The sequence below is a fragment of the Apium graveolens genome, chromosome 3, assembly GCF_009905375.1.
Source record: "Apium graveolens cultivar Ventura chromosome 3, ASM990537v1, whole genome shotgun sequence".
Classification (NCBI taxonomy): Eukaryota; Viridiplantae; Streptophyta; class Magnoliopsida; order Apiales; family Apiaceae; genus Apium; species Apium graveolens.
In genome coordinates this window covers 227,401,765-227,473,853 of record NC_133649.1, presented here as the reverse complement: position 1 = coordinate 227,473,853, position 72,089 = coordinate 227,401,765, and the positions used below count along the sequence as shown (strand labels likewise).

General features: G+C 38.3%; 1 long non-coding RNA gene and 3 other non-coding genes across 4 annotated transcripts; 2 read left to right on the top strand and 2 right to left on the bottom strand.

Annotated features, from left to right (window-relative positions):
* Positions 1 to 16,913: 16,913 nt before the first annotated feature.
* On the bottom strand, positions 16,914 to 17,762 carry LOC141710990 (uncharacterized). Its single transcript, XR_012571177.1, has 2 exons — positions 17,228 to 17,762; positions 16,914 to 17,138 (listed from the first exon to the last, which is right to left on the bottom strand). It is a non-coding gene; the product is annotated as an uncharacterized LOC141710990 (long non-coding RNA).
* A 13,922-nt stretch (positions 17,763 to 31,684) lies between these two features.
* On the top strand, positions 31,685 to 31,791 carry LOC141715708 (small nucleolar RNA R71). The gene has a single exon (XR_012572460.1). It is a non-coding gene; the product is annotated as a small nucleolar RNA R71 (small nucleolar RNA).
* Positions 31,792 to 34,030: 2,239 nt separating this feature from the next.
* LOC141715979 (small nucleolar RNA R71) lies at positions 34,031 to 34,137 on the bottom strand. The gene has a single exon (XR_012572716.1). It is a non-coding gene; the product is annotated as a small nucleolar RNA R71 (small nucleolar RNA).
* Positions 34,138 to 47,439: 13,302 nt separating this feature from the next.
* On the top strand, positions 47,440 to 47,546 carry LOC141715908 (small nucleolar RNA R71). Its single transcript, XR_012572650.1, has one exon. It is a non-coding gene; the product is annotated as a small nucleolar RNA R71 (small nucleolar RNA).
* Positions 47,547 to 72,089: the final 24,543 nt, after the last annotated feature.

The window sequence follows — 72,089 nt, the reverse complement described above, 5'->3', positions numbered from 1 at the left end:
GTCGGAGTGTGGAGCGATGTCCAAAACTTTGTTAGGTTGCGGATAATAATTCATTCTAATCCCTTGGGTACCATCATGATGAAACATATCGGTGAGTTTCTGAGGGTCGGTTTAAGGTTTTTAGCCATTAGACTTAAGAGACGTTTGGTTCATCTCGGGGAAATAAATTGGAATTCAGAAATGGAAAGTAGGAGAAAGAAAAGGAAAGACGCAGAATTATTTTACCTGTTTGGTTCAGATCCAAAAACAGAATGAAAATTTACATAATTACATTTATTTTTGATTTTTTAATATTAAGCAATCTCAATATAGTCAAATATATTTATATTATAACTATATAATATATTAACATTATAATAAATAAACAAATTTAATTATTTAATAGCACCATTAAATTTTTTAATAAATTAACATATAAATTTATATCAAAATTATTTTTAATTTATAAAAACTAAATTATAAATCATTTTTAATATTAAAAATTAATTTTGCATGCTGGTGTATTTTTTTGGTCCAAGAATTAAATTATAATTGAAATAAGAAAATAAAAGTGGAAAAGGGTGTTCAAATACCTATTGGGATGTGGGAAATGGAGTTTGAGGAATAAGGGATAAACCTACAACTAAAAAGGGGAAAGGGAACATTGTTTTAACTAAACAAACTTCAACAAAGGAAATGAGCCCAATTCTTTCCCTTTTCCTTTTGTTGAAATACCTTGTACGAAACGCCCCCTTACTAGTTGATAACCCGCACGCCGGGTTAATTTATTTAAATAATTTTTAAAAATCATAATAGTATAAGTCTCATGTCAAAACTGATAAACTTTACTCAGAAAATCTAGCTCAAATTATTGAGTACGATATTGTGTTATTTTTATAATAAAAATATTATAAATATTGTGTTAGATATATTTGATAATGTCATGGCTAATATGTTTTATGTTTAGCTTTCAGATCTTGTGTGAACAGGATAGATCAGTACTTAACTGTTGATCAGTACTTATACTGGAAGTCAGGACTTAAGGATATCAGTACTTGTATTATCAGGAGATAATCATTAGAAGATAGATATCAGAACTTAAGTGCTGAAGGACAATCAGATAAGGACAGTAGCTGATTAAAGGAAAGAAGATCGAGATAAACATAAGAAGAGATATGCATGAAGAAGGAATTCCGTGAAGAATGGAATACTTGGAATAGAAGATATCTGATTGATATATTTTAGGAAGCAGAATTATATTCCATATCAATTAGCGATTATCTTGTAACTGTGTAGTATATAAACACATGCATAGGTTTTACACTATAAGTGTTATCATTATCGAAGTTATTATTCTATATAACCCTAGCAGCTCTCGTGATATTTGTTCATCACTGAGAAGTAACAGTTCCATATTGTAACAGAGTTTATTGTTTCAATAAAGTTTGTTTTCTGTTACTTAAGTTCTTTAAGTTCGATTTGAGTGTACTATACACTGTATTCACCCCCTCTACAGTGTGTGTGTGTGACCTAACAATTGGTATCAGAGCCTATCTGTTAACATACATACAGTTAAAGATCCAAATACAATCATGTCGGACACAGAAACTCCAACTAAGCCTACTAAAACTGAGGAACCACCGAAGACACAAATTCAGAGTCGGTATGAGACCATCAGAGTCCCCATACTGAGACCATCTGAATATCCCATATGGAAGGTAAGGATGACCATGTTCCTGGAAGCAACAGATCCAGAATACCTTGATAGAATCAAGGAAGGTCCTCACAAACCAACCAAACTCGCTGTTGCAGTTGCAGGTGAAGCAGCAATGACCGTACCAAAGGAGAAGAGTGATTATACTGCTGAGTACATAGCATCAATTGCCAAGGATGCTAAGGTACGACACTTACTGCATAGTGCCATTGATAATGTAATGTCAAACAGGGTAATCAATTGCAAGACTGCTAAGGAGATATGGGATGCTCTGGAAACAAGATGTCAGGGAACTGACACAATTAAGAAGAACAGGAAGACAATACTCACTAAAGAGTATGAACACTTTGACTCAAAGATTAATGAGTCATTGAATGATTTATATGATAGATTTGTCAAACTTTTGAATGATTTGTCATTGGTTGATAAAGAGTATGATCTTGAAGATTCAAACCTTAAGTTCCTGTTAGCTCTTCCTGAATGCTGGGATTTGAAGGCAACGACAATAAGAGACAACTACAATCTTGATGAAACAACTCTTGACGAAATCTATGGAATGCTCAAGACACACGAGCTGGAGATGGAACAAAGAAGCAAGAGGAAAGGAGGAAAGTCAAGGACAGTTGCTCTTAAGGCTGAAGAAGAATTCCCCAAAGCAGCTTCCTCAAAGAAAGACAAGGGTAAAGCTCTTTTCATAAAGTCTGATACTGAGTCATCAAGTTCTGAGAGTGATGATGACTCAGATTCTGAAAGCTTGCCTGAGACTGATGTTGATGAGGAGATGATGAAACTGTGTTCTCTTATGGTGAAAGGAATCACAAAGATTGCATACAGGAAGTTCAGGAAGGGAAAGAAGTTTTCCAGGAAAATCATAAGTTCTGATAAGAAGAATTTCAGAAGATCTGAAGGCAGAGGAGGAAAGTCTGACAGAGGAGATTACACCAATATTAAATGCTATAACTGTGGTGAGAAAGGCCACATATCTCCTGACTGCAAGAAGGTAAAGGGTGACAGAGGCAAGGCTCTTGTCACAAAGCAGAAAAGCTGGACAGACACTTCAGACTCTGAAAGTGAGGAGAACTATGTATTGATGGCAAATGCTGATAAAGAAAGTGCTGAGAGCAGTTCTGAAGCTGCTGAAACAAAGGTACCTCAGACTACTTATGCTTTTCATACTGATGATATTAATGAGTTGAGAAGATATCTTAAAACCATGTTTGTTAGTTATAGAGATCAAACCTTAACATGTGAAATATTAACTTCTGAAAATCTTGTTTTTAAGAAAAGAAATGATTTCTTAGAAAAAGAGTTAGTTATATTCCATCATACTCAGAAGGATAGAGATGATGCTTTTTATGTTAGGGATGAAGTGCTAAAAATGAATGAATCTCTAAAAACTGAGTTAGAAAAGGAAAGAGAGATAATCAGGACTTGGACTAACTCTGACAGAACAACTCAAAATTTGCTAAGTAGTGAAAATTGGAAAGAGGGCTTAGGTTATGGAGAAAATAAGAATGATAAAGGAACTGAAAAAATTAAGCCTGTTGTTAAGCAAAAGCCAAAGTTAAAACCTGTTAAGTTTGTAACTGTAAAGTCTGATAATGAGAAATCAGAAGTTAAAGAGGAATTAACTTCTGACAAACTAAAACAGGAAAAGACAGCTGAAGTAAACATAGGCTTAATGACAAAGAAGCAGCTTAAGCATAAGCTGAAAGATGTCAAGAATGCAAACAAGGTAAAATCACCTAGGAAAAATAGGAATGGAAAGGAAGGTGTGAATAAAAGCAATGATTATAAACCTGTTCCTGATGCTCCTAGGAAAACATGTCATAACTGTGGAAGTTCTAACCATCTGGCTTCTTTTTGCAGGAAAAATAAGAATATTAACTCCTTACCTTCAAAATCAGGAGTTAAGAGTCAGTCAGTTAGATATAAACCACAAAATCCTTGTTTTCATTGTGGTAGTTTATGGCATTCCATTTATACTTGTAAGGAATATCATAGTTTGTACTATGATTATTATCAAATAAAACCTTCTTTGAAGAAAGTTTCCATTGTTCCTTCTAGTATAAATTCTGATTCAAAGTCTGATAATGTAAATTCTGATAAGAAAAATGTTAACATAAACTCTGATGCTAAATCCGCTGCAAATGTTAACAAACTTAATAAGGCCAAAGGATCCAAGCAAGTCTGGGTCCTTAAAACTAATAATTAGTGGTCTTTATGATTGCAGGGCAACAGGAAAAATATTCTAGTTCTGGACAGTGGATGTTCAGGTCATATGACTGGAAATAAGGCCCTGCTATCAGACTTTGTGGAGAAAGCTGGCCCAAGTGTTTCTTATGGAGATGGCAACATTGGAAAAACATTGGGATATGGCAATATCAATCTTGGGAATGTCATCATTAAAGAAGTAGCTCTGGTCTCAGGACTTAAACACAACCTTCTGAGTATAAGTCAAATCTGTGACAGAGGTTATCATGTTGATTTCTTTGAAGAACACTGTGAAATTGTGAGTAAATCTAAAGGCAAAGTTGTTCTGAAAGGATATAGACGTGGTAACATTTATGAAGCTAAGCTTTCAACAAGTACTGATGGCTCTGCAATCTGTCTGTTAAGTAGAGCATCAATTGAAGAAAGCTGGAATTGGCATAAGAAACTCTCTCATTTAAATTTCAACAATATAAATGAACTGGTCAAGAAAGATCTTGTGAGAGGATTGCCAAACACAGTATTTGCTCCTGATGGTCTTTGTGATTCATATCAGAAAGCCAAACAAAGAAAATCTTCATTCAAGAGCAAGACTGAATCATCAATTCTTGAGCCTTATCATCTTATACATATTGATCTATTTGGTCCAGTAAATGTCATGACTATTGCAAAGAAGAAGTATGCGTTGGTCATAGTGGATGAGTTAACCAGATACACATGGGTGTATTTCTTGCACACAAAAAGTGAAACTGCATCTATCTTGATTGATCATGTCAAACAGCTGGATAAAATGGTCAAAGATTCTGTGAAAATTTTAAGGAGTGATAATGGCACTGAGTTCAAGAATTTGATAATGGAAGAGTTCTGCAAAAGCCATGGAATAAAGCAGGAATTTTCTGCTCTCGGAACTCCACAGCAAAATGGAGTTGTTGAAAGGAAGAATAGAACTCTCATTGAAGCTGCACGTACAATGCTTGAAGAAGCAAAGCTTCCAATCTATTTCTGGGCTGAAGCTGTGCAGACTGCTTGTTTTACTCAAAATGCAACACTTATTAACAAGCATGGAAAAACACCATATGAGATGGTGAAGAAAAAGAAGCCAAATCTGAAATATTTTCATGTATTTGGATGCAAGTGTTTTGTTCTCAAGACTCATCCTGAACAGCTATCAAAGTTTGATCTAAAAGCTGATGAAGGAATCTTTGTTGGATATCCACTTTCCACAAAAGCCTTCAGAGTCTATAATTTGAGAACAAAAGTGGTCATGGAATCTATCAATGTCTCTTTTGATGACAAGAAGATCACTGGTCTTAAAGATTTCGTTGACCATGATCAGCTGAGATTTGAAAATGAAGACTCATATTCTGATACTGAAAATCCTGACAGTCTTAAGTCCTGATACTACAAACTATGACAGATTAAACTCTGATGTTATTGAAACTGTGGTGACTACGTTAAAGGAAGATGCACCTATGCAGGGGGAGCATACTCAAGATCCTACCACATCTCAAGAAACATCAGAACATGCATCTGGCTCTTCAAGTTCTGATTCGTCAAGTTCTGATAAGCCAAGTTCTGATAATGCTGAAAATCTTAATTCTGAAGAATCCAACTCAGAGAGCATAGTTTCAGGGGGAGCATCAGAAAATGAAAATGAAGATAGCATGGATCATGGGGGAGCATACAGTTCTAGAGAAAACATTCCATCTGCAAGGAAGTGGACAAAATCACATACACCTGATTTGATAATTGGAAATCCTGATGCAGGTGTCAGAACTAGAACCGGTACTTCAAATGAGTGTCTATACAATTCTTTTCTCTCTCAGACTGAGCCAAAGAAAGTAGAAGAAGCTCTTCAAGATGCTGATTGGGTGCAAGCAATGCAGGAAGAGTTGAATGAATTTGAAAGAAACAAAGTCTGGACCCTAGTGCCAAGACCAAAGAATAGATCTGTTGTTGGTACAAAGTGGGTATTCAGAAACAAAACTGACAGTGATGGCATAATTACAAGGAATAAGGTAAGACTGGTTGCAAAAGGATATTCTCAACAGGAGGGAATTGATTATGATGAAACATTTACACCAGTTGCTAGGTTAGAAGCCATAAGGATATTTTTGGCTTATGCTGCTCACAAAAAGTTTACTGTCTTTCAAATGGATGTGAAAAGTGCTTTTCTCAATGGAGAATAGGAGGAAGAGGTATATGTTGAACAACCTCCAGGTTTTGTAGATACCAAACATCCAGATTATGTCTACAGGCTTGATAAAGCACTTTATGGACTTAAGCAAGCTCCTAGAGCATGGTATGAGACTTTAGCTCAGTTTCTTCTGGAAAGTGGATTCAACAGAGGGACAATAGACAAAACACTGTTCTACCTCAATCATGGAAAGGACTTACTTCTGGTCCAGATTTATGTTGATGATATCATTTTTGGATCTACAAATGACAAACTTTGCAAGAAGTTTGCCAAACTAATGCAGTCAAGATATCAGATGAGTATGATGGGGGAACTTAGCTATTTTCTGGGCCTTCAAGTCAAGCAGAATGAGGAAGGCACTTTTATTTGTCAAACCAAGTACACCAGAAACTTGCTAAAGAAATTTGGAATACAAGATTGTTCAAGTGCATCCACTCCAATGGCCACTGCAATAAAACTGGATAAGGATACCGGTAAATCAGTAGATATTACTGACTATAGAGGTATGATTGGCTCTCTACTCTATCTAACTGCTAGTAGACCTGATATCATGTATGCTACCTGTCTTTGTGCAAGATTTCAAGCAGATCCAATAGAACCTCACTTAACAGCTGTAAAAAGAATCTTTAAGTATCTTAAAGGAACAGCTGCTCTGGGATTATGGTATCCTAGAGAATCAGATTTTAAACTAATAGGTTACTCAGATGCAGATTTTGCAGGTTGCAAAATTGACAGGAAAAGCACAAGTGGAAGCTGCCAATTTCTTGGAGGCAGATTGGTTTCTTGGTACAGCAAGAAATAAAAGTCAATTTCCACATCAACTGCAGAAGCAGAGTATATTGCTGCAGGAAGCTGTTGTGTACAGATTCTTTGGATAAAGAATCAGTTACTGGATTATGGGTTAACATATTTCAAAATCCCTATTTATTGTGATAATCAAAGTGCTATTGCTATGACAGGTAATCCAGTTCAACACTCTATGATAAAGCACATCAGCATCAGGTACCACTTCATCAGGGAATATGTGGATGAAGGTACAGTGGAATTGCATTTTGTTCCCACAGATCAACAGTTGGCAGATATCTTCACAAAACCATTATGTGAAGCTACTTTTACAAGATTGGTAAATGAACTTGGAATGGTTTCAGGTTCCTTCTCTAAATCTGCTTAGACTTGTTCTGTGTTATCAGACTTTATGCTCAGTATTTACAAAATTAATCTCATTGTGTATTCTATGCTTAATTGCTAAATATTTTTAAGTACTGACTGTTGTCTGATATATATTTCTCAACTCTGATAAGTGATATGTCTGTTTCAGTAATTATTCAATCCTATGAGGATAACTGTGCTAGATACTGACCTAGTAGTCTTCAATAAACAAATGATTCCATGGAAGAAGTAATTATTTCAGTGGAAATCTTATGACACTAGCAAATTCTGATAATTGAGCTTAGTTAAGTTCACTTTGTATATCTTATTACTAAGTCACAAATTAGAATAATGCTACTCATCTGTTAAGTTCTGATACTAGTAAAACTGCTGAATGCACTAAGTGCTGATAGACCTCTCTTATCAAAAGAAAAAGCAACAAGATCAAAGAATAAAATTAGGTACTCCTTTGAGATCTAGAGTAAAAATGTGGAAGGGACGACCCAAGTGCATTGCTGGTATTAAGTAAATATGCATCAGAAAAGCAAAATATTTTCTTGGTGACTTTTCACACTCTATGATTACTGGAGAAATACTCTGAAAATAGCATAAATTCTGATAAACAGTCGTGACTCACTTACACTGAGAAGCCACTGTAAAATAGAATTTCAAAAGATGCATAAAATTAGCACAAAATAGTTGAGGTGGACTCAAGCATAAACTCATTCTTCAGTCGGTTTCAGGACAATGACAGATCTTTTGCAAAATTTTAGTTATGCCTTATTTCTAAGATGTACTGCAGTGAATCAGACTTTACTCTTTGTCTGTTTTTAGCTTAATGCACACACTAATCACTCCATCTGAATGATGAAAATTTCTGTGGTGGTCTATGTTATTTTCGATAAACAGTCAGTGTGTCCTTATTGCACAAATTCTGAGGACAAGTTCTAAGTTACACGTTCTGATGATTAAGTTCTGACGTCCATAACTCAGAACTTGTGAGGATTTACTAAGATGGGCATTCCTTTTTCGAGTTAAGAAATTATGTTCTGATGACTGTTAAGTTCTGGTATAGGTCTAAGTTCTGATTTCTCAGTCTAATCCTTTACTTGGCTTATCTTTGAATAAAATTTGATAACAGTCTCAGTTTGTACTCAAATATGTTGAAGTGGAAGATTAATAGTCACTATGATTAGGATTAATGGTTTTGTACTTGAACAGTCCACTGTTTCTTGTGTCTTGTGCGGTCTAGACCATGATTCCTCTTTCCAATGACTGTTATTCTTTTTCAAAGTCTAGGGAGACGAGGTAGAATTAATTCTACCTGTCAGCATTAAATATCTTTGCGTCTCTTGGCATTCTCTTGCCTATATAAGCAACCACTTCACATCAGTCTTTCCATCACATTCTTCTCACACACTTATCCTCCTTCTTCTGTCAAAAACACAATGGTTCGATACAACATGTTTTTGAACACACAAACCTTCACAATGGAGCTCAGTTGTGCCGAGTGGCAGCAGGAGTGGCATATAACAGCCATTCCTGAGGAGATCTGGGACTCTGTCCCACAGGAGGTGCTGGCTCACCTTCTATTCTTCGAGATGGATTACCATCGCCATCTGGAGCGCCTGGAGGAGGAAAGGCGGGAAGCTATCCGTCAGCAAGAGCGAATCATACGACTCGCCATCTTGTTCGTCGAAGATAGGAAGAGGAAGATGACTTAATCTTGTCTTCTTCCTGTTCTTCTTCATCCTCAGCTTTGTCAGGCTTCTTAGCCAGGACTAAAGCTGTTGATGTTAGGATTAGAAGCTTAGGGAAAATCTTGTATAAGTATTGATGTAATTTCCATTTTATAAATGTATTGACTTGATATATTAATGAAAACTGTTTTTACTTCAAGATTGTATCTCTGAGTTATTTTATCTTGAGTTGATAAATCCTGATTGATATTCTGATGACCATTTAAATTGTACTTTTAGTTAAGTTCTGATTCTCTGTCAGCACTTATTCATCGACATTATCTCGGTCATTTTTAACATGATTTATTTTCAGAATATTAATGTTGCAGTGATAAATAATTCAATCAGTGATAATGGGTTAAAATTTGAATTGTTTCCCTTGATAAATGGAACAGTTTTTCCTTGAAACTCGGCAAATGGGTAAGTCGTGATTACTGTTTTCTCGAGCCCAGTAACTATCCGTTATTACTGCATGTCTGACAGGTGTCCAACGGTAATATTTTTTTGTATAAGTACAGCAGAGAGAAGATTTCTTTAATCTTTTTAATTTCTTCATCTTCTATCTCTCTTCTTACTTTTACTCTCCTTCACTTTACTATTTCCGTTGTTTTCATACAGATATTATTTCAAACACCTATCAGGCATACTTAACTCTAAATTTTTTCACATGGCACCAAAGGATTTAATCATTGATGGAGCTAAGTTTGTTCCAAACAACTATGCTGCAATTCTTGATCATGCTGAAGCTCCATCTGAATTGCACTTTGTGCAAGATCTTCTTGCACATAGTGAGGTTGGGTACGCCTTAACTCAGCCTGAATTATTTTCAAGTCAACAAGTTATGAGGTTCTGGAGGACTGGCGTTTTTGATGATGGTGGTAACCGTGGAACTCCTAGTATTATCTTCCAAGTGGGTGATTCATTTTTTGTAGTCACTCCTGGTACATTACGCAGGGCTTTACATCTTCCAGAGGATTGTACTTTCTCAGTTCCAGAGGACTCAGCCCTTAGGGAGTTTATGGCTGCATTGGGATATGAAAAGAGTCTGACGAAACTTGGACAGTTGAAACGGGCTAATATCAGAAGAGAATGGAGTTTCTTCTTTGATTGCATCACCAAAGCTTTTGGAAATAAATGTTCGAATTTTGATGTTATTCCCATTATGAGTCAGCACATCGGGTATGCTATTATCAATCAAACTCATTTTGATTTTGCAACTGCTTTAATTGGTTTTATTGGGGATAGGATGACAGAGGATCGAGATGTTGTTTATTTTGCTAGATTCTGTCAACTTATTCACACTTATTGTACTGATGAACCTCAGTTAGTCAGCACCCAAACCCCACCTTTTAAGGTTGCAAAAAGGTACTTTAATGATCTGGTAAATGCTGATACTAAGAAGAAAATGGGTAGACCATTACAGATTCCTAAGTCTGTAAAACAGATCCTGGTAAATGCTGATCCTGATACCTATAGATCTGTTTACTCTGATGTTCAACCACCTCCAACCACCCAAAATCCATCAACCTCAGTACCTACCTCTCATTCTACTCAACCTACCCTCAAAACTTATCTCAAATCCTATCTCTCCACTTCACAGACTGCTCAACCTTCTTCTTCAGCACCTATTGTGAAGCCTACATCCTCTAAGCCAAAGAGAACAAAGACTGTTCCTCAAACACCTCAAAAGAGGAGGAGAATTACTTTGAGAGATGAATCAGATTCTGAGGATCAGATTCCTTCTTCAGAACCTGTGGTAGATGAAGCTGAGAAGGCAACTTCTCAGAAGGATTCTGCAATTGGGGGTTCTAGGCTTCTCAAGAGGCTTAGACGTATGACAGTTCCTGAAACTCCCAAGGAATCCAAATCAACAAGGAAGTACAAGAAACAGAGGGCACAAAGGCCAGTTTCAGATGATGAGGAGGAAGCAGCTAAGGAAGGGGATCAGGAATCTCTGATCTCACAAGACAAGGAATTTGCTCCAGTCACTTCTTCTCCATCAACTCCATCTCAGGAAGCTGTATCTGACAAGGCTAATTCACCTTCTGTGTCTCTTGTTGATCCAGGCACAAGTGCTGAAATTGATATTCAGAACCTGGTTGTGCCTGAAATACTTTTCTTAGAAGCTCCAACAGCAAATAATCCTTCCACAACACCTGTTACTGATGCTGTTCAAACTCCTGAGTTATCACCAACACCTTCTCTGCATTAAGATGCTGATGATCATATTTTAGGTAAGCATCAGGATATGGCTGTTGATCAGAACTTAGTATCAGATCAGCAATTAGAGGATGCTGAAGCCTCCATTGCTACTCACACTGTTGTCTTATCAGAAGATACTGATTCTCTAAGTTCTGATGCTGCAAATGTTGGAGATACTGGTGAGGCTGCTATAACTGTAGATGCTGATGAAGCAGGTCCTTCAGGACATACTCCTCCACTGACTCTTCCTAAGTCTAAACTGGTAAAGGAGTTTGTTATCAGGGATGCACCAGTACCTTGGAGTGAAACTCCTGCAGGTCAGGAGTGGACTAAGGAATGGAACTCAGTTTCATGTGTTCCAAATGCTTTACATCTTGCTGAGCACTTGACTAAAGCTGATGAAATGTTACATTCTGATGATTTTAAAACCCAGCTTAGAGTCACTGCATTGAGTACTAAACATCTACAAGGTCTTCATTCCAACACTCATGCAGAGCTACACAAGATTCAGGAGAACTTTATCAAACAGGAACAAGTTTGGAAAATTGATAAGAAAAAGTTCTTCCAACCTACCATTGACAGGGTTGCTTATATTGAGAAAACTCAAGAGAAGCAACAAGCTCAGATTGATCAAATTCTGACAAATCAAGCTTCTCAGCAATCGCAACTTAATGAAATCCAGACCTCAGTGGAACTACTTATCTCTCTTTTATTACCTGCTGATGCCAAAAAGGGGGAGAAGGTAATTAAGTCCAAATGCAAAACCAACAAGACACTGCAAGGAAAGGATGATGGAAAAGATGACCAAGGAAACTCTGGAATGGGTAGTGGTCATAGTCCAGGTAGAAGGTTTACATCAAGACAAGCTAGTCACAGAACAAGTTCTGATACTGGGAAAAGAATAATTTCTGCTGTTGGTAAAAGGATAAGTTCTGATGAACTTCTAGATCTTGATGAGGAAATGTCAAGACAGTTATTTTTTCAAGAAAATCCAGGGATGGACTTGGAAAGTTTAAAGGAAGAAGAAGCCAGACTTAAATCAGAGAAAGTCACATCTAAATCTGAAGCTTCTGGTAAAAAGTTACTTCCAAAACCTAAAGGCATTGTGATCAAAGAAAGGATACATACTGAAGAAACTTTGGCTAGATCACAACCACAGATAGATCCAAGATCCAAGGGTAAAGAAAAGGTTGGTGAACCTAACAAGCCTTATGTGCCTCCTGAGGAAGAAGAAATTACTGATGGAAAAGATGATCTTGCTCTGACTTCAAGAAAAGTTCTTAAAACAACCTCTGACATGGCTCAAGTTGTTCAGAGTCAAGAAATTGTAAGTTCTGATATTCAGAAGAAGCAAGTAACCTCTGATAGTGCTCAAGTTAACTTGATATCAGAAAATAGATCTAAAACACTCCTACCAGGATTCACTAAAGCAAAACAGACTCAATCTTTGAAGACTACTCCAAGTGGTTTTGAAGCAAGAGTAGTTACTGGAAAGGAAGCTAGAGATAAAACTGGATTGGGAAGTGCTGATGAAAGAAGAGTACACAACACTACCGATGATCCAACTTCCTTGAGTGAACCAGGTATTGGAGCAACTCCTGAGAGATTGAATCAACTGGAATCTGTACAGATGGTTTACCATACCTACTTGAAAGAATACATCATGTTGTATTTCATGACAGATGGTAGGGTTTATCATATAAGACAAAATGCCATTCCTTTGAAGTATTTTGAAGAATTGGAGCATGTACTTTTCTTACTTCAAGTGGATGACAGAATAATAGAGACTGCTGCAAACTACTTAAAAGAACAGATTCAGAGACAGAAAAGGCTTTATTCTGTTAAGTCTGACAGCAGATATGTTCCAAAGTACAGAGATCACAATGGTGATATTGTTGATATGAAGCCTAATACTGCACAAATCAGAACGTATCTTGGTATTAAGGGACTTGAATTCAATCTTGAATTTGACAAAGCTTATGTTATAAGACTAGATCAGGAGTTAAGGAAAGCAAAGATTAATGATCTCAGAGCTGCAATCTTTCAAACTGGTGAAGATACTGCAGAGCTTAAAGGTGTTAAAAGGAGAATGATTGATGAACTAAGATATGCTGAGAAATGTTTGTTGAAGAACTATCTCAGAACAACTCCTGACATCAGAGAGATCAGAAGATGATGAAGCCAAGTCGAAGATCTACAACTGCTTAAATTCTGATATATATACAGATTGAAGTTGTTATCAGAAGTTGAAATTGGTAAAACTTTAAGGACTGTAAGTTGTAGTTATGTAGTCTATTTCTCATGCATTTGTACTTAATATTTTTGACATCATCAAATATCTGTTTAACTTGTATATTTTGTTAATTTACAAGTTGGGGGAGATTGTTAGATATATTTGATAATGTCATGGCTAATATGTTTTATGTTTAGCTTTCAGATCTTGTGTGAACAGGATAGATCAGTACTTAACTGTTGATCAGTACTTATACTGGAAGTCAGGACTTAAGGATATCAGTACTTGTATTATCAGGAAATAATCATCAGAAGATAGATATCAGAACTTAAGTGCTGAAGGACAATCAGATAAGGACAGTAGCTGATTAAAGGAAAGAAGATCGAGATAAACATAAGAAGAGATATGCATGAAGAAGGAATTCCGTGAAGAATGGAATACTTGGAATAGAAGATATCTGATTGATATATTTTAGGAAGCAGAATTATATTCCATATCAATTAGCGATTATCTTGTAACTGTGTAGTATATAAACACATGCATAGGGTTTACACTATAAGTGTTATCATTATCGAAGTTATTATTCTATATAACCCTAGCAGCTCTCGTGATATTTGTTCATCACTGAGAGGTAACAGTTCCATATTGTAACAGATTTTATTGTTTCAATAAAGTTTGTTTTTTGTTACTTAAGTTCTTTAAGTTCGATTTGAGTGTACTATACACTGTATTCACCCCCTCTACTGTGTGTGTGTGACCTAACATATTGTACGATTTCAAAAATTTTATTATTTCATTACTATTGATTCATATGGTAAATAACATTACTGAGTTGAAATTAATATAAGAATTGCAATTAAAACGGGTAATATAATATATATATATATATATATATATATATATATAATATTATAAGTCATATAGAAGTAAAATAAGGATAAAAATTATACATTTAGAGTTATAATGAAATTCAAAAAAGGGTAAAATTAAAAATTGATAAAACCAAACACGTAATATATTGAATTAGCAAAAGGGAATTAAAAACCCAAAGGTTAAAAGTCAAAAGGGCGACACAAAAACAAAACCAAACTTAATAGGTAGAAGTATAAGGAAACAAAAGATAAAACTAAACATAATAAAATCATACTACATGTATAAATATAAGATACAAAAATAAAATCAAATTTAATAGAATCATAATACATGTAGAAGTATAACATGAATAAATGATGTAATCAAAAATTTAGTAGAATTAAAATACATATAAAAGTAGAATTATAAGATATATATTAATGAATAAATGAAACCAAAAATCGGTGATACCAAAATGAACCATTTAAAAAGGGTTTCGTATATTAATAAAAGTTATTAATGAATTTGATTGTAAGCACTTTCAGTGTTGCTGAATACTCGTCTAATGTTGGTCCGATGATAGTTGCAAAACAGTATATTTAACAAAGAGTCTGTATCAAAACAGTTGTATCAGTCGGTACCATAGATGAAGCCCCCGCGAAAGACAGAACAGCTCTCTGCCGGTGACTCCGTGCATCGAGTTTCCCGGGATATCACCCATTTTTTGCAATATAATTGTTTAAACTAAGACAAGGGTTAATTAATAAGGTAATGCACTATGCATTATGGGGCCAATGGAGACTGCGAATGGTTGCTAATTTGCATTATGCAACATTTAGTTTACTATAATTGACAAAGTACAACATTTTCCAAGTCAATTATGAATATCTTTTAATTCCTATAATATTGATTTTCATACATTTTAACCTTTTTTTTTAGTAAAAGATGTTTTTATCCTCTTATATTGGCTGATATATCATTTTTCTACAAAAATGGCTAAAAGAAACGATACATAATACTATAGGGGTTAAAATGTATGATTTTATACTTTGGAACCGATAGATATAACGATCCATACTTTAGGGAGTAAAAAACCATTAAGCCTATTTTTAACAAAAAATCATTTGTGATGAAGTACTAAATATTATGTTTTTTAATTTGTTTGACTACTTATTAATTAATACATTTTAATTTTAGCTAAGTATTTAAATGCAATTAATAGTGTTTGCATGTATAAATAATATTTAATTTGACTATATTATTGTAATTTTGGATACTCGAAATATATCTGATTATGATCCGAAATTCGACGAATTTGAATTTGAATAATTAACAAATATTTGAATGTGAATTTAAATTTAATAATATTGGATCTGAACCTGATTCGTTGTTATTCCTACGATATCAATAGGTAAATTGATTAGTGAAAATCAGTTTGAATTTATGAGAGGAGATAAACGGCTAAAAGCGTCTTAATTGTAAATGAAGTTTGTCACAACTTAAAAACGGGTAAAGCCTTGGGGTTGATTTCGAAAATTGACTTTGAGAAAGTATTTGAGTTGGTACACTGGGCCTTCCTTTCGATTGTATCGGTGAACATGGATAATCTTCAACATGAGTACATGTTAAATATAAAATCTAGTTGGCAGTTTAGTCTAACATATTTAATACGTAAAATATTTATTATTATAAATATATCAAATATGTAAATTATTTATTACTCTAACGGGTACTTTTTTTTAGGTAAAATTTTAGATTATGAAAAAATGGTACAATTTTAGATTATAAAAAAATGATATGTTATATTTGTTAAATCTCCTCTCATCATCTAAATCAATTCGGGTCAGCTCCCATCAATTTAACGGGTTAAAGTGCTTGGTGTAGTAATTATAAAAAAAATGAGTTGAATCTTTAAAGGACATCAAAATAACATGTTTTTGAGAATGTAAATTTAGGGATGACATACGATCCATTAACAATGATGTTGAGATGTTTCCGACTACTCTCGGGACTTGAAATTTGTTTTACAAAGAGTAAATTGTACTCGTGGGGATCGGGTTGCTATCTTTTGCAAAAGGGATCAAATTTCTAAACTGCGCAATTGGTGACTGGCCGATGACATATCTCAGAGTTATTATTGGCCTTCCACAAAAAAAAGGCTGTTTTGGGAGCCGCTACCTAGTAAGGTGAATAATATACTCGCAAGCCGGAAATGTGTAACATTTTTTTAAGAAACGGACCAATGTACATGTTGAAGTCTTAAATTCATAGCACACGTCAATATAACAATAATCAATTTAGCTATTCCCTCCGTCCCTAAAAATTTTTATTACTTATGTTGTATACATTTGTCAATGCACACTTTTGATTATTAATATATATAATTTCGTATTACTATTAAATATAAAAAAAATTCATTATATTAAAGTACTCGTAAATATGAATCCAACAAAATTACTCATGACTATATTTGATCTAATAAATTAAACATAAATTAGTAATCAATCACATAATATGAATAATGTAAAAAAGTCAAAACGTAATAAAGAACGGAGGGAGTATTAAACACTTATTGACAAGTGGTAATCTTGTACTTAAAGTCAGTTCTGGGGTTTTAAACAGAACTCGTAAACAAAGTGAAGCAACATTACCAAGAACTATATATATAAATAGAAATGAAGAGAAACATATGTAAAATGCTATATAATTTGAGAATAAGTACTCTCGCTTTCTTGAGATTGTAATTTTTATTGCTTAACATGTGGTGCCTTTGGTAGTACTAGAAATTAAAAATTAGAAATGTTCAATTATCTTCACAAGCAGATTTGAAGCAGTTCTCCGTGCAGTTCAGTTTCTCCATATCTGTCAGTTAAAAAGTATTAAAAAGTATTAAAAAAACAATTAGTATATATTATCATGAATTTGAATATAATGTGGCAATTGAGGTTAACCTCTTTGGATACTGAAACAGTATCGAATTGCACATTGGAAATTGCAGGACCTGAATCCAGCTGATGAAGGCATAGTTACTGAAACAGGGGAGGTTGGTGGCCTTGCCGGTTGTTTTCGCCGCATCGGTGGTTTAGGTGGTTTAGGATTGCAAGAAATTAAACAGCGGGTAAGACACTTTACGGTTAAATTAGCAAGACAAGGAGTTACACATTTTAAAAAGCATTTAATGTCGAAATCTACACCTTCTGCATGGCTTGGAGACACTAGCATAGCCATTACAACCATCAGAATCATTGTCAAACCGGTAACTCTTATCCCCTTCATTTTTGCCATATGTAACTCAATTATGTTTATTGTGTATCTAATATTGACTTGAATTAGTGCGTGTCTTATATATATGCCACGAACCCTGAGTGACGTACTTCTTATAAGTCACAAGAAGTATGATAGCGTCTCAAATATCATATTGCTTCATGGAAAAATTTAGGTAGGATTAGTATAATCGTGTGAAACCTCTTCCTCCTCTAAACAGAATGCATAAATCATGGTTACATGAAATTCTTATGTACTATATCATTAACTTATACAGAATCTTTCTTAACAACAAACTCTTACATTTTCTGCACTTTCATCAGGATGGTTTTCTAAACTTTCTTGACAACTCTATGGATTTTTGTTTTGAAGCTTTTGGCATGTCATAAATTGTGATGTTTTTTGTTATAGAAACACCAGAAAGAAGCATATTTGAACAACACACAAGCCCATTTTTAGTAGTGAATTATACATGTTAAGTTGGGGCCTTACAACGAACGAGACATGACAAAAGAAAATTGTAGAATTTCAATCGGCTTCTTTAAATTTGATTAGTCATTAGTCATCTTCTCATTGAATATGTTTATGGTTTTACTAATTTTACGTTGTTCAGTAGAGCTCTTAATTTTACGTTGCTCGGTTCTATTAGTCGGTTTTGTTTTAATTTTATGTTCTAATAAAACTGTTACTTTGTTATTAGCAAAAAAAAACTAATATTTTGTTGATGAAAAAGTTTGCCACTTGGGATAATTAACAATGTTATATTATTTGATTTAGATTAAAATATTCCGAGTAGTCGATCTTATGGATTCTGATCGCAGTTGGTTACCCTTGTGTCTTGTGCAGCTTGATAGCATATATAGATTTCACATATCGAAACTGGCATAGAAGAAATGCAATTCTTTTGCTCTAAGGAATTAATAAAGCTGTGGCATAGAAGAAATGCAATTCTTTTGCTCTAAGGAATTAATAAAAGCTGAAACTGCAGCGTTCATGAACACTTGAGCAGTACAAAAGCATCTGAACATCTTGCTTAGAAATTTTCTCTGTTTTTCTGAATGGTACATAATTGGTGCTGTAACACCCCCTTCTTAAAATAGAATGGAGATATTACTTAAAATTCAAAAACCTGCAAACAGAGAACTAATATATTTCTAACAATAATTTAACAGTCTAAAATGATATTAAATCTCCAAAATGTCTAAACCAATAATATAAATGCTGAAATCTCTAATAAGAAATTAATTCTAAATAATGATAGAAGTCTGAAATCCTAAAAACGAAATAAAGGGTAGCTCTCCATTACACTGTCCCAGATCCCCTAAGTACCTGCCAGAAAAAGAATACGGCATGAGTCAAACGCCCAGTACGGATTTGGAATACAATTTATAAAACAAGAGATCAGAAATAAATAATCAACAATTTATAATTAAACAACAATTTTAAAAATAAGTAAGGCTGAAACAAGGGGCTAGGATATTTCATATCGAGATCAGAACAGATACAAATACACACATCATAGGGTACCTAATGCGTGTAACATAATGGATAACGTGTACAGCATATCCAACGTCACCATAAATCAAATCACAAATCAAACTCTGGGTGCACCCACGTATCCTGAACAAATATCAAATGCGCAAAAGCTCCTCCCAAGAGCTAACAGAAGGATACGCCGTGACCAATCACACTATCACGGAAGTGTCATGTCACTGGTGCCGCAATGACATGGTTGTAGTACCCCTACAGCTGGTTAACTCGATATACCCTAAATCACACTAAGGGTTCAAAATAAAAATATCCTCGCAAAATTTAAAATCACCTGAGATAAATAATTCAGATTTTCAAAATAGAGGGCGACATAAATAATTTTGAAAATCACGTAAACATATATTTATAATTTTCCAAACCCATTTCTAAAACAATTTTCAGAAATCAAAATATTCAAACAATTTTAACGGAGTGAATAAGATATGAAATTCAACAAAGTAGAGATATTAAATTTCTAAGAAGAGGAACGCTGAATAAAAAGGGGACAGAATCCGTACCTCGAATATAGCAACTAAAATATCAACAATATCCGCAAACGTCGCTAAGACCCCGACCCGCGATCTAATTACACAAATTATAATTTACATATTAATATGCATCGATTTATTATATTTATAATTTGTATTAATATACTAATGCATATACTAATGCAAATATCTCAATTTTTGATTTAACAGCTTAACATTATCATGATTAACACTCTTAATAAATTTAGTCGTGACCAGACCTTTACCAAACTTAATCCTGCCACATTTATATTACTATACTAGTTGTACTTTTATTGCCAAACTAGTTAACTAATTTCTACCAAGACAACAAGTCAACAATGACAAAAAAAATCAATCTAAAATACATAAAACACATGACTACTACTAATATTTATATCAAATAATTAAGTAACATGGTATTGATATCAATATAAAATATTATTAAATCATGGTACAAAACTCGTATAGTATCTCAAATCAGTAGCATCCATATAGCCATTTACTCATTTAAAACTAATATATCTCTGGTTACATAAAAAATATGTTTAAAATAGAAAATAATAAATAAAGAAAATAGATGAAATTATATATAACCCCAATAGTCACAATTACCCATATTAAATTCCAACATGATGACCAGGATCAACACAGGGCTACAATAGTATGCAATTAAAATAATTACTCACGGACTCTATGATACCACATGTATGTGAGTATAACCAAACTAGAACACAATGAAATTAATATAATCATCATAAAATAACCCATGTACATATGCATCGTGATGATATGTGCTAGAAAGAATAACAAAGTAAGCGATATGTGATATTAAATTAAACTACACCCGGAATAAAAAAATACCTTTTGACTTTAGTGAATGGATGACCCAAGCTCTTTCTCTCTCCTATTAGTCTCCTCGCTCCGTGTTCTCTCTTCCCTGCTCTGCTCAACTATCAACTACTGTGCGGCTCAATTTATAACTTCTAATATTAGGGTTAATTTATTATATAGACACAAGTCACCTATTTCTTTTCTGATTAGTAATTTAATCAAATATCTAATTCTCTCTTAAACCAAATTATTATTATTATTATTGTTGTTATTATTATTATTATTATTATTATTATAATTACTATTATTATTATCATAACTAATATTACATATATACCCCCTTAAAATGGATTCCGTCCCCGGAATTAAACGAAACTAAATAGTCATACCTGAATCGAATATATACGGATATTTCTCACGAATAGATTCTTCTAATTCCCAAGTAGCCTCTCTCTCAGAATAATTTTTCCACACAAAACTTTCACAAACGGGATGGTGTTCTTCCTCAAAACTCGCTCTTCTCGAGCTAAGATAGCCTCGGCTTCTTCCTCACACGAAAGATCCTCTCTAATCTTATGCAATGGATACTGAACTACGTGTAATGGATGATATTTGTATCCCCTCAAAACAGACACATGAAACACATTATGCACATGAGATAGTTGTGGCGGCAACGCAACTCTATATGATACTTCCCCAACTTTTTCCATAACATCAAAAGGTCCAACATATCTCAGACTAAGCTTTCCCTTCATACCAAAACGCTTCACACCCTTACAAGGTGACACCTTTAAGAACACATGATCACCTGGGGCAAATCCACCAAACTTCCGATGTTGATCCGCATAACTCTTTTGACGAGATCGAGCTTCCTTCAAACTTTCTTTAACTTTCTCTACCTTCTCATTAGTGATTCTAACTAACTCTGGCCCTTCAATAACTCTTTCACCAACCTCATCCCAACAAGATGGTGCCCTACACCTCCTATCATACAAAGCTTCAAATGGTGGCATACCAATACTCGCGTGCCAACTGTTATTATACGCAAACTCAACAAGATACAAATACTTATCCCAGTGACCTGTCCACTCCAAAGCACATGCCCTCAACATATCCTCTAACGTCTGGATCGTCCTTTCTGACTGTCCATCGGTCTGCGGATGAAAAGCTGTACTAAAATTAAGCCTTGTACCCCAAGCTTGTTGGAAACCCTTCCAAAACCGCGATGTAAATCTCGTATCCCTATCAGAAACTATCGACACAGGCACACCATGAAGTCTAACAATATCTCGCTGAAAAATCTCTGCCAACTCGTGAATAGGAGTAGTCTCTCTAATAGGCAAGAAGTGAGCGGACTTAGTGAGTCTATCAACCACCACCCATATGACATCGTTCTTCTTGAAAGTCCTCGGCAAATAAGTCAAAAAATCCATAGTAATATTTTCCCACTTCCAAACTGGAATATCTAGCTGCTGTAACAATCCACTAGGCCTCTGATGGTCTATCTTCACTTGTTGACATGTAAGACATTTTCCCACAAATTCTGTTATATCTCCCTTCATTCCACTCCACCAGAAGTGCTTCTTCAAATCTCCATATATCTTGGTGGAACCTGGATGAATAGAAAATGAAGAACTATGAGCCTCCTTCAAAATTTCCTCACGAATCGTCGGGTCTGCGGGCACGCACAATTTACTACCCAACCATATCACACCCTCATCATCGACATGAAATTGTGTTTGCTTTCCACCTGCCACATCGGATCTAATAGCTTCCAAACCTGTATCACTCTTCTGAGCTTCCTTAACCCTTGAAACAAGATTCGGTTCAACTTTTAAATTTGCAATGCTACCACTTGATCCTCTAACATACAACTCAACACCCAAGCGCTCCAAATCTGAAATAAGGTGCGGCTGAGTAATGAGAGATGCAACACTCCCCAAGTTCTTCCTACTAAGAGCATCCGCCACTACATTCGCCTTCCCTGGATGGTACTGAATATTTGCATCATAATCCTTAAGAAGTTCAAGTCACATTCGCTGCCTCATGTTAAGCTCCTTCTGAGTAAAGATGTATTTGAGACTCTTGTGATCAGTAAAGATGTCACAAGTCTCTCCATAAAGATAGTGTCTCCAGATCTTCAAAGCAAATACGACAGCCGCTAACTCCAAGTCATTGGTAGGATAGTTTACCTCATAAGGTTTAAGTTGCCTAGAGACGTAAGAAATCACTTTCCCATGCTGCTTAAGAACACACCCCAATCCTCTCTTGGAAGCATCACTATAAACCTGAAAACCTCCACTTCCTAATGGCAACTGTTAGGGCGAAAACACGCGCTAATATTCACGCAAGTATACGCGTTCGCAAGTAATATAGAATATTTTCTAGTTCGTTCCCTCAGAGACTCAGACTAAATTATTGTCTAATTAAACTCACTCACCAATGTATGATTACTTCTCAATGTTAAGATAATAACACTTAAAATTGTTGATTAAATATTAACTATAATTAACTACTTAATTAACCACTTAACTAACACTTCAATTTATCAATAATAAAATACTCATGAGATCACAACTTCATTATTACTTCCTTCTATAACCAGTGTTATTACCTTTAGCATGTGACAGTGATGATATTAATCGAATAACACGAAACTGATAAAAGCCAATTTTCATTGTACTAATACCATTCTACCAAGCATCCACAATTAAGATAGAAGTTGAATAGTCATCAATTATGTTGAGTTCCTATATGTCTACAGAAATTGACAACACAACGATTTAAGCTCAAGTTATTCCTTTTGATTACATAGGGCAAATAAAATTGTTAGAGTTACCCACTAATCATGCTCAACGTACATGAACCTATGCTAGCATGGCAAGTTCTAAATCTCAAGATCCACCGTCGCTTCACAAGAGATTAACACCGTATCTTATATGTTCGCGACGCACATAAGACGAATATGCACAACCAATACTAGATATCATGCAATCATCACACACTAAAGTATTAAACAATTAACTAAAGAATTCCATAATAAATCCGTTGCAACCCCATGATCACGATTAGCCCATAATAGAACTTATCGCCATCATGGGTTCATATGGAATCATGATAAACAAACACAAGAAAATAATAACTAAACTAATTATATTAAAACAGAGTACGTCACAAGAGTAAATAAGTCAAAGCAAGAAAACTAGCATCCAACGTTACAACGAAACAAGAATCACAAGAAAATATGCTTCCTCTTCATTGCGGTGTGCTAAATCGGTCTTCTTCCTTATCTCCTTCGCTTCTTGCGTAAAACACAATCTAAAACATAATCCCCTTAATACTCTCTGTGAAAACGTCTCAAATCTACCTATATAATAGTCCCATAAAACGCAGATTACATAGAAGTTGGAAGCCAAACAAAAGTAGAAGTCTAAAATAATTTATCTTTTTCCCCGACCCTGCGCGGCCGCTTAGCCTAGCTGCGCGGGCGCGCAGGTTGCTGCGCGGCCGCTCAGCATTGCTGCGCGGGCGCGCAGGCCTCTACTGGAAAAAATCCAGGTTTGCTCCGTTTCTTCGCCGTAATCTGCCCATTCCTTTCCTCTCGCAATGGTGAACACATGCCAAGGCTTATTCTTGATGATTCCTCCCCCGAAATGCAACTAATACCCTGAAATGCATAAACACTAGAAAAACGCATCAAATACACAAAATACTTGATTTCAAGACACTAATTTAAGCCATTTTAAGACGTTCTAAGTGGTATAAAATGCCACTTATCACACCCCCAAACTTAAATCGATGCTTGTCCTCAAGCGTCACAGACTCAAAAATAAATAAAAATATGCATGAATGCAATCTATATGAAAATGCAACGATCTCCCTTACTACAATTAACCAACCAAATTGTCACATCTCAACGAATGCAGTTAGACAACTAAAGATCAATAAACTCATGCAAACGGACATACAGCCAGAAACGTGGTGTGTGCAAATGCTTAACAGATATGCTTCGGAACTAGACCAATTACTATGACTAGACTATCCTCAAGGCAATCCTACGATTATACAAAGAATAAAAATTCTAGGTACAAAGTGATATACAACACTGCAAGAACTCTGGAGCTTACTACGGAATCGTGCTTTTTATTTACAACTCAAATGCTTATTTGACCGTGCAATGAGTGAGGTCCACAAAAGACTTATACAATGGTATCCATGTAACGAGCGTTAGGTTAGCGGATCCCAGACTCTAAAAGCCTTAGGTCACTAGGCACAAAGTCCCGTAAGAACTTAATAACTCGAATACCAAAGAGCCCACTCTTGATCAATTATGTAAATTTTTTTTTTTTTTAACTTCTGAGCAAGTGCGTTTCGCTCCATCTTGCTCAACCCTAGACTACTCGCAACATATGCGAGCCGGCTACTAGCCATTTGACGCCTAGCCACAACTAGCAACAACTTCCATATTTTTTTCTCCAAAATTTTTTTCTTTTTTCATGTCTTTATCACTAAGAACCTATAATCGAATTCTAAGCATAATAAGTAGATTGACCATGAAAACAACCAAATCATAACAACAATCTAGCCCTTACGCATTCTTTAAGACTTAGTGGACTTACAATTGTTTCTAGCATGCATATCAACCTACACAACTTAATATCACTTTAATGTTATCACTACACTCGCATCAATATCACAATTCAGTCGATAACTCATTGCAAAAGGGATCATGGTAAATGCATGAGCTACATGACATTCATAAAAAAAACTAAATGGCATAAATTATGCAACTATATGAACTAAACTATCATGAATATGCAACTAAATGACACACACACAATATTCCTTAACTACCACCCCCAAACTAAAAATCTTCACTGTCCTTAGTGAAAGTAGTAGAAAGGAACACAGGGTATACCTACTCGGAGTCATCATCATCATCACCCTCAGTGGGTGGAGTATCAGGCGGTGGGTATGCAGAGTCCTCACCAAAAACTGGCCACTGGATATCAGCTCCAAGGCCTCGAAAAGCAGTCCCTAACGCAAGGGTGAGCTCCTGAGCAAACCTGCTCTGCGTCTCATACATGGCATCCATCCGCCGTGAAAGCCTCCTATACTGGGCATCACCCATCCCAGCACCCTCCTGAGCTCTCGAAGAACCAGCCTCATCACACCCTGGCCTAGCCATAGCAGCACCTCGTGCTGGACGCCCTCCTGGAAGATGATAACCCAGCCCATGCTCCTCAGGCTCACCACCGGTCCACTCCTGCATCCCATTCAGAGTGCCAGAATCTATCGAAGCTGCTGGCAACTGCAACTGCTCATGAGCCGGCCAGTTCACTCCCACTGCTCGGCATAGCTTCGTAACCGTGGATGCATAAGGGATGTTCATATGCTTTGCTCCCCTCAAAAACTTCTGAATTCCTTGGTAGATAAACTCACCAAGGTCCACATAGTACTCATCATGCAGAATTCCCCACAACAACTGTGCTCTCTCAACTGTGACCTCGTGTGCATGTGAAGAAGGCAAAATATTAGCACATATAAATGCATTCCATGCACGGGCATACCTGTTCATGGCGATCGCCGGAAAGTGACGATACTCATTATTGGCTGGACTGCGGTTCCAAACTGTGCCCGGTCGACAGAGAGTCGCACAAATCAAATCAGAGTCAAAATCCTCAGCAGTCTTTTCATTCCAGTTCTCCTCCTCGGGCTTCCTCTCTCGCTGTCCAATCACACGGCGAATCGCCGCAGGATGATAATCAACCGTCAGCCCACGGACTACAGAAAACCCATTCTTTTCAGCCTTCGCGTTCGCGAAGAACTCGCGAACAACGCTCATCGGTACTACTTCGGGTGACTCACAAAAAGCTATCCACCCCTTCTCTGCAATCATGGGCAACAACTCACCATCCCTCCCTGATAGTAAAAACCCCCTCTCCTTCAGAATCGGCTTCCCCAACAGCCTAGTGTACTCCTCCTCCGCAGCTCTGTCAGTTAACCGAGGCCTTGCAGCAGTACCCCTCGATGAATCAGCAGTAGGAACTATGCTGCTGCTGTTAATAGTGCGTGCTCTCTTGGGTGCCATTGATTCGTGAATAAAAGTGTGTAAGAACTGATTTTTGATGTTTGTGAGAGGGTTTAAGTGTAGGAAGTTTTATGGGAGATATGTAGGATAGGTGTATGTATATATAGGGTGTGGATTAGATTAGGGTTTGGGAATTAAGGGATAAAATGATGGGGTAGTGGGAACAATTCGTGGGTTTATGGGCTAAAACTGTTTTTGTGTTTTTGTTTGTTTTTTTTTTTCTGAACTGTAAAAAATTTTCTGGAACTCGACCCCTGCGCAGCCGCTCAGCATAGCTGCGCGGGCGCGTAGAGGGTCTCTGGAATTTTTTTTTTCAGCCCCTGTTTTCTGATTTTTTTGTGTTTTAGGATAGGTTATTAACTTCTAAGGGTTCCTGTAACAACAATTCATGGGTTGCCTCCCACGCAGCGCTTCTTTTTCGTCATTAGCTTGACGTTCCGTACCTTTCTCAAGTAGTCAACAAAATGGCACTAACCACCTCTCGGTTTGCCATGTCCCCATAGTAGTGCTTCAACCGCTGACCGTTAACCTTGAATGCTTGTTCTGAATCATTCTCAAAAAATTTCACCGCTCCATGTGGAAACACAATTTTGATAATAAAAGGTCCAGACCACCTTGATTTCAACTTCCCAGGAAAAAGTCGGAGCCGAGAGTTGAATAAAAGAACTTGTTGCCCTGGCACAAATAACTTAGGATGTAGCTTCCTATCGTGCCACCTCTTCACCTTTTCCTTATACATTTTGTTATTCTCGTACGCTTGAAGTCGAAATTCATCAAGTTCATTAAGCTGAAGTATTCTTTTCTTACCAGCTGCATCTAAATCTAGGTTCAATTTCTTCAATGCCCAGTAGGCCTTATGCTCAAGCTCCGCCGGTAGATGACATCCCTTACCGTACACCAACTGAAACGGTGACATCCCAAGTGGAGTTTTGTATGCTGTATTGTAAGTCCAAACAGCTTCATCGAGCTTTAAAGACCAATCCTTCCTTGACGGACAAACAACCTTCTCTAGAATACGCTTTATCTCTCTGTTAGACACTTCCGCTTGACCATTTGTTTGCGGATGATAGGCAGTAGCTACTCGATGATTCACATTATAACGCTGCATCATAGAAGTGAACTTACGGTTGCAAAAATGCGATCCTTCATCACTTATGATTACCCGAGGTGTTCCAAACCTTGTGAAAATTTGCTTATGAAGAAAATTTAGCACTGCCTTTGCATCATTTGTCGGTAAAGCTTTAACTTCGACCCATTTTGAGACATAATCGACTGCCAGCAAGATGTACTGATTATTGCAAGACGCGATAAAAGGCCCCATGAAATCGATTCCCCACACATCAAAGACCTCGACTTCAAGCATCACATTTAATGGCATCTCATCCTTCCTTGACAAATTTCCCACTCTTTGGCAACGATCACACCTTAAAACAAACTGATGAGCATCCTTGAACAAAGTAGGCCAGAAAAAACCTGCTTGCAGAATACGAGCTGCCGTCTTCTCACCTCCATAGTGTCCCCCATAAACCGTGGAATGGCAGTCTCGTAATATCCCCTCCGTCTCACAGAACGGGATACATCTCCTGATGATCTGGTCAGCTCCCTGTCTAAACAAATATGGTTCATCCCACATATACCACTTCACCTCATGCAGAAACTTCTTCTTTTAGGCGGATGTTAAATTAGGAGGCATTATGTTGCTGACGAGATAGTTTATAATATCTGCAAACCATGGTTCTTCCTCCTGAATTGCAAACAACTGCTCATCCGGAAAAGATTCATTGATTAACGTCCTATCTTGTGAAGTAGAATCGGGATTCTCCAACCTAGAGAGATGGTCAGCTACTTGATTCTCAGTACCTTTTCTATCTTTGATCTCTAACTCAAATTCCTGAAGTAAAAGCACCCAACGAATGAGTCTCGGCTTCGAATCCTTCTTAGAAATCAGATAGCGAATAGCTGCATGATCAGTGAATACTGTTACTTTGGTACCAAGCAGATAAGATCGAAATTTCTCAAAGCCAAAGACTATAGCCAAAAGCTCCTTCTCAGTAGTAGTGTAGTTCAATTGGGCACCATTTAAAGTCTTACTCGCATAGTAGACCACATGGAAGAGATTTTTCTTGCGCTGTCCCAAAACTGCACCTACCGCATAATCACTCGCATCACACATCATCTCAAACGGTTCTGTCCAATCTGGTGCTGTAATAACTGGTGCAGTGATCAAACTCTTCTTGAGAGTCTCGAATGCTGCCAAACATTCATCATCAAATTTGAACGACACATCTTTCTCAAGCAAATTGCACAACGGCTTATATATCTTTGAAAAGTCCTTGATGAATCGCCGATAAAAATCCGCATGACCAAGAAAACTACGGATTCCTTTCACAGAATTATGTGGGGGAAGATTTTCAATGACTCCCACCTTGGCCTTGTCCACCTCCAGACCCTTGCTAGAGACCTTATGCCCAAGGATAATGCCTTCACGCACCATAAAATGACATTTCTGCCAATTAAGCACCAAATTAGTTTCCACGCATCTTTTGAGTACGGCGCGCAGATTATTCAAACATTCATCATATGAGTGTCCAAAGACGGAGAAGTCATCCATGAACACTTCGACGTTATTTCCAATCATGTCAGAGAATATAGCCATCATACATCTCTGAAAAGTGGCCGGGGCGCCACATAACCCAAACAAAACTCTGCGAAAAGCAAATGTGCCAAATGGATAAGTGAAGGTAGTCTTTTCCTGATCCTCTGGTGCAATACAAATCTGATTATACCCGGAATAACCATCCAGAAGACAAAAATAATCATGACCCGCCAATCTGTCAAGCATTTGATCAATAAATGGAAGGGGGAAGTGATCCTTCCTTGTGGCTTTGTTCAATTTTCTATAATCCATGCATACTCTCCATCCTGTAACTGTTCGAGTAGGGATGAGCTCATTCTTTTCATTTGCGACCACAGTGATACCTCCCTTCTTAGGTACACATTGTACGAGGCTCACCCACGAGCTGTCAGAAATAGGATAAATGATGCCTGCATCTAGCCATTTCAGAATTTCTTTCTTCACCACCTCCTTCATGATGGGATTTAGTCTTCGCTGCTGTTCCACAGTTGGCTTACTACCTTCCTCTAGCAGAATTTTATGCATACAATATGAAGGACTTATCCCCTTGATGTCTGCTATGGTCCATCCTATAGCCGATTTGAATTCTCTCAAAATCCTTAAGAGCTTTTCTTCCTCACTACCTGAAAGGTCAGATGAAATAATAACAGGTAACATAGATGAATCACCTAAAAAAGCATACCTCAAGTGTTCAGGTAATGGTTTGAGCTCCAAGGTAGGTGCTTCCTCTATTGATGGTTTGAGCTTCCCTTCAGCATTCTTAAGGTCAGAAGTACCAAGAGATTCAAATGGTATGTCCAGCTTTCGCTTCCATGGAGAAGCGTTCAGATATTGTAATTGCTCGTTGCTATCTTCATCATCGCTGTCAAAATCCCCCACTAAGGCCTTTTCCAATGCATCAGACATTAGCATGTGATCGAGTTCCGAAGTAACCGCAGTATCAATCACATCTACTTTTAAGCACTCCTCATCTTCTGTAGGGAATTTCATTGCCTTGAATACATTGAAGGTCACATCCTGATCTTGGACCCGCATAGTAAGTTCACCTTTTTGCACATCTATCAAGGTACGGCCAGTAGCCAAGAAAGGCCTTCCCAAGATTATGGGAATCTTCTTATCTTCCTCAAAATCCAGAATAACAAAATCTGCTGGAAAGAAGAGCTTATCCACCTTGACGAGCACATCCTCAACTATGCCCCTTGGGTAAGTAATGGAACGGTCAGCCAATTGTAGCGACATGTATGTGGGTTTTGGATCAGGTAGATCCGGCTTTTTAAAGATCGACAACGGCATCAGATTAATGCTTGCTCCCAAATCACAAAGGCACTTGTCAAAAGTTAGATTGCCAATGGTGCAAGGAATGGTGAAGCTTCCTAGATCTTTCAGTTTTGGTGGTAACTTTTGCTGCAGAACAGCGCTGCATTCTTCCGTGAGAGCATCGGTTTCAAGGTCATCCAGTTTCACCTTCCTTGAAAGAATAGTCTTCATAAACTTCGCATAACTAGGCATTTGTTCCAGAGCCTCAGCGAAAGTTATATTGATGTGAAGTTTCTTGAACACCTCCAGAAACTTCCCGAATTGTCTATCCAGCTTTTGTTGCTGCAATCTCTTAGGAAAAGGTGGTGGAGGATAGAGCTGTTTCTCCCCTGTATTAGCCTCAGGCAGAGTGTGTTCAACAGTAGTCTTTCTTGGTTCCGCCGCTTTCTCCTTTTGCTTAGATTCTTCACCTCTAATTTCAGCTTCTACTTCTTTTGCCTTTTCAGCATCAGCTACTTTTCCAGACCTTAAGGTAATAGCCTTGACTTGCTCTTTAGCTTCCTTCCTGCCTGGTACTTCCGTGTCACTGGGAAGAGTGCCAGGTTGACGATTGAGCACTGCATTGGCTAATTGGCCGATTTGATTTTCCAAGGTCTTGATAGAAACCGCCTGACTCTTGCACAACAGCTTAAGTTCCTCAAAATCAGCACTAGTGGGTGCAGCTGTACTTCCCTGTTGAGGATATGATTGCCTTGTAGCATACTTCTGTGGTTGCTGGAATCCAGGTGGGTTAAACTGTTTACTCACTCCTTGCTGATATGGTGGCTGAATAGCATTCTGATTATTCCCCCAACTGAAATTTGGATGATTTATGTTATTAGGATGATAGGTCGCTGGCACAGGCTGCTGTTGTCGCTGATAATTATTCACATACTAAACAGATTCGTTGACAAGAGAACACTGATCCGTAGCATGAGAACCTGCATAAAGCTCACAAACCATAGCTATTTGATTAACTCCATACGTAGCCAGAGAATCAACCTTCATTGATAGCGCTTGGAGCTGGTCTGCAATAGCGGTGGCTGCATCAACTTCCAGAATACCTGCTACCTTGCCTGACGTCATCCTCTGAGTTGGGTTTTGATACTCATTTGCAGCCATCGTCTCTATAAGATTATACGCCTCAGTATAGCTTTTAGCCCATAAGGCGCCTCCAGCTGCTGCATCGAGCATGGGCCGAGATTGGGCCCTCAAACCATTATAGAAACCAGTGATCACCATTCAATCCGGCATTCCATGATGTGGACATTTTCTCAACATTTCCTTGTAGCGTTCCCAAGCCTCGCACATAGATTCTGTAGGTTGCTGCGCAAACTGAGTAAGAGCACTCCTCATAGCAGCAGTCTTTGCCATTGGATAAAACTTCACCAGAAACTTTTGCGCAAGATCTTGCCACATAGTGATGGACCCAGCTGGTTCAGAATGTAACCAGTCTTTAGCCTTATCCCTCAGTGAGAATGGGAAAAGCCTCAACTTGATAGCCTCATCTGTCACGCCATTATACTTAAAAGTGCTGCAGATCTCGACAAAATTCCTTATGTGCATGTTGGGGTCTTCAGTTGCCGCTCCTCCAAAAGAAACAGAATTCTGCACCATCTGAATAGTGCTCGGCTTGATTTTAATGGTGTTAGCTTGAATATCCGGATGAAGGATGCTTGACTGAATGTCATCAATTTTAGGCCGAGAAAAATCCATAAGAGCTGGATCAGCTTGAACAATACGATCTCCCATGTTTACTGGTTCTTTCTGCTCAGTTCCTGAATCCGAAAGGTCGGGGAAAAAGATAAATTATTTTAGACTTCTACTTCTGTTTGGCTTCCAACTTCTATGTAATCTGAGTTTTATGGGACTATTATATAGGTAGATTTGAGACATTTTCACAGAGAGTATTAAGGGGATTATGTTTTAGATTGTGTTTTACGCAAGAAGCGAAGGAGATAAGGAAGAAGACCGATTTAGCACACCGCAACGAAGAGGAAGCATATTTTCTTGTGATTCTTGTTTCGTTGTAACGTTGGATGCTAGATTTCTTGCTTTGACTTATTTACTCTTGTGACGTACTCTGTTTTAATATAATTAGTTTAGTTATTATTTTCTTGTGTTTGTTTATCATGATTTCATATGAACCCATGATGGCGATAAGTTCTATTATGGGCTAATCGTGATCATGGGGTTGCAACGGATTTATTATGGAATTCTTTAGTTAATTGTTTAATACTTTAGTGTGTGATGATTGCATGATATCTAGTATTGGTTGTGCGTATTCGTCTTATGTACGTCGTGAACATATAAGATAGGGTGTTAATCTCTTGTGAAGCGACGGTGGATCTTGAGATTTAGAACTTGCCATGCTAGCATAGGTTCATGTACGTTGAGCATGATTAGTGGGTAACTCTAACAGTTTTATTTGCCCTATGCAATCAAAAGGAATAACTTGTGCTTAAATCGTTGTGTTGTCAATTTCTGTAGACATATAGGAACTCAACATAATTGATGACTATTCAACTTCTATCTTAATTGTGGATGTTTGGTAGAATGGTATTAGTACAATGAAAGTTGGCTTTTATCAGTTTCGTGTTATTCGATTAATATCATCACTGTCACATGCTAAAGGTAATAACAATGGTTATAGAAGGAAGTAATAATGAAGTTGTGATCTCATGAGTGTTTTATTATTGATAAATTGAAGTGTTAGTTAAGTGGTTAATTAAGTAGTTAATTATAGTTAATATTTAATCAACAATTTTAAGTGTTATTATCTTAACATTGAGAAGTAATCATACATTGGTGAGTGAGTTTAATTAGACAATAATTTAGTCTGAGTCTCTGAGGGAACGAACTAGAAAATATTCTATATTACTTGCGAACGCGTATACTTGCGTGAATATTAGCGTGTGTTTTCGCCCTAACAAGTTTTTGGCGCCGCTGCCGGGGACTCGGCATATTTGTTTAGTTTATGTACTTACCATCATTGGTCATTAGGACTCAGTGATTAGGACGTAGTAGTTACTTACTCTTTTCGGTTGTGTTTCAGGTACTTTAGCAAGCGTTTATGCAAACTCGTTCTCGTGCTCGCAAGAGGACTTTAGATACAGCTGAGGAGACAGACGAAGTTTTTGATATTCCAGAGAAGTTAGATTTTGAGGATTCGGATTCAGGAACTGAGCAGAAAGAACCAGTAAACATGGGAGATCGTATTGTTCAAGCTGATCCAGCTCTTATGGATTTTTCTCGGCCTAAAATTGATGACATTCAGTCAAGCATCCTTCATCCGGCTATTCAAGCTAACACCTTTGAAATCAAGCCGGTCACTATTCAGATGGTGCAGAATTCTGTTTCTTTTGGAGGAGCGGCAACTGAAGACCCCAACATGCACATAAGGAATTTTGTCGAGATCTGCAGCACTTTTAAGTATAATGGCGTGACTGATGAGGCTATCAAGTTGAGGCTTTTCCCATTCTCACTAAGGGACAAGGCTAAAGACTGGTTACATTCTGAACCAGCTGGGTCCATCACTACGTGGCAAGATCTTGCGCAAAAGTTTCTGGTGAAGTTTTATCCAATGGCAAAGACTGCTGCTATGAGGAGTGCTCTTACTCAGTTTGCGCAGCAACCTACAGAATCTATGTGCGAGGATTGGGAACGCTACAAGGAAATGTTGAGAAAATGTCCACATCATGGAATGTCGGATTGGATGGTGATCACTGGTTTCTATAATGGTTTGGGGGCCCAATCTCGGCCCATGCTCGATGCAGCAGCTAGAGGCGCCTTATGGGCTAAAAGCTATACTGAGGCGTATAATCTTATAGAGACGATGGTTGCAAATGAGCATCAAAACCCAACTCAGACGATGACGTCAGGCAAGGTAGCAGGTATTCTGGAAGTTGATGCAGCCACCGCTATTGCAGCCCAGCTCCAAGCGCTATCAATGAAGGTTGATTCTCTGGCTACGTATGGAGTTAATCAAATAGCTATGGTTTGTGAGCTTTGTGCAGGTTCTCATGCTACGGATCAGTGTTCTCTTGTCAATGAATCTGTTCAGTATGTGAATAATTATCAGCGACAACAGCAGCCTGTGCCAGCGACCTATCATCCTAATAACAGAAATCATCCAAATTTCAGCTGGGAGAATAATCAGAATGCTATTCAGCCACCATATCAGCAAGGAGTGAGTAAACAGTTTAACCCACCTGGATTCCAGCAACCACAGCAGTATGCTACAAGGCAATCATATCCTCAACAGGGAAGTACAGCTGCACCCACTAGTGCTGATTTTGAGGAACTTAAGCTGTTGTGCAAGAGTCAGGCAGTTTCTATCAAGACCTTGGAAAATCAAATCGGCCAATTAGCCAATGCAGTGCTCAATCGTCAACCTGGCACTCTTCCCAGTGACACGGAAGTACCAGGCAGGAAGGAAGCTAAAGAGCAAGTCAAGGCTATTACCTTAAGGTCTGGAAAAGTAGCTGATGCTGAAAAGGCAAAAAAAGTAGAAGCTGAAATTAGAGGTGAAGAATCTAAGCAAAAGGAGAAAGTGGCGGAACCAAGGAAGACTACTGTTGAACACACTCTGCCTGAGGCTAATACAGGGGAGAAATAGCTCTATCCTCCACCACCTTTTCCTAAGAGATTGCAGCAACAAAAGCTGGATAGACAGTTCGGGAAGTTTCTGGAGGTGTTCAAGAAACTTCACATCAATATACCTTTCGCTGAGGCTCTGGAACAAATGCCTAGTTATGCGAAGTTTATGAAGACTATTCTTTCAAGGAAGGTGAAACTGGATGACCTTGAAACCGTTGCTCTCACGGAAGAATGCAGCGCTGTTCTGCAGCAAAAGTTACCACCAAAACTGAAAGATCCAGGAAGCTTCACCATTCCTTGCACCATTGGAAATCTAACTTTTGATAAGTGCCTTTGTGATTTGGGAGCAAGCATTAATCTGATGCCGTTGTCGATCTTTAAAAAGCCGGATCTGCCTGATCCAAAACCCACATACATGTCGCTACAATTGGCTGACCGTTCCATTACTTACCCAAGGGGCATAGTTGAGGATGTGCTCGTCAAGGTGGATAAGCTCTTCTTTCCAGCAGATTTTGTTATTCTGGATTTTGAGGAAGATAAGAAGATTCCCATAATCTTGGGAAGGCCTTTCTTGGCTACTGGCCGTACCTTGATAGATGTGCAAAAAGGTGAACTTACTATGCGGGTCCAAGATCAGGATGTGACCTTCAATGTATTCAAGGCAATGAAATTCCCTACAGAAGATGAGGAGTGCTTAAAAGTAGATGTGATTGATACTGCGGTTACTTCGGAACTTGATCACATGCTAATGTCTGATGCATTGGAAAAGGCCTTAGTGGGGGATTTTGACAGCGATGATGAAGATAGCAACGAGCAATTACAATATCTGAACGCTTCTCCATGGAAGCGAAAGCTGGACATACCATTTGAATCTCTTGGTACTTCTGACCTTAAGAATGCTGAAGGGAAGCTTAAACCATCAATAGAGGAAGCACCTACCTTGGAGCTCAAACCATTACCTGAACACTTGAGGTATGCTTTTTTAGGTGATTCATCTACGTTACCTGTTATTATTTCATCTGACCTTTCAGGTAGTGAGGAAGAAAAGCTCTTAAGGATTTTGAGAGAATTCAAATCGGCTATAGGATGGACCATAGCAGACATCAAGGGGATAAGTCCTTCATATTGTATGCATAAAATTCTGCTAGAGGAAGGTAGTAAGCCAACTGTGGAACAGCAGCGAAGACTAAATCCCATCATGAAGGAGGTGGTGAAGAAAGAAATTCTGAAATGGCTAGATGCAGGCATCATTTATCCTATTTCTGACAGCTCGTGGGTGAGCCCCGTACAATGTGTACCTAAGAAGGGAGGTATCACTGTGGTCGCAAATGAAAAGAATGAGCTCATCCCTACTCGAACAGTTACAGGATGGAGAGTATGCATGGATTATAGAAAATTGAACAAAGCCACAAGGAAGGATCACTTCCCCCTTCCATTTATTGATCAAATGCTTGACAGATTGGCGGGTCATGAGTATTTTTGTCTTCTGGATGGTTATTCCGGGTATAATCAGATTTGTATTGTACCAGAGGATCAGGAAAAGACTACCTTCACTTGTCCATTTGGCACATTTGCTTTTCGCAGAGTTTCGTTTGGGTTATGTGGCGCCCCGGCCACTTTTCAGAGATGTATGATGGCTATATTCTCTGACATGATTGGAAATAACGTCGAAGTGTTCATGGATGACTTCTCCGTCTTTGGACACTCATATGATGAATGTTTGAATAATCTGCGCGCCGTACTCAAAAGATGCGTGGAAACTAATTTGGTGCTTAATTGGGAGAAATGTCATTTTATGGTGCGTGAAGGCATTATCCTTGGGCATAAGGTCTCTAGCAAGGGTCTGGAGGTGGACAAGGCCAAGGTGGGAGTCATTGAAAATCTTCCCCCACCTAATTCTGTGAAAGGAATCCGTAGTTTTCTTGGTCATGCGGGTTTTTATCGGTGATTCATCAAGGACTTTTCAAAGATATCTAAGCCGTTGTGCAATTTGCTTGAGAAAGATGTGCCGTTCAAATTTGATGATGAATGTTTGGCAGCATTCGAGACTCTCAAGAAGAGTTTGATCACTGCACCAGTTATTACAGCACCAGATTGGACAGAACCGTTTGAGATGATGTGTGATGCGAGTGGTTATGCAGTAGGTGCAGTTTTGGGACAACGCAAGAAAAATCTCTTCCATGTGGTCTACTATGCGAGTAAGACTTTAAATGGTGCCCAATTGAACTACACCACTACTGAGAATGAGCTTTTGGCTATAGTCTTTGGCTTTGAGAAATTTTGATCTTATCTGCTTGGTACGAAAGTAACAGTATTCACTGATCATGCAGCTATTCGCTATCTGGTTTCTAAGAAGGATTCGAAGCCGAGACTCATTCGTTGGGTGCTTTTACTTCAGGAATTTGAGTTAGAGATCAAAGATAGAAAAGGTACTGAGAATCAAGTAGCTGTCCGTCTCTCTAGGTTGGAGAATCCCGATTCTACTTCACAAGATAGGACGTTAATCAATGAATCTTTTCCGGATGAGCAGTTGTTTGCAATTCAGGAGGAAGAACCATGGTTTGCAGATATTGTAAACTATCTCGTCAGCAACATAATGCCTCCTAATTTAACATCCGCCCAAAAGAAGAAGTTTCTGCATGAGGTGAAGTGGTATATGTGGGATGAACCATATTTGTTTAGACAGGGAGCTGACCAGATCATCAGGAGATGTATCCCGTTCTGTGAGACGGAGGGGATATTACGAGACTGCCATTCCACGGTTTATGGGGGACACTATGGAGGTGAGAAGACGGCAGCTCGTATTCTGCAAGCAGGTTTTTTCTGGCCTACTTTGTTCAAGGATGCTCATCAGTTTGTTTTAAGGTGTGATCGTTGCCAAAGAGTGGGAAATTTGTCAAGGAAGGATGAGATGCCATTAAATGTGATGCTTGAAGTCGAGGTCTTTGATGTGTGGGGAATCGATTTCATGGGGCCTTTTATCGCGTCTTGCAATAATCAGTACATCTTGTTGGCAGTCGATTATGTCTCAAAATGGGTCGAAGTTAAAGCTTTACCGACAAATGATGCAAAGGCAGTGCTAAATTTTCTTTATAAGCAAATTTTCACAAGGTTTGGAACACCTCAGGTAATCATAAGTGATGAAGGATCGCATTTTTGCAACCGTAAGTTCACTTCTATGATGCAGTGTTATAATGTGAATCATCGAGTAGCTACTGCCTATCATCCGCAAACAAATGGTCAAGCGGAAGTGTCTAACAGAGAGATAAAGCGTATTCTAGAGAAGGTTGTTTGTCCGTCAAGGAAGGATTGGTCTTTAAAGCTCGATGAAGCTGTTTGGGCTTACAGAACAGCATACAAAACTCCACTTGGGATGTCACCGTTTCAGTTGGTGTACGGTAAGAGATGTCATCTACCGGCGGAGCTTGAGCATAAGGCCTACTGGGCATTGAAGAAATTGAACCTAGATTTAGATGCAGCTGGTAAGAAAAGAATGCTTCAGCTTAATGAACTTGATGAATTTCGACTTCAAGCGTACGAGAATAACAAAATGTATAAGGAAAAGGTGAAGAGGTGGCACGATAGGAAGCTACATCCTAAGTTATTTGTGTCAGGGCAACAAGTTCTTTTATTCAACTCTCGGCTCCGACTTTTTCCTGGGAAGTTGAAATCAAGGTGGTCTGGACCTTTTATTGTCAAAACTGTGTTTCCACATGGAGCGGTGGAAATTTTTGAGAATGATTCGGACCAAGCATTCAAGGTTAACGGTCAGCGGTTGAAGCACTACTATGGGGACATGGCAAACCGAGAGGTGGTTAGTGCCATTTTGTTGACTACTTGAGAAAGGTACGGAACGTCAAGCTAATGACGAAAAAGAAGCGCTGCGTGGGAGGCAACCCATGAATTGTTGTTACAGGAACCCTTAAAAGTTAATAACCTATCCTAAAACACAAAAAAATCAGAAAACAGGGGCTGGAATTTTTTTTTTCCAGAGACCCTCTGCGCGCCCGCGCAGCTATGCTGAGATTAACACCCTAACATCCTAACAAGAGATTAACACCCTATCTTATATGTTCGCGACACACATAAGACGAATACGCACAACCAATACTAGATATCATGCAATCATCACACACTAAAGTATTAAACAATTAACTAAAGAATTCCATAATAAATCCGTTGCAACCCCATGATCACGATTAGCCCATAATAGAACTTATCGCCATCATGGGTTCATATGAAATCATGATAAACAAACACAAGAAAATAATAACTAAACTAATTATATTAAAATAGAGTACGTCACAAGAGTAAATAAGTCAATGCAAAAAAACTAGCATCCAACGTTACAACGAAACAAGAATCACAAGAAAATATGCTTCCTCTTCGTTGCGGTGTGCTAAATCGGTCTTCTTCCTTATCTCCTTCGCTTCTTGCGTAAAACATAATCTAAAACATAATCCCCTTAATACTCTCTGTGAAAACGTCTCAAATCTACCTATATAATAGTCCCATAAAACTCAGATTACATAGAAGTTGGAAGCCAAACAGAAGTAGAAGTCTAAAATAATTTATCTTTTTCCCCGACCCTGCGCGGCCGCTCAGCCTAGCTGCGCGGGCGCACAGGTTGTTGCGCGGCCGCTCAGCATTGCTGCGCGGGCGCGCAGGCCTCTACTGGAAAAAATCCAGGTTTGCTCCGTTTCTTCGCCGTAATCTGCCCATTCCTTTCCTCTCGCAATGGTGAACACATGCCAAGGCTTATTCTTGATGATTCCTCCCCCGAAATGCAACTAATACCCTGAAATGCATAAACACTAGAAAAACGCATCAAATACACAAAATACTTGATTTCAAGACACCAATTTAAGCCATTTTAAGACGTTCTAAGTGGTATAAAATGCCACTTATCACACCCCCAAACTTAAATCGATGCTTGTCCTCAAGCGTCACAGACTCAAAAACAAATAAAAATATGCATGAATGCAAACTATATGAAAATGCAACGATCCCCCTTACTACAATTAACCAACCAAATTGTCACATCTCAACGAATGCAGTTAGACAACTAAAGATCAATAAACTCATGCAAACGGACATACAGCCAGAAACGTGGTGTGTGCAAATGCTTAACAGATATGCTTCAGAACTAGACCAATTACTATGACTAGACTATCCTCAAGGCAATCCTACGATTATACAAAGAATAAAAATTCTAGGCACAAAGTGATATACAACACTACAAGAACTCTGGAGCTTACTACGAAATCATGCTTTTTATTTACAACTCAAATGCTTATTTGACCGTGCAATGAGTGAGGTCCACAAAAGACTTATACAATGGTATCCATGTAACGAGCGTTAGGTTAGCGGATCCCAGACTCTAAAAGCCTTAGGTCACTAGGCACAAAGTCCCCTAAGAACTTAATAACTCGAATACCAAAGAGCCCACTCTTGATCAATTATGCAATTTTTTTTTTTAACTTCTGAGCAAGTGCGTTTCGCTCCATCTTGCTCAACCCTAGACTGCTCGCAACATATGCGAGCCGGCTACTAGCCATTTGACACCTAGCCACAACTAGCAACAACTTCCATATTTTTTTCTCCAAATTTTTTTTTCTTTTTTTTCATGTCTTTATCACTAAGAACCTATAATCGAATTCTAAGCATAATAAGTAGATTGACCTTGAAAACAACCAAATCATAACAACAATCTAGCCCTTACGCATTCTTTAAGACTTAGTGGACTTACAATTGTTTCTAGCATGCATATCAACCTACACAACTTAATATCACTTTAATGCTATCACTACACTCGCATCAATATCACAATTCAGTCGATAACTTATTGCAAAAAGGATCATGGTAAATGCATGAGCTACATGACATTCATAAAAAAAAACTAAATGGCATAAATTATGCAACTATATGAACTAAACTATCATGAATATGCAACTAAATGACACACACACAATATTCCTTAACTACCACCCCCAAACTAAAAATCTTCATTGTCCTCAGTGAAAGTAGTAGAAAGGAACACAGGGTATACCTACTCGGAGTCATCATCATCATCACCCTCAGTGGGTGGAGTATCAGGCGGTGGGTATGTAGAGTCCTCACCAAAAACTGGCCACTGGATATCAGCTCCAAGGCCTCGAAAAGCAGTCCCTAACGCAAGGGTGAGCTCCTGAGCAAACCTGCTCTGCGTCTCATACATGGCATCCATCCGCCGTGAAAGCCTCCTATACTGGACATCACCCATCCCAGCACCCTCCTGAGCTCTCGAAGAACCAGCCTCATCACGCCCTGGCCTAGCCATAGCATCACCTCGTGTTGGACGCCCTCCTGGAAGACGATAACCCAGCCCATGCTCCTCAGGCTCACCACCGGTCCACTCCTGCATCCCATTCAGAGTGCCAGAATCTATCGGAGCTGCTGGCAACTGTAACTGCTCATGAGCCGGCCAGTTCACTCCCACTGCTCGGCATAGCTTCGTAACCGTGGATGCATAAGGGATGTTCATATGCTTTGCTCCCCTCAAAAACTTCAGAATTCCTTGGTAGATAAACTCACCAAGGTCCACATAGTACTCATCATGCAGAATTCCCCACAACAACTGTGCTCTCTCAACTGTGACCTCGTGTGCATGTGAAGAAGGCAAAATATTAGCACATATAAATGCATTCCATGCACGGGCATACCTGTTCATGGCGATCGCCGGAAAGTGACGATACTCATTATTGGCTGGACTGCGGTTCCAAACTGTGCCCGGTCGACAGAGAGTCGTACAAATCAAATCCAAGTCAAAATCCTCAGCAGTCTTTTCATTCCAGTTCTCCTCCTCGGGCTTCCTCTCTTGCTGTCCAATCACACGGCGAATCACCGCAGGATGATAATCAACCGTCAACCCACGGACTACAGAAAACCCATTCTTTTCAGCCTTCGCGTTCACGTAGAACTCGCGAACAACGCTCATCGGTACTGCTTCGGGTGACTCACAAAAAGCTATCCACCCCTTCTCTGCAATCATGGGCAACAACTCACCATCCCTCCCTGATGGTAAAAACCCCCTCTCCTTCAGAATCAGCTTCCCCAACAGCCTAGTGTACTCCTCCTCCGCAGCTCTGTCAGTTAACCGAGGCCTTGCAGCAGTACCCCTCGATGAATCAGCAGTAGGAACTGTGCTGCTGCTATCAATAGTGTGTGCTCTCTTGGGTGCCATTGATTCGTGAATAAAAGTATGTAAGAACTGATTTTTGATGTTTGTGAGAGGGTTTAAGTGTAGGAAGTTTTGTGGGAGATATGTAGGATAAGTGTATGTATATATAGGGTGTGGATTAGATTAGGGTTTGGGAATTAAGGGATAAAATGATAGGGTAGTGGGAATAATTCGTGGGTTTATGGGCTAAAACTGTTTTTGTGTTTTTGTTTTTTTTTTTTTTTTTCTGAACTGTAAAAAATTTTCTGGAACTCGACCCCTGCGCGGCAGCTAAGCATAGCTGCGCGGGCGCGCAGATGGTCTCTGGAAATTTTTTTTTTCAGCCCCTGTTTTCTGATTTTTTTATGTTTTAGGATAGGTTATTAACTTCTAAGGGTTCCTGTAACAACAATTCATGGGTTGCCTCCCACGCAGCGCTTCTTTTTTGTCATTAGCTTGACGTTCCGTACCTTTCTCAAGTAGTCAACAAAATGGCACTAACCACCTCTCGGTTTGCCATGTCCCCATAGTAGTGCTTCAACCGCTGACCGTTAACCTTGAATGCTTGGTCCGAATCATTCTCAAAAATTTCCACCGCTCCATGTGGAAACACAGTTTTGACAATAAAAGGTCCAGACCACCTTGATTTCAACTTCCCAGGAAAAAGTCGGAGCCGAGAGTTGAATAAAAGAACTTGTTGCCCTGGCACAAATAACTTAGGATGTAGCTTCCTATCGTGCCACCTCTTCACCTTTTCCTTATACCTTTTGTTATTCTCGTACGCTTGAAGTCGAAATTCATCAAGTTCATTAAGCTGAAGCATTCTTTTCCTACCAGCTGCATCTAAATCTAGGTTCAATTTCTTCAATGCCCAGTAGGCCTTATGCTCAAGCTCCGCCGGTAGATGACATCCCTTACCGTACACCAACTGAAACGGTGACATCCCAAGTGGAGTTTTGTATGCTGTTCTGTAAGCCCAAACAGCTTCATCGAGCTTTAAAGACCAATCCTTCCTTGACGGACAAACAACCTTCTCTAGAATACACTTTATCTCTCTGTTAGACACTTCCGCTTGACCATTTGTTTGCGGATGATAGGCAGTAGCTACTCGATGATTCACATTATAACGCTGCATCATAGAAGTGAACTTACGGTTGCAAAAATGCGATCCTTCATCACTTATGATTACCCGAGGTGTTCCAAACCTTGTGAAAATTTGCTTATGAAGAAAATTTAGCACTGCCTTTGCATCATTTGTCGGTAAAGCTTTAACTTCGACCCATTTTGAGACATAATCGACTGCCAGCAAGATGTACTGATTATTGCAAGACGCGATAAAAGGCCCCATGAAATCGATTCCCCACACATCAAAGACCTCGACTTCAAGCATCACATTTAATGGCATCTCATCCTTCCTTGACAAATTTCCCACTCTTTGGCAACGATCACACCTTAAAACAAACTGATGAGCATCCTTGAACAAAGTAGGCCAGAAAAAACCTGCTTGCAGAATATGAGCTGTCGTCTTCTCACCTCCATAGTGTCCCCCATAAACCATGGAATGGCAGTCTCGTAATATCCCCTCCGTCTCACAGAACGGGATACATCTCCTGATGATCTGGTCAGCTCCCTGTCTAAACAAATATGGTTCATCCCACATATACCACTTCACCTCATGCAAAAACTTCTTCTTTTGGGTGGATGTTAAATTAGGAGGCATTATGTTGCTGACGAGATAGTTTACAATATCTGCAAACCATGGTTCTTCCTCCTGAATTGCAAACAACTGCTCATCCGGAAAAGATTCATTGATTAACGTCCTATCTTGTGAAGTAGAATCGGGATTCTCCAACCTAGAGAGATGGTCAGCTACTTGATTCTCAGTACCTTTTCTATCTTTGATCTCTAACTCAAATTCCTGAAGTAAAAGCACCCAACGAATGAGTCTCGGCTTCGAATCCTTCTTAGAAACCAGATAGCGAATAGCTGCATGATCAGTGAATACTGTTACTTTCGTACCAAGCAGATAAGATCGAAATTTCTCAAAGCCAAAGACTATAGCCAAAAGCTCCTTCTCAGTAGTGGTGTAGTTCAATTGGGCACCATTTAAAGTCTTACTCGCATAGTAGACCACATGGAAGAGATTTTTCTTGCGCTGTCCCAAAACTGCACCTACCGCATAATCACTCGCATCACACATCATTTCAAACGGTTCTGTCCAATCTGGTGCTGTAATAACTGGTGCAGTGATCAAACTCTTCTTGAGAGTCTCGAATGCTGCCAAACATTCATCATCAAATTTGAACGGCACATCTTTCTCAAGCAAATTGCACAACGGCTTAGATATCTTTGAAAAGTCCTTGATGAATCGCCGATAAAAACCCGCATGACCAAGAAAACTACGGATTCCTTTCACAGAATTAGGTGGGGGAAGATTTTCAATGACTCCCACCTTGGCCTTGTCCACCTCCAGACCCTTGCTAGAGACCTTATGCCCAAGGATAATGCCTTTCACGCACCATAAAATGACATTTCTCCCAATTAAGCACCAAATTAGTTTCCACGCATCTTTTGAGTACGGCGCGCAGATTATTCAAACATTCATCATATGAGTGTCCAAAGATGGAGAAGTCATCCATGAACACTTCGACGTTATTTCCAATCATGTCAGAGAATATAGCCATCATACATCTCTGAAAAGTGGCCGGGGCGCCACATAACCCAAACGAAACTCTGCGAAAAGCAAATGTGCCAAATGGACAAGTGAAGGTAGTCTTTTCCTGATCCTCTGGTGCAATACAAATCTGATTATACCCGGAATAACCATCCAGAAGACAAAAATACTCATGACCCGCCAATCTGTCAAGCATTTGATCAATAAATGGAAGGGGGAAGTTATCCTTCCATGTGGCTTTGTTCAATTTTCTATAATCCATGCATACTCTCCATCCTGTAACTGTTCGAGTAGGGATGAGCTCATTCTTTTCATTTGCGACCACAGTGATACCTCCCTTCTTAGGTACATATTGTACGGGGCTCACCCACGAGCTGTCAGAAATAGGATAAATGATGCCTACATCTAGCCATTTCAGAATTTCTTTCTTCACCACCTCCTTCATGATGGGATTTAGTCTTCGCTGCTGTTCCACAGTTGGCTTACTACCTTCCTCTAGCAGAATTTTATGCATACAATATGAAGGACTTATCCCCTTGATGTCTGCTATGGTCCATCCTATAGCCGATTTGAATTCTCTCAACATCCTTAAGAGCTTGTCTTCCTCACTACCTGAAAGGTCAGATGAAATAATAACAGGTAACGTAGATGAATCACCTAAAAAGCATACCTCAAGTGTTCAGGTAATGGTTTGAGCTCCAAGGTAGGTGCTTCCTCTATTGATGGTTTGAGCTTCCCTTCAGCATTCTTAAGGTCAGAAGTACCAAGAGATTCAAATGGTATGTCCAGCTTTCGCTTCCATGGAGAAGCGTTCAGATATTGTAATTGCTCGTTGCTATCTTCATCATCGCTGTCAAAATCCCCCACTAAGGCCTTTTCCAATGCATCAGACATTAGCATGTGATCGAGTTCCGAAGTAACCGCAGTATCAATCACATCCACTTTTAAGCACTCCTCATCTTCTGTAGGGAATTTCATTGCCTTGAATACATTGAAGGTCACATCCTGATCTTGGACCCGTATAGTAAGTTCACCTTTTTGCACATCTATCAAGGTACGGCCAGTAGCCAAGAAAGGCCTTCCCAAGATTATGGGAATCTTCTTATCTTCCTCAAAATCCAGAATAACAAAATCTGCTGGAAAGAAGAGCTTATCCACCTTGACGAGCACATCCTCAACTATGCCCCTTGGGTAAGTAATGGAACGGTCAGCCAATTGTAGCGACATGTATGTGGGTTTTGGATCAGACAGATCCAGCTTTTTAAAGATCGACAACGGCATCAGATTAATGCTTGCTCCCAAATCACAAAGGCACTTGTCAAAAGTTAGATTGCCAATGGTGCAAGGAATGGTGAAGCTTCCTGGATCTTTCAGTTTTGGTGGTAACTTTTGCTGCAGAGCAGCGCTGCATTCTTCCGTGAGAGCAATGGTTTCAAGGTCATCCAATTTCACCTTCCTTGAAAGAATAGTCTTCATAAACTTCGCATAACTAGGCATTTGTTCCAGAGCCTCAGCGAAAGGTATATTGATGTGAAGTTTCTTGAACACCTCCAGAAACTTCCCAAACTGTCTATCCAGCTTTTGTTGCTGCAATCTCTTAGGAAAAGGTGGTGGAGGATAGAGCTGTTTCTCCCCTGTATTAGCCTCAGGCAGAGTGTGTTCAACAGTAGTCTTCCTTGGTTCCGCCGCTTTCTCCTTTTACTTAGATTCTTCACCTCTAATTTCAGCTTCTACTTCTTTTGCCTTTTCAGCATCAGCTACTTTTCCAGACCTTAAGGTAATAGCCTTGACTTGCTCTTTAGCTTCCTTCCTGCCTGGTACTTCCGTGTCACTGGGAAGAGTGCCAAGTTGATGATTGAGCACTGCATTGGCTAATTGACCGATTTGATTTTCCAAGGTCTTGATAGAAACCGCCTGACTCTTGCACAACAGCTTAAGTTCCTCAAAATCAGCACTAGTGGGTGCAGCTGTACTTCCCTGTTGAGGATATGATTGCCTTGTAGCATACTGCTGTGGTTGCTGGAATCCAGGTGGGTTAAACTGTTTACTCACTCCTTGCTGATATGGTGGCTGAATAGCATTCTGATTATTCCCCCAGCTGAAATTTGGATGATTTCTATTATTAGGATGATAGGTTGCTGACACAGGCTGCTGTTGTCGCTGATAATTATTCACATACTGAACAGATTCGTTGACAAGAGAACACTGATCCGTAGCATGAGAACCTGCAAAAAGCTCACAAACCATAGCTATTTGATTAACTCCATACGTAGCCAGAGAATCAACCTTCATTGATAGCGCTTGGAGCTGGGCTGCAATAGCGGTGGCTGCATCAACTTCCAGAATACCTGCTACCTTGCCTGACGTCATCCTCTGAGTTGGGTTTTGATGCTCATTTGAAGCCATCGTCTCTATAAGATTATATGCCTCAGTATAGCTTTTAGCCCATAAGGCGCCTCCAGCTGCTGCATCGAGCATGGGCCGAGATTGGGCCCCCAAACCATTATAGAAACCAGTGATCAGCATCCAATCCGGCATTCCATGATGTGGACATTTTCTCAACATTTCCTTGTAGCGTTCCTAAGCCTCGCACATAGATTCTGTAGGTTGCTGCGCAAACTGAGTAAGAGCACTCCTCATAGCAGCAGTCTTTGCCATTGGATAAAACTTCACCAGAAACTTTTGCGCAAGATCTTGCCACGTAGTGATGGACCCAGCTGGTTCAGAATGTAACCAGTCTTTAGCCTTATCCCTCAGTGAGAATGGGAAAAGCCTCAACTTGATAGCCTCATCAGTCACGCCATTATACTTAAAAGTGCTGCAGATCTCGACAAAATTCCTTATGTGCATGTTGGGGTCTTCAGTTGCCGCTCCTCCAAAAGAAACAGAATTCTGCACCATCTGAATAGTGCCCGGCTTGATATCAAAGGTGTTAGCTTGAATAGCCGGATGAAGGATGCTTGACTGAATGTCATCAATTTTAGGCCGAGAAAAATCCATAAGAGCTGGATCAGCTTGAACAATACGATCTCCCATGTTTACTGGTTCTTTCTGCTCAGTTCCTGAATCCGAATCCTCAAAATCTAACTTCTCCGGAATATCAAGAACTTCGTCTGTCTCCTCAGCTGTATCTAAAGTCCTCTTGCGAGCACGAGAACAAGTTTGCATAAACGCTTGCTAAAGTACCTGAAACACAACCGAAAAGAGTAAGTAACTACTATGTCCTAATCACTGAGTCCTAATGACCAATGATGGTAAGTACATAAACTAAACAAATATGCCGAGTCCCCGGCAGCGGCGCCAAAAAAACTTGTTAGGGCGAAAACACGCGCTAATATTCACGCAAGTATACGCGTTCGCAAGTAATATAGAATATTTTCTAGTTCGTTCCCTCAGAGACTCAGACTAAATTATTGTCTAATTAAACTCACTCACCAATGTATGATTACTTCTCAATGTTAAGATAATAACACTTAAAATTGTTGATTAAATATTAACTATAATTAACTACTTAATTAACCACTTAACTAACACTTCAATTTATCAATAATAAAACACTCATGAGATCACAACTTCATTATTACTTCCTTCTATAGCCATTGTTATTACCTTTAGCATGTGACAGTGATGATATTAATCGAATAACACGAAACTGATAAAAGCCAACTTTCATTGTACTAATACCATTCTACCAAGCATCCACAATTAAGATAGAAGTTGAATAGTCATCAATTATGTTGAGTTCCTATATGTCTACAGAAATTGACAACACAACGATTTAAGCACAAGTTATTCCTTTTGATTACATAGGGCAAATAAAACTGTTAGAGTTACCCACTAATCATGCTCAACGTACATGAACCTATGCTAGCATGGCAAGTTCTAAATCTCAAGATCCACCGTCGCTTCACTAGAGATTAACACCCTATCTTATATGTTCGTGACGCACATAAGACGAATACGCACAACCAATACTAGATATCATGCAATCATCACACACTAAAGTATTAAACAATTAACTAAAGAATTCCATAATAAATCCGTTGCAACCCCATGATCACGATTAGCCCATAATAGAACTTATCGCCATCATGGGTTCATATGAAATCATGATAAACAAACACAAGAAAATAATAACTAAACTAATTATATTAAAACAGAGTACGTCACAAGAGTAAATAAGTCAAAGCAAGAAAACTAGCATCCAACGTTACAATGAAACAAGAATCACAAGAAAATATGCTTCCTCTTCGTTGCGGTGTGCTAAATCGGTCTTCTTCCTTATCTCCTTCGCTTCTTGCGTAAAACACAATCTAAAACATAATCCCCTTAATACTCTCTGTGAAAACGTCTCAAATCTACCTATATAATAGTCCCATAAAACTCAGATTACATAGAAGTTGGAAGCCAAACAGAAGTAGAAGTCTAAAATAATTTATCTTTTTCCCCGACCCTGCGCGGCCGCTCAGCCTAGCTGCGCGGGCGCGCAGGTTGCTGCGCGGCCGCTCAGCATTGCTGCGCGTGCGCGCAGGCCTCTACTAAAAAAAATCCAGGTTTGCTCCGTTTCTTCGCCGTAATCTGCCCATTCCTTTCCTCTAGCAATGGTGAACACATGCCAAGGCTTATTCTTGATGATTCCCGTCAAGGAAGGATTGGTCTTTAAAGCTCGATGAAGCTGTTTGGGCTTACAGAACAGCATACAAAACTCCACTTGGGATGTCACCGTTTCAGTTGGTGTACGGTAAGGGATGTCATCTACCGGCGGAGCTTGAGCATAAGGCCTACTGGGCATTGAAGAAATTGAACCTGGATTTAGATGCAGCTGGTAAGAAAAGAATGCTTCAGCTTAATGAACTTGATGAATTTCGACTTCAAGCGTACGAGAATAACAAAATGTATAAGGAAAAGGTGAAGAGGTGGCACGATAGGAAGCTACATCCTAAATTATTTGTGCCATGGCAACAAGTTCTTTTATTCAACTCTCGGCTCCGACTTTTTCCTGGGAAGTTGAAATCAAGGTGGTCTGGACCTTTTATTGTCAAAACTGTGTTTCCACATGGAGCGGTGGAAATTTTTGAGAATGATTCGGACCAAGTATTCAAGGCTAACGGTCAGCGGTTGAAGCACTACTATGGGGACATGGCAAACCGAGAGGTGGTTAGTGCCATTTTGTTGACTACTTGAGAAAGGTACGGAACGTCAAGCTAATGATGAAAAAGAAGCGCTGCGTGGGAGGCAACCCATGAATTGTTGTTACAGGAACCCTTAGAAGTTAATAACCTATCCTAAAACACAAAAAAAATCAGAAAACAGGGGCTGGAATTTTTTTTTACGGAGACCCTCTGCGCGCCCGCGCAGCTATGCTGAGCGGCCGCGCAGGGGTCGAGTTCCAGAAATTTTTTTACAGTTCAGAAAAAAAAACAAACAAAAACACAAAAAGAGTTTTAGCCCATAAACCCACGAATTGTTCCCACTACCCCATTATTTTATCCCTTAATTCCCAAACCCTAATCTAATCCATACCCTATATATACATACATCTATCCTACATATCTCCCACAAAACTTCCTACACTTAAACCCTCTCACAAACATCAAAAATCAGTTCTTACACACTTTTATTCACGAATCAATGGCACCCAAGAGAGCACGCACTATTGACAGCAGCAGCACAGTTCCTACTGCTGATTCATCGAGGGGTACTGCTGCAAGGCCTCGGTTAACTGACAGAGCTGCGGAGGAGGAGTACACTAGGCTGTTGGGGAAGCCGATTCTGAAGGAGAGGGGGTTTTTACCATCAGGGAGGGATGGTGAGTTGTTGCCCATGATTGCAGAGAAGGGGTGGATAGCTTTTTGTGAGTCACCCGAAGCAGTACCGATGAGCGTTGTTCGCGAGTTCTACGTGAACGCGAAGGCTGAAAAGAATGGGTTTTCTGTAGTCCGTGGGCTGACGGTTGATTATCATCCTGCGACGATTCGCTGTGTGATTGGACAGCGAGAGAGGAAGCCCGAGGAGGAGAACTGGAATGAAAAGACTGCTGAGGATTTTGACTTGGATTTGATTTGTGCGACTCTCTGTCGACCGGGCACAGTTTGGAACCGCAGTCCAGCCAATAATGAGTATTGTCACTTTTCGGCGATCGCCATGAACAGGTATGCCCGTGCATGGAATGCATTTATATGTGCTAATATTTTGCCTTCTTCACATGCACACGAGGTCACAGTTGAGAGAGCACAGTTGTTGTGGGGAATTCTGCATGATGAGTACTATGTGGACCTTGGTGAGTTTATCTACCAAGGAATTCTGAAGTTTTTGAGGGGAGCAAAGCATATGAACATCCCTTATGCATCCATGGTTACGAAGCTATGCCGAGCAGTGGGAGTGAACTGACCGGCTCATGAGCAGTTGCAGTTGCCAGCAGCTCCGATAGATTCTGGCACTCTGAATGGGATGCAGGAGTGGACCGGTGGTGAGCCTGAGGAGCATGGGCTGGGTTATCATCTTCCAGGAGGGCGTCTAGCACGAGGTTCTACTATGGCTAGGCCAGGGCGTGATGAGGCTGGTTCTTCGAGAGCTCAGGAGGGTGCTGGGATGGGTGATGCCCAGTATAGGAGGCTTTCACGGCGGATGGATGCCATGTATGAGACGTAGAGCAGGTTTGCTCAGGAGCTCACCCTTGCATTAGGGACTGCTTTTCGAGGCCTTGGAGCTGATATCCAGTGGCCAGTTTTTGGTGAGGACTCTACATACCCACCGCCTGATACTCCACCCACTGAGGGTGATGATGATGATGACTCCGAGTAGGTATACCCTGTGTTCCTTTCTACTACTTTCACTGAGGACAGTGAAGATTTTTAGTTTGGGGGTGGTAGTTAAGGAATATTGTGTGTGTGTCATTTAGTTGCATATTCATGATAGTTTAGTTCATATAGTTGCATAATTTATGCCATTTAGTTTTTTTTTATGAATGTTATGTAGCTCATGCATTTACCATGATCCCTTTTACAATAAGTTATCAACTGAATTGTGATATTGATGTCAGTGTAGTGATAGCATTAAAGTGATATTAAGTTGTGTAGGTTGATATGCATGCTAGAAACAATTGTAAGTCCACTAAGTCTTAAAGAATGCGTAAGGGCTAGATTGTTGTTATGATTTGGTTATTTTCAAGGTCAATCTACTTATTATGCTTAGAATTCGATTATAGGTTCTTAGTGATAAAGACATGAAAAAAAAGAAAAAAAATTTTGGAGAAAAAAATATGGAAGTTGTTGCTAGTTGTGGCTAGGTGTCAAATGGATAGTAGCCGGCTCGCATATATTGTGAGTAGTCTAGGGTTGAGCAAGATGGAGCGAAACGTACTTGCTCAGAAGTTAAAAAAAAAAAATTGCATAATTGATCAAGAGTGGGCTCTTTGGTATTCGAGTTATTAAGTTCTTAGGGGACTTTGTGCCTAGTGACCTAAGGCTTTTAGAGTCTGGGATCCGCTAACCTAACGCTCGTTATATGGATACCATTGTATAAGTCTTTTGTGGACCTCACTCATTGCACGGTCAAATAAGCATTTGAGTTGTAAATAAAAAGCACGATTCCGTAGTAAGCTCCAGAGTTCTTGTAGTGTTGTATATCACTTTGTGCCTAGAATTTTTATTCTTTGTATAATCGTAGGATTGCCTTGAGGATAGTCTAGTCATAGTAATTGGTCTAGTTCCGAAGCATATCTGTTAAGCATTTGCACACACCACGTTTCTGGCTGTATGTCCGTTTGCATGAGTTTATTGATCTTTAGTTGTCTAACTGCATTCGTTGAGATGTTACAATTTGGTTGGTTAATTGTAGTAAGGGGGATCGTTGCATTTTCATATAGTTTGCATTCATGCATATTTTTATTTGTTTTTGAGTCTGTGACGCTTGAGGACAAGCATCGATTTAAGTTTGGGGGTGTGATAAGTGGCATTTTATACCACTTAGAACGTCTTAAAATGGCTTAAATTGGTGTCTTGAAATCAAGTATTTTGTGTATTTGATGCGTTTTTCTAGTGTTTATGCATTTCAGGGTATTAGTTGCATTTCGAGGGAGGAATCATCAAGAATAAGCCTTGGCATGTGTTCACCATTGCGAGAGGAAAGGAATGGGCAGATTACGGCAAAGAAACGGAGCAAACCTGGATTTTTTCCAGTAGAGGCCTGCGCGCCCGCGCAGCAATGCTGAGCGGCCGCGCAGCAACCTGCGCGCCCGCGCAGCTAGGCTGAGCGGCCGCGCAGGGTCGGGGAAAAAGATAAATTATTTTAGACTTCTACTTCTATTTGGCTTCCAACTTCTATTTAATCTGAATTTTATGGGACTATTATATAGGAAGATTTGAGACGTTTTCACAGAGAGTATTAAGGGGATTATGTTTTAGATTGTGTTTTACGCAAGAAGCGAAGGAGATAAGGAAGAAGACCGATTTAGCACACCGCAACGAAGAGGAAGCATATTTTCTTGTGATTCTTGTTTCGTTGTAACGTTGGATGCTAGTTTTCTTGCTTTGACTTATTTACTCTTGTGACGTACTCTGTTTTAATATAATTGGTTTAGTTATTATTTTCTTGTGTTTGTTTATCATGATTTCATATGAACCCATGATGGCGATAAGTTCTATTATGGGCTAATCGTGATCATGGGGTTGCAACGGATTTATTATGGAATTCTTTAGTTAATTGTTTAATACTTTAGTGTGTGATGATTGGATGATATCTAGTATTGGTTGTGCGTATTTGTCTTATGTGCATCGCGAACATATAAGATAGGGTGTTAATCTCTTGTGAAGCGACGGTGGATCTTGAGATTTAGAACTTGCCATGCTAGCATAGGTTCATGTACGTTGAGCATGATTAGTGGGTAACTCTAACAGTTTTATTTGCCCTATGTAATCAAAAGGAATAACTTGTGCTTAAATCGTTGTGTTGTCAATTTCTGTAGACATATAGGAACTCAACATAATTGAGGACTATTCAACTTCTATCTTAATTGTGGATGCTTGGTAGAATGGTATTAGTACAATGAAAGTTGGCTTTTATCAGTTTCGTGTTATTCGATTAATATCATCACTGTCACATGCTAAAGGTAATAACAATGGTTATAGAAGGAAGTAATAATAATGTTGTGATCTCATGAGTGTTTTATTATTGATAAATTGAAGTGTTAGTTAAGTGGTTAATTAAGTAGTTAATTATAGTTAATATTTAATCAACAATTTTAAGTGTTATTATCTTAACATTGAGAAGTAATCATACATTGGTGAGTGAGTTTAATTAGACAATAATTTAGTCTGAGTCTCTGAGGGAACGAACTAGAAAATATTCTATATTACTTGCGCACGCGCTAATATTCACGCAAGTATACGCGTTCGCAAGTAATATAGAATATTTTCTAGTTCATTCCCTCAGAGACTCAGACTAAATTATTGTCTAATTAAACTCACTCACCAATGTATGATTACTTCTCAATGTTAAGATAATAACACTTAAAATTGTTGATTAAATATTAACTATAATTAACTACTTAATTAACCACTTAACTAACACTTCAATTTATCAATAATAAAACACTCATGAGATCACAACTTCATTATTACTTCCTTCTATAACAATTGTTATTACCTTTAGCATGTGATAGTGATGATATTAATCGAATAACACGAAACTGATAAAAGCCAACTTTCATTGTACTAATACCATTCTACCAAGCATCCACAATTAAGATAGAAGTGGAATAGTCATCAATTATGTTGAGTTCCTATATGTCTACAGAAATTGACAACACAACGATTTAAGCTCAAGTTATTCCTTTTGATTACATAGGGCAAATAAAACTGTTAGAGTTACCCACTAATCATGCTCAACGTACATGAACCTATGCTAGCATGGCAAGTTCTAAATCTCAAGATCCACCGTCGCTTCACAAGAGATTAACACCCTATCTTATATGTTCGCGACGCACATAAGACGAATATGCACAACCAATACTAGATATCATGCAATCATCACACACTAAAGTATTAAACAATTAACTAAAGAATTCCATAATAAATCCGTTGCAATCCCATGATCACGATTAGCCCATAATAGAACTTATCGCCATCATGGGTTCATATGAAATCATGATAAACAAACATAAGAAAATAATAACTAAACTAATTATATTAAAACAGAGTACGTCACAAGAGTAAATAAGTCAAAGCAAGAAAACTAGCATCCAACGTTACAACGAAACAAGAATCACAAGAAAATATGCTTCCTCTTCGTTGCGGTGTGCTAAATCGGTCTTCTTCCTTATCTCCTTCACTTCTTGCGTAAAACACAATCTAAAACATAATCCCCTTAATACTCTCTGTGAAAACGTCTCAAATCTACCTATATAATAGTCCCATAAAACTCAGATTACATAGAAGTTGGAAGCCAAACAGAAGTAGAAGTCTAAAATAATTTATCTTTTTCCCCGACCCTGCGCGGCCGCTCAGCCTAGCTGCGCGGGCGCGCAGGTTGCTGCGCGGCCGCTCAGCATTGCTGCGCGGGCGCGCAGGCCTCTACTGGAAAAAATCCAGGTTTGCTCCGTTTCTTCGCCGTAATCTGCCCATTCATTTCCTCTCGCAATGGTGAACACATGCCAAGGCTTATTCTTGATGATTCCTCCCCCGAAATGCAACTAATACCCTGAAATGCATAAACACTAGAAAAACGCATCAAATACACAAAATACTTGATTTCAAGACACCAATTTAAGCCATTTTAAGACGTTCTAAGTGGTATAAAATGCCACTTATCAGCAACACAAGTATTGGAGCTGACACCAACCTCTTCTTTAACTCTTGAAAGCTCTTCTCACGATCATCGTTCCACTCGAACTTAATTCCCTTCCTCATTAGATGAGTCAATGGCAAAGCTATGGAAGAGAAACCTTCCACAAAACGCCTGTAGTAACCTGCCAAACTCAAGAAACTCCTCACCTTCGTCACATTGCTAGGTCTGGGCCAATTAGTAATAGCCTCGAATTTCGCAGGATCCAACTCAATGCCCCTACCAGACACAATATGCCCCAAGAATGCCACTTCTTCCAACCAGAATTCACACTTGGAAAATTTTGCAAACAACTTCTTCTCCCTCAAAATTTCAAGTACAGTACGTAAATGCTCCTCATGCTCCTCTCTGCTCCTAGAGTATATCAAGATATCATCGAAGAAGACCACCACAAATTTATCCAGATAATCATGAAAGACCCGATTCATCAAATCCATAAATACCGCTGGTGCATTCGTCAACCCAAAAGACATCACGAGAAACTCATAATGACCATAACGAGTGCGAAATGCAGTCTTCGGAATGTCTTCCTCCCTAACTCGTAACTGATGGTTTCCTCCCTAACTCGTAACTGATGGTAACCAGATCTCAAATCTATCTTCGAAAAATACTTCGCCCCTTGCAACTGATCAAACAAGTCATCAATGCATGGCAAAGGATACCTGTTTCTGACAGTCACCTTATTCAACTCCCTGTAGTCAATGCACAACCTCATGGAACCATCCTTCTTCTTCACAAACAACACAGGAGCGCCCCAAGGAGACACACTTGGCCTAATAAATCCCCTATCCAACAACTCTTGTAGCTGCTCCTTCAATTTTTGTAACTCAAGTGGTGCCATACGGTAAGGCGCCTTGGAAATAGGCTCAGCACCAGGAACTAGTTCAATAGTAAACTCTACCTCTCTATGTGGTGGCAAACCTGGTAGCTCATCGGGGAACACATCTTCATACTCCTTCACAACTGGATAATCCTCGATGCGAGGTTCATCCTTCGATGTATCCTTCACGAAAGCAAGGTAGCCATCACAACCCTTAGATAAAAGTTTGCTCGCCTTTAGAGCAGAAATTAATTTAACCTCCCCTTTCGGCTGAGACCCTAGGTATACAAATTCTGGTTTATCTACATCCCCAAAGATCACCCTTTTTCCTTGACAATCAATTGTGGCACGATGTTCACTCAACCAATCCATGCCCAAAATAATGTCAAAGTCATGCATCTCCATCGGAAGCAAGTTAACCTTACAATTTCTATCTCCAACAGCTATTGGACACTCTCGATACACATCAGAAATAACAACAGAATTCCCCATCGGGGTAGAAATAGACATATGAGGATATGATAATGAAGGTGCAACATCAAGATGACGAACAAACGATAAAGACACAACAGAATGGGTTGAACCAGTATCAAATAACACATAAGCATCACGTCTACCAACAAGAAGTGTTCCTGAAACGGTACCTGAATTAGCTGCTTCCTGATTTGCCGTCAATGCAAACACTCTGGCTGTAGGATTCTGCTGACTTCCACTGCCACTACCACCGCCAGCTCCTCCTCCACTAGGGTTGCGTGACATTGTGCAATCCTTTGCCCTATGGGACATTCTACCATACAGGAAACAAGCCCCAGTCTGTCTGTAACAAGCTCTACCTGGATGATGTCCACCACATGTAGCACAAGGAGCCATTGGAATCATATTGGGGTTTCCCCCATATACTGAGTAACGGCTCTGCCCCTGCTGACGATTCTGCCACTGCCTAGGCTGCTTCTGTCGTTGAAACTGATGATTCTGATTCTGACCAACATACTGATTCTGGCCGTGGAATGACTGACCACCCCTATTCTGATTCTGTCCGCGCCACTGTCCCTGCTGACCATTATGACCTACATACCACTGTCTACCCTGTGCAAAACCCTGATCATCCCTAGTCCTCTTACTACCACTGTTAGACCTGGAAGTCCTGAAATCTATGCGCTCCTTCTCAACATCCTTTGCTGCATCAACCGCCTCTGCCACATTATCAAATTTAAAAGAAATTATGGAACCCCTCAGATGAGACTTCAACCCTCATTTAAATTTATCAGCCTGCTGCGCAGCAGTCCCTGCAACTGTCCCAGCAAATCCATCCAGCCTTATAAACCTCGCCATATAATCAGTAATGCTCTCATCCTGGTGCTGCATAATAGAATGAAACTCCCTCAAATAAGCCTCCCTATCAGCATTAGAGAAGTACTGCTCATAGAACACCTCCTTGAATCCCTGCCATTCCAAAACCTCTGCATACTGCTCCCCTCTAGTAGCTTTCACTCCTCTCCACCATCTTTGAGCATCACCCTCCAACTTATACACAACTAACCTGACCTTCTGATTCTTATCACAACCTATTGCATCAAAAATCTTTTCGAGATGAACAGTCCAATTTTCAGCATCAATAGGAGTCGGTGCTACACTAAAAGAGTCTGGTTTTTGCTTTACAAACCTCTCCAACCATACAAACGGCTCCAGCTGATGGCCCTGACCATTCTGATTCTGATTCCCATTGCCATTCTGATTTCCTTGTCCATTCTGGTTTCCATCGCCATTCTGATTTCCTTGTCCATTCTGATTTTCCTCGCCATTCTGATTTCCTTGGTTTGCTAAAGCCTGCTGTACAGCCTGAGCCACTGCTTGCCCTATCATCTCAGTAAGCTGAGCGGGGTCAATATGAAAAGGATCACGTCTAGGAGGCATCTACAATATAAGATAGCGAACGAATGAAGAGTACGATAATAAATATGATGAAGCAGTTACAAACAGATTTCAAATGATAAAGCAGAATGAAACGAAATTAAATAGAATACCCATCCTATCGTCCACCCAAACTCACAGGTCAACCTAAGTAGGTTTTCTACAAGAAAGAACCTGGCTCTGATACCATCTCTGTAACACCCCCTTCTTAAAATAGAAGGGAGATATTACTTAAAATCCAAAAACCTGCAAACAGAGCACTAATATATTTTCAACAATAATTTAACAGTCTAAAATGATATTAAATCTCCAAAATGTCTAAACCAATAATATAAATGCTGAAATCTTTAATAAGAAATTAAGTCTAAATAATGATAGAAGTCTGAAATCCTAAAAACGAAATAAAGGGTAGCTCTCCATCACACAGTCCCAGATCCCCCTAAGCACCTGCCAGAAAAAGAATACGGCATGAGCCAAACGCCCAGTACGGATTTGGAATACAATTTATAAAACAAGAGATCAGAAAATAAATAATCAGCAATTTATAATTAAACAACAATTTTAAAAATAAGTAAGGCTGAAACAAGGGGCTAGGATATTTCATATCGAGATTAGAACAGATACAAATACACACATCATAGGGTACCTAATGCGTGCAACATAATGGATAACGTGTACGGCATATACAACGTCACCATAAATCAAATCACAAATCAAAATCTGGGTTCACCCACGTATCCTGAACAAATATCAAATGCGCAAAAGCTCCTCCCAAGAGCTAACAGAAGGATACGCCGTGACCAATCACACTGTCACAGAAGTGTCATGTCACTGGTGCCGCAATGACATGGCTGTAGTACCCCTACAGCTGGTTAACTCGATATACCCTAAATCACACTAAGGGTTCAAAATAAAAATATCCTCGCAAAATTTAAAATCACCTGAGATAAATAATTCAGATTTTCAAAACAGAGGGCGACATAAATAATTTTGAAAATCGCGTAAACATATATTTATAATTTTCCAAACCCATTTCTAAAACAATTTTCAGAAATTAAAATATTCAAACAATTTTAACGGAGTGAATAAGATATGAAATTCAACAAAGTAGAGATATTAAATTTCTAAGAAGAGGAGCGCTGAATAAAAAGGGGTCAATATCCGTACCTCGAATATAGCAACTAAAATATCAACAATATCCGCAAACGTCGCTAAGACCCCGACCCGCGATCTAATTACACAAATTATAATTTACATATTAATATGCATCGATTTATTATATTTATAATTTGTATTAATATACTAATGCATATACTAATGTAAATATCTCAATTTATGATTTAGCAGCCTAACATTATCATGATTAACACTCTTAATAAATTTAGCCGTGACCAGACCTTTACCAAACTTAATCCTGCCACATTTATATTACTATACTAGTTGTACTTTCATTGCCAAACTAGTTAACTAATTTCTACCAAGACAACAAGTCAACAATGACAAAAAAAATCAATCTAAAATACATAAAACACATGACTACTACTAATATTTATATCAAATAATTAAGTAACATGGTATTGATATCAATATAAAATATTATTAAATCATGGTACAAAACTCGTATAGTATCTCAAATCAGTAGCATCCATATAGCCATTTACTCATTTAAAACTAACATATCTCTGGTTACATAAAAAAATGTTTAAAATAGAAAATAATAAATAAAGAAAATAGATGAAATTATATATAACCCCAATAGTCATAATTACCTATATTAAATTCCAACATGATGACCAGGATCAACACAGGGCTACAATAGTATGCAATTAAAATAATTACTCACGGACTCTATGATACCGCATGTATGTGAGTATAACCAAACTAGAACACAATGAAATTAATATAATCATCATAAAATAACCCATGTACATATGCATCGTGATGATATGTGCTAGAAAGAATAACAAAGTAAGTGATATGTGATATTAAATTAAACTACACCCGAAATAAAAAAATACCTTTTGACTTTAGTGAATGGATGACCCAAGCTCTTTCTCTCTCCTATTAGTCTCCTCGCTCCGTGTTCTCTCTTCCCTGCTCTGCTCAACTATCAACTACTGTGTGGCTCGATTTATAACTTCTAATATTAGGGTTAATTTATTATATAGACACAAGTCACCTATTTCTTTTCTGATTTAATCAAATATCTAATTCTCTCTTAAACCAAATTATTATTATTATTATTGTTATTATTATTATTATTATTATTATTATAATTACTATTATTATTATCATAACTAATATTACAGGTGCATGGCAGTAAGAACTATAACGAACATCAGGATTGAAATTTGTGATTTTCTTTTTTAAAGGAAAACTTAACTATACCCCAAAATTTTGTGGTAGTAAATTAGTTAATGGCAGGACTCCGGTGAGAAATGAGAATAAGATATCTAGTATATTATGGTTTTGTTTGAGATGTAACTTATAATCTAAAGTCCAAAAGTATTATATAAAGTTATATGAACATAATAATTTAAGTATTTAAATAATTTTAGGTATAAGTTACTCATAATTTGATAATATGTTTGATAAATTATAATTTATAAGTCATTTTTTTTGAAATGAAATAAAAATGAATATGATTTTTAAAATTATCATGACTTTCCTAAAAAAGAAAATTCAAAATTGTAATTTCATTAAATATAAAATTCAAAACACAAAATTTAAATTCAAATATTTAAATATATTTTTTTTAAAAAAAAGATATAGTGAAAATTAATGCATTATTACTCGGCACTCGGCAGCAGTGGAAGGGAATTGAAGATAATATTGTTATGAAAGTGGGATTTGAAACAAGAATGTACCCCTCAACCTACTTTTTCATTTTCAACATAAATATGAAAGAAATGTCAATTTGTTTGATGTGGCCAAAAAGTCCAGTCAAACTGTGAAAGCACATTTTGCTTATTTAAGTTAAAATCTTTGTCAGCCAAACATAGACGGAGGGAGTTCAAAACAGCACAAAGTCTAAGCATGAAATCCATTAACTCATTGAACTGCTTCTTCTATTGTGGCAGGCAAGACGCAGAAATCCTTTCTGACTTCTGCCAGATTTCTTAAAGCAAACAAAAGCAAGTGAGGTCCTTTTTACAGGGTATGAATGCACTGTAAAATGTCTAACGCTGAAAGTGAATGATACCTGCTAAAGTATTGAACAAATTATTGAAACCGGCTCCGTTGAATTTCTAGGCAAGTTGAACAGAGAATTTGTAAAACTAACTCAGTTGAACATAATCTTGCAAAAATAGGCCAAGTGGCATTGGACCAAACTATGCCACTTGAAGTGGCATAGTCTATATTTTTTTTGTTTTTCCCTTTTTGTGCTTTCCTGTTGGTCGAATGGGCTATTAATAACATTCTAACAAGGTTTTTGACAGTATCAGAAAGCATGACATAGTTTTATAATTTTTATTTTTTTTTGCTTAATGTTGTAGTAAAAGTACACTACTTTTATTTGATAAAAAAATTAGGGAAAAAAATTAAAGAAGCTATATTTATATGTACCCGAACATGCTTCCTTAGAAGGAAATGTGAACTATTATAAGGAAGAGTGATTTTTATATTTTTTATAAATACAGTTATTTACTCCCAAATTTAAAAGTTGTAACTTTATATTGTAATATTTCTACAGTACTTTGACAAAAAAAATCAAATGAAGAAAAAAAAATTATATGCGTGGTTTGTAGCCACCCGAAAACGGTAAGAAAGTAAGGAAAATGTTAGATAAGTTCAGAACAGAAAGAAGGGAATGTAAAATAGTTAAGTTGAGATTACTGTATAGGAATTATAGTATTATCTCAAATACAAGTTCTAACTTGAAAACAGAAGCTTGAAAGTACAATTTGAAAGCAACATTACTTGAAAAATGCAACTTCTACATTAAAAACAAATGGCGAATAGCCGAGCTTCGGATTTATTAAATTTGAGGATCGTTGATGGTGGTTTCCACTTCCCGGACCTTCTCAATCATTTGAGCACGAATCGCAGCCAACTTCTCCTGATAATATGCCCAAAATTCAATTTTCATGTCATAGTATTTCATGTCCATCTCCTTGTAAAGCTGGTGAACAGCTTCCAAAGCACGGCATGTAAGAGGCTCATCGAGCCAAACAAAGTAAGCACACTTCCGGCTAGCACACCGCTCCCAACGCCTACTGGCAACTTCACAGGTCTATATATTAGATATCTCATGTTCCACCCTACAGAAACCCATTTCTTGCCTCTCCATCACAACAATTGCTAAGATAAATATGTATGAGATTATAAACTTATGCTAGAAAAGAAAAATGGAAACTGCTATTTATAGGGAAAAATGTAAAGCAACCTTATCCCTTTGGATTCATATCTTATCCCAGCGGATTTTGTGATCGTCACTTTTGATTGACATCTTATCCCTTTTGATTCAATTTTTAACATGTGATCTGAAATAAAGCAGAAATCACATGCATTCTGATTGTATTAATTTGAGATAACTACTCACTGCGTATATTGAAGTTTTTAAGAAATTATTGTAATTGTATAGTCATTGTAGCTCGTGAATGAAATTTGAACAACCAATATAAAATTGCCCCCTGTTCTTGACAAGATATCAGTGGAAATATGTAGCAGTGATTTCGTAGTGGTTACTTTTAGCAGTTGAAGTAAACGATAAGTCACATACAAGTCGGAATCTTTTGCCATACTTCATCACAGATTTTTTTGGTACATTATTTTGGATTAACTATTTCAAAAATGCAGAAGCAATTTGCTTTATGCTGTCATGAATAGCCAGCAAAGGTCACATGCTTCCTTCTTCAATTAAATTGAAATGACTACTTAGTGTGTGTATTGTAGCTTCACAGTTGTGACATAATTTGCAAGTTATTGTGTAGTCACTGTAGCTCGTAAATAAAAATTGAACAAGCAATTTGAAATTGCCCCAAATTCACTACAATTATTACCAAAATTAATATTTTTTGGGTTTTATGTGATGGCATTTTTGTTTGAAATTAAGTTTGCATTAATAAAAAAAAGAAGTACAGAAATATAGTAAGGTACGAAATAGAAGAACATATAATTCAAAGGGAATCATTAGACATATAATCGTCGGAAAGGTAGTTCTGATTTTGTAATAGGTTGTGTTGCTGAGCTTCTGTAAGCTCTCTTCCAATAGCACGTAGTGAATCTTGCGCAAGTTGAAACATATAGTGACGACTCCTACGCAACAACATTTGATTATTTTCCTTCCTTATAAAATGGACCTGAGTGCTAGTAGATGGTCTCCCAGAAGTATGCTTTCCTGGTCTTGTCATTTCTCAAAAATACCAACAACAACTAACAAAAATTTCCAACTAACAATATGAATCTAAGGTTGCTTCAAGAAAACCGCAAAAAGTATCCCAAAAAATAACAAGCAGTAACAAACAGCTTTCTCGGACTAGTTTAAACAATCTTCTAGGAATACTCAACGACGTGGTAGAATAAGCGTAGTGGGGTTTTAGAACACAAATGCAATATTAAAACTAGAACGAAATCGGGGTTTTGAAAGGATCAAAACCAACAATAGCACACACCAACGTAGCTTAAATCAACAAAACAGGGCTCACACAAACGTGGCCTAAAATAACGAGCACACACAAATGTGGCTTAAATAAATAACATTCATGTTTATGGAAGAGTTTGTATGTTTGGGTTCTTACAAGTTAAAGAAATGGACTCTTTCAAGAGTTTCCTGATGAAGGTGAATCCGGGGGCACCGAGACCCAAGGATGGAGAACTCCTCCTTCTAGTGCCAAATGATAACTCTTGATGGCGGGCCGCTCCATCGACACCACGCCTGGATCCTTCACCGTTGTGGGGTGTAGCTGTGGTGGGGTTCCTACAAAACAACACCGGAAGGGGGGTTTGGGTCCCGCGGATCCTTCGATATGAGAGTAAGAACTCGCTTTTGGGGAAGATGAAGACATATATGAATGCAAGATGGCTGTGTGTGTATATGAGTGTAAGAGAGTGATTAACCTCAAAACCTTATCTTTTTGGGCTATTTATAGCCCAATGATAGGGTTTTGGGGTTGGTACCTTTAAATCGTAGCCATCGGTTTTGGGACGGAGGACACCTGGTTGGAGTGGATGCTTTACACGTGTCAGCGCGGGACTGGTCGAGGAATGTTCTGAGGATCCTCTGAAATGTGCCCTGATTATTCCCATGATTGACGTGTGACCGTTATCCCTGTCGTGTGCTTGGGCCAGTGCCTCACGTGCTGGGATTTCTCAAGGTTGGGCTTGAGGGACTGGGCTAGTCAGGACTGGTAGTGCGCGGGACTAGACCGAGTTAGGAGTCCAGGACTAGTCCTTCCAGGAGCTATATATAGAGTTAGGAGTCCAGGACTAGACCTTACAGGAGCTATATGTACTATCACTTGTCCGTTCGAAATTAACTCTGAACGATGCTCATGTTGTCGAGTGGGCAATTCGACACTCACAGGTCCAGGGTGGATTAATTCACGTTGAGCCATTTAATCCTGTTACATGTAAAATGGGGATCAGAATATTAGCACATATCAAATGAAGACCAGAATCAAAATAATGAATAAAAAATATAGCTTAGTGTAAGTAATATTTAAATAAGGTTATTTCATTCCCTAAATAAATTTAAAGTTGTTACTACTCTTACCTAATTATAATTTAATGTGTTCCTTATTTTTTTATTTAAAAATATAGCTTAGTGTAAGTTATATTTAAATAAGGTTATTTAATTCCCTAAATAAATTTAAAGTTGTTACTACTCTTACCTAATTATAATGTTAGGTCACACACACTGTAGAGGGGGTGAATACAGTGTATAATACAATCAAATCGAACTTTAATATATTAAGTAACAGAAAACAAACTTTATTGAAACAATAAACTCTGTTACAGTATGGAACTGTTACCTCTCAGTGATGAACAAATATCACGAGAGCTGCTAGGGTTACAATGAATAATCTTCTCGAATATGATAACACTTATAGTGTAAACCCTATGTTTGTGTTTATATACTAAACAGTTACAAGATAATCGCTAATTGATATGGAATATAATTCTGCTTCCTAAAATATATCAATCAAATATCTTTTCTTCCAAGTATTCCATTCTTCACGGAACTCCTTCTTCATGCATATCTCTTCTTATGTTTATCTCGATCTTCTTTCCTTTAATAAGCTACTGTCCTTATCTGATCGTCCTTCAGCACTTAAGTTCTGATATCTAACTTCTGATGATTATCTCCTGATAATATAAGTACTGATATCCTTAAGTCCTGACTTCCAGTATAAGTACTGATCAACAGTTAAGTACTGATTTGTCCTGTTATGTAAGATCTGAAATCTAAACATAAATTATATTAGCCATGACATTATCAAATATATCTAACAATCTACCCCAACTTGTAAATTAGCATAATATACAAGTTTAACAGATATTTGATGATGTCAAAAATATTAAGTACAAATGCATGAGAATTAGACTAGATAACTACAACTTATAGTCCTTAAAGTTTTACCAATATTCAACTTCTGATAACAACTTCAGTCTGTACAAATATCAGAATTTAAACAGTTGTAGATCTTCGACTTGGCTTCATCATCTGATCTCTCTGATGTCAGGAGTTGTTCTGAGATAGTTCTTCAACAAACATTTCTCAGCATATTTGAGTTCATCAATTATTCTCCTTTTGGCATCTTTAAGCTCTGCAGTATCTTCACCAGTTTGAAAGATTGCAGCTCTGAGATCATTGATCTTTGCTTTTCTCAACTCCTGATCTAGTCTTATGACATAGGCTTTGTCAGAGTCCAGATTGAATTCAAGTCCCTTAATACCAAGATATGTTCTGATCTGTGCAGTATTAGGTTTCATATCAACAATATCACCATTGTGATCTCTATACTTTGGAACATATATGCTGTCAGACTTAACAGAATAAAGCCTTTTCTGTCTCTGAATCTGTTCTTTTAAATAGTTTGCAGCAGTTCCTGTTATTCTGTCATCCACTTGAAGTAAGAAAAGTACATGCTCCAATTCTTCAAAATACTTCAATGGAATGGCATTTTGTCTTATATGATAAACCCTACCATCTGTCATGAAATACAACATGATGTATTCTTTCAAGTAGGTATGGTAAACCATCTGTACAGATTCCAGTTGATTCAATCTCTCAGGAGTTGCTCCAATACCTGGTTCACTCAAGGAAGTTGGATCATTGGTAGTGTTATGTATTCTCCTTTCATCAGCACTTCCCAATCCAGTTTTATCTCTTGCTTCCTTTCCAGTAACTACTCTTGCTTCAAAACCACTTGCAGTAGTCTTCAAATGTTGAGTCTTTTTTGCTTTAGTGAATCCTGGTAGGAGTGTCTTTGGTCTATCTACTGACATCAAGTTAACTTGAGCTATGTCAGAGGTTACTTGCTTCTTCTAAATATCAGAACTTACAATTTCTTGACTCTGAACAACTTGAGCCATGTCAGAGGTTGTTTTAAGAACTTTTCTTGAAGTCAGAGCAAGATTATCCTTTTCATCAGTAATTTCTTCATCCTCAGGAGGCACATAAACCTTGATAGGTTCACCAACTTTTTTTACCCTTGGATCTTGGATCTATCTGCGGTTGTGATCTAGCCAATTTTGCTTCAGTAAGTTTCCTTTTTTTGATCACAATGCCTTTGAGTTTTGGAAGTGGCTTTTTACCAGAAGCTTCAGATTTAGATGTGACTTTCTCTGATTTAAGCCTGGCTTCTTCTTTCATTAAACTCTCCAAGTCCATTCCTGGATTTTCTTGAAAAATAACTGTCTTGACATTTCCTCATCAAGATCTAAAAGTTCATCAGAACTTATCCTTTTACCAGTAGCAGAACTTATTCTGTTCCCAGTATCAGAACTTGTCCTGTGACTAGCTTGTCTTGATGTGAATCCTCTACCTTGACTATGACCTCTACCCATTCCAGAGTTTCCTTGATCATCTTTTTCATTATCCTTTCTTGTCAGTGTCTTGTCAGTCTTTCATTTGGACTTAATTACTTTCTCCCCTTTTTGGCATCAGCAGGTAGTAGAAGAGAGATAAGCAATTCCACTGAGGATTGGATTTCAGTTAATTGTGATTGCTGAGAAGCTTGATTTTTCAGAATTTCATCAATCTGAGCTTGTTGATGATCTTGAGTCTTCTCAATATAAGCAATCCTGTCAATGGTAGGTTGGAAGAACTTTTTCTTATCAATTTTCCAAACTTGTTCCTGTTTGATAAAGTTCTCCTGAATCTTGTGGAGCTCTGCATGAGTAGTTGAATGAAGACCTTGTAGATGTTTAGTACTCAATGCAGTGACTCTAAGCTGGGTTTTGAAATCATCAGAATTTAACATTGCATCAGCTTTAGTCCAGTGCTCAGCAAGATGCTTTTCAGTTGGAACACAGGAAACTGAGTTCCATTCCTTAGTCCACTCCTGACCTGCAGGAGTTTCACTCCAAGGTACTAGTGCTTCTCCGGTAACAAACTTCTTAACCAGTTCAGACTTTAGAATAGTCTGTTGAGGAGCATGTCCTGAAGGACCTGCTGTATCAGCATCTGCAGTTAGAGCAGCATCACCAGTATCTCCAGCATTTGCAGCATCAGAACTTAAAGAATCAGTATCTTCTAATAAGACAACAGTGTGAGTAGCAATAGAGGCTTCAGCATCCTCTAATTGCTGATCTTGTTCTAAGTTCTGATCAACAGCCAAATCCTGATGCTCACCTAAAGTCTGATCATCAGCATCATGATTCAGAGAAGATGTTGTTGATAACTCTGGAGTTTGAACAGCATCAGGAACAGGTGTTGTAGAAGGATTAGTTACTGGTGGAGCTTCTAAGAAAAGTATGTCAGGCACAACCAGATTCTGAATATCAATTTCAGCACTTAGGCCTGGATCAACAGGAGATACATACTTTTGAACAGGAGACACAGATGGTGTGTTGGCCTTTTCAGTAGCAGCTTCCTTAGATGGAGTTGATGGAGAAGAAGTGACTGGAGCAAATTCCTTGTCTTGTGAGATCAGAGATTCCTGATCCCCTTCCTTAGCTGCTTCCTCTTCATCATCTGAAACTGGCCTTTTTGCCCTCTGTTTCTGGTATCTCTTTGTTGATTTGGATTCCTTGGGAGTTTTAGGAACTGTCATTCTTCTAAGCCTTTTGAGAAGCCTAGATCCCCCAATTCCAGAATCCTTCTGAGAAGTCTTTTTCTCAGTTCACTTACAACAGGTTCTGAAGAAGGAACCTGTTCCTCAGTATCAGATTCATCTCTCAAGGTAATCCTCCTTCTCTTTTGAGGTGTTTGAGGAACAGTTTTTGTCCTCTTTGGCTTGGAGGAAGAAGGCTTCACAGTAGGTGCTGAGGCTGAGGGTTGTTCAGTCTGTGAAGTGGAGAGATAGGATTTGAGATATGTCCTGAGGGTAGGTTGAGTAGAATGAGTGGTAGGTGCCAAGGATGATGGTTTTTGGGTGTTTGTGGTTGATTGGACATCAGAGTAAACAGATCTATAAGTATGAGGATCAGCATTTACTAAGATCTGTTTTACAGACTGAGGAATCTGTAATGGTCTAACCACTGATTTCTTAGTATCAGCATTTACCAGGTCATTAAAGTATCATTTTGCAACTCTAAAAGGAGGGGTTGAGGAACTGATTAATTGAGGTTCATCAGTACAAAAAGTATATATAAGTTGACAGAATCTAGCAAAATAGACAACATTCCTATCCTCTGTCATCCTATCCCCAATAAAACCAATTATTCCAGTTGCAAAATCAAAATGAGTTTGATGGATAATATCATACCCTATGTGCTGACTCAGAATTGGGATAGCATCAAAATTCGAACATTTGTTCCCAAAAGCATTGGTGATGCAGTCGAAGAAGAAGCTTCATTCTCTTCTGATATGAGCCCGTTTCAACTGCCCAAGTTTTGCCAAACTCCGTTCATACCCCAAATTTGCCATTAACTCCTGAAGAGCTGATTCTTCTGGAATTGAAAAAGTACAACCTTCTGGGAGATGTAGAGCTTTGCGTATTGTACCAGGAGTGACTGCATAAGATGAATCACCCACTTCGAAAATAATACTGGGAGTGCCATGTTTACCACCATCATCAAAATGCCCAATCCGCCAAAACGTCAGAACTTGTTGGCTCGAAAAGACTGAAGGCTGGGTTAGTGCATACCCAATCTCACTGTGTGCAAGAAGATCTTGCACAAAATGCAATTCAGATGGAGCTTCAGCATGATCAAGAATTGCAGCATAATTATTTGGAACAAACTTAGCTCCATCAATGATTAAATCCTTAGGTGCCATGTGAAAAATTGAGATTTAAAAGTGCCTGTTAGGTGTTTGATAAAATGTCTGTATGAAAAACCAACGTGAGAGAAAGAGAGAGTAAAAGCAAGTAGAGAGAAAAAGTATGAAGGAAATAAAAGATTAAAGAAATCCTTTCTCTGTCGTACTTATACTCTAAAAAAATGTTACCGTTGGACACCTGTCAGACATGCAGTAATAACAGATAGTTACTGAGCGCGAGAAAACAGGAATCATTACTTGCCCACTTGCCTGTTTTCAAGGAAAAACCGTTCCATTTACCCAGATATTCCATTAATCAAGGTGAAACAGTTTTAATTCAAAATTGAAACCGTTCCCACTGATTTAATTATTTTTCACTGCATCATTAATATTCTGAAAAGAAATCAAGTTAAAATGACCAAGATAAATCAAATGAGTAAGTACTGCGAGTACCATTAATCCTAACCATAGTGACTATTAATCTTCCTCTTCACATGTTCTAGATTGTACCGAGACTGTTATCAAATTTTATCCACAGATAAGTCAAGTAAAGAATTTAGACTGTAATATCAGAACTTAGACTTATTTCAGAACTAACAGTCATCAGAACATAATTTCTTAACTCGAAAAAGGAATGCCTATCTTAGTAAATCCTCATACAAGTGCTGAGTTATACTCTTCAGAACTTAATCGTCAGAATATGCAACCAGAACTTGGCCTCAGAGTTAGTGCAAAATGACACAATGACTGGTTATCTAAAACAACATAGACCACCACAGTAATTTTCATCATTCAGATGGAGTGATTAGTGTGTGCATCAAGCTAAATAGCAGACAAAGAGTAAAGTCTGATTCACTTCAGTATATCTTAGAAATAAGGCATAACTAAAATTTTGCTAAAGAGCTGTCATTATTTTGAAACCTACTGATGAATGAGTTCATGCTTGAGTCCACCTCAACTGTTTTGTGCTAATTTTATGCATCTTTTTAAATTCTATTTTACAGTGGCTCCTCAGTGTAAGTGAGTCACGACTGCTTATCAGAATTTATGCTATTATCAGAGTATTTCTCCAGTAATCATAGAGTGTGAAAAGTCACCAAGAAAATATTTTGCTTTTCTATTGCATATTTACTTAATACCAGCAATGCACTTGGGTCTTCCCTTCCACATTTTTACTCTAGATCTCAAAGGAGTACCTGATTTTATTCTTTGATCCTTTTGATTTTTCTTTTTATAAGTGAGGTTTATCAGCACTTAGTACATTCAGCAGTTTTACTAGTATCAGAACTTAATAGATGAGTATCATTATTCTAATTTGTGACTTAGTAATAAGATAAACAAAGTAAACTCAACTAAGCTCAATTATCAGAATTTGCTAGTGTCATAAGATTTCCACAAAAATAATTACTTCTTACATGGGATCATTTGTTTATTGAAGACTAGTAAGTCAGTATCTAACACAGTTGTCCTCATAGGATTGAATTGTTACTTAGACAGACAAATCACTTATCAGAGTTTAGAAACATATATCAGACAACAGTCAGTACTTAAAAACATTTAGCAAGTAATCACAGAAAGAGATTAAATTCGGTAAGTACTGATCATAAAGTCTGATAATACAGAACAATACTAAGCAGATTTAGAGAAATAACCTGAAATCAGTCCAAGTTCATTTACCAATCTTGTAAAAGTGGCTTCACACAGTGGTTTTGTGAAGATATCTGCTAGTTGTTGATCTGTTGGAATAAAGTGTAATTCCACTGTACCTTCATCCACATGTTCCCTTATGAAGTGGTACCTGATGCTGATGTGCTTTGTCATAGAGTGTTGAACTGGATTACCTGTCATAACAATAGCACTTTGATTATCACAGTAAATAGGGATTTTGAAATATGTTAACCCATAATCCAGTAACTGATTCTTCATCCAAAGAATCTGTGCACAACAGCTTCCTGCAGCAATATACTCTACTTCTGCAGTTGATGTGGAAATTGACTTTTGTTTCTTGCTGAACCAAGAAACCAATCTGCCTCCAAGAAATTGGCAGCTTCCACTTGTGCTTTTCCTGTCAATTTTGCAACCTGCAAAATCTGCATTTGAGTAACCTATTAGTTTAAAATCTGATTCTCTAGGATACCACAATCCCAGATCAGCTGTTCCTTTAAGATACTTAAAGATTCTTTTCACATCTATTAAGTGAGGTTCTCTTGGATCTGCTTGAAATCTTGCACAAAGACAGGTAGCA